Genomic DNA, 72,089 nt, shown 5'->3' with positions numbered 1-72,089 from the left:
GATTTATACTTTGTTTATTTAGTACTCCCTCCGTTTGGAATTACTTGTCGCGGAAATGGATGTATCTAGACGTATTTTAGTTCTAGATACATCCATTTTCGAGACAAGTAATTCCGAATGGAGGGGGTATAACTCAATTTCGGCACGATCTTTCTTCAACTAAGTTCCTCTCTTTTACAGATGAACACCATGCTACGCCCGTCCAGGATACGGCACAACGGAGACACAAGCACAGACGTGTAGCAGGGACCCGTTCCAAGGATTCTTTTCAGATTAAGACCCTGCGTAAACCTTTTTTATTGTCTCTTGTTGATACACATCCCCTGGTTTCTTGGTATAACCAAGGAGGAGGCTGGCGTTTTGTCATGTGGCCACGTCAGAGTTTTGCGCGTACCTGGACACTAGGGGCTTATTACTAAGGGTGTTATCCCGCCTGCCCTCATAAAGACCAAATACCTTAGGGAGTGTTCAGCGTCGCGAGTTTGGCCTTATATGCATCAGCTCTGAATCATGTCTTTGGTAAAATGTTGGGTTTGCCCGGCTCCTGTGTTTTGCTACCTTACGTTCCTCTCTATTGGCTAAGGCGGCACCAGGAGAACTACTGCGATTGTGCCCCGGTTCGGCCAGGCGAGCACCTCAGTAGAGAAAGCCGAAAACTGACTGTCATGATATAGCGTGAGACTGGTCAACCACTCGATGACTTACCAGAATCTTTAGGATTCCTCCGCATTAATGAAGGGCCGCTTCCCAGCCAGGCACATACGCGCTCGAGTTCGGGCGAGCGCAGGCACCACCAGGGGCTATATAAGTAGCCTCACTGTCAAACTCCTATGGCTAAGTGGAAGTGATAAATCATCATAGTCCGACTGCCCAGTTCGCTGCGCTATCACCTCCTTTGTAGGACCAAGACGTTGGATCAAGTGTGAAAATGCGCCTTCTGCGAACACCCCCGCATTATGTGCGTGGGGGCTGAAGCCGACGACTGCCATCTTTCAGATTATATATACATATACGTTAAACGGCCGCACAGGAGGTATTATAATACTTGCAGGCACAAGTATAAAAAGCTTCTACAATTTATAAAAATATTGTTTTACAATAATATATGCTATTCGAATATAGTATCCTTCAAGCACTGTGTCTCTATTAAACGAGCACCTTGCAAAACTTCCTGAAAATAGTGCTCGGCAGGTACTCGGCTTCCATCCGAGTCTAGGGATGCAACAGCGGTGGCCTCCATTTTCGCCCAGTATGTCTTGACACGGGCAAGAGCCATCCGCGCACCCTCTATGCACGCTGACCTCTTCATCGCATTGACATGTGGCGCCGCACCAAGGAACTGCTACACCAAGTTGAAATAACTTTTCGGCTCTGGCCTCTCTGGCCACAGATGACTCATGGCATACTTCATGGCGAGTCTGGACAACCTATTTAGCTCATCCCATTCGGCTAATGACAGTGGACGCTCCGGATTATGGAACTGCGACCAAAAGAGCTTTTCCACTTCGCGATCTTCTTGATCTCAGAAGTGTTCGGCCGCATCTGCGGCACTCGCTGCCAAATCCAGATAGGTGTCCGCCGTACTCCACATCCGGTCTAATGGAGCATGTTTAGGATCACAGAACTTCCTCCGCGGCATAAAGGGCTTTCCAGCCGTGATCTCTCCGGCCTGACGCAGCTCCTCCTTCATAGCTGTCACCGCAGAGCGAGCATCCTTGGCATCGGCAACGGCCTCCTCCAGGTTCATCTGTTCCGCCTGATCTTCTTTTTCAAGAAGCTTGCAATGGTCAGCAGTGCTCTTCAGCTTTACAGCCATCTCAGCCCTTCTTGCTTCGGCAGTGAGTAGCCTGTTCGGCTTTCAGCTCTTCAATTGCCTCTCCGGCAGCCGCATCACTTTTCCTAGCTTGCTCCTTGGCTCGAGCAAGTTCCGCCCAAAGATTCTCCATGGTAGCAGCACCATCTGCATCAAGCGCACACATTGTAAGATACTGGCATAAAGCTCCTCTTACCAGGTGCCGCCAGAGTAATTACATACCTTGTGCCTCGTCAAGCCGCTTGTTGACAAGTGCGATGTCGGCATCTGCTACGTCAAGTTGCCGCTTTAGCTCGGCAATTTCATCAGTCCGGCTGGCCGCCCGACACTTTGCCACCTACGTATGAAGGCGGCATATTAGACCTGGGATTATGATCCTCTGCGCACCGTCACTTTTGACAACGCACAGAGTCTCAGGGGCTACTATCTACATAGGGTGCATTTTATTTATGCGCAACTGTCCTAAAAGGGTACATTATTTCGCGTACCTCAAAACCTGTCAGTAAACTCCTGACGGCCTCGTGCAATCCACTCTCCGCGGATGAAATCCTCTCAATCACCGTACCCATCAATGCACGGTGCTCCTCTGAGATAGATTCTCGCCGTAGCAGATCCCCCGAAGACGAGCTCTGCTGAGAAGGGCTAAGGTCCGAGCTACAAGGTAAATTTTCGATTACTCTTCTCAGATATAACGCAAGGATTTCTCTCATTTCTTAAAAAGAACAACTCCTCTCTACTTACGGCTCGGTGGAGGGCTGATCCCCTTGAGGGCATAATTCGACTGAAGTATCCCCCAGCACAGGACCCTCTGGCAAAGATTTCTTCCCCCGCTTTGAGGCCATGGTCTCCGGGTCTTCAGAGGCGGTCCTCTTCTTCCCCTAAGGAGAGGAATTTTCGATTCCTCCCTTCCAAACAGCCTCCTTCGAGGAGGCCGTAGCTTCCTTGTCCCCTCCCTCGCTTTCCTCTGAAGGCACAACCTCCAACATCCTGACTAGCACAGGATCCGGCGTGGTCTCGGGGAGGGAAGCCAGACACCTGATTAGCTTTGCTTTCGCTATCCACTCCTGTTTAAAGGACAGCTCTTTTAAGGGCAATTTTATGATAAATATGCGGATTGCGAGTCCAGGCACAGGGCTACTTACTTGAGTATCCGGGTGGTTGCAGCTCAGACTTGCATCCTCGGTCAAGTCCGAACACATTGCTTGTGATCCGAAGAACAATTTGTACATCTCCACGGGCGTCGCGCCCATAAAATGTTGGAGAGCTCGTGGTCCCTCCGGATTGAACTCCCACAGGCGAGGGGGGTGACGTTTTCCGGGCAAGGCTCGGCGGATCAACATGACCCGCGTCACCAAGACCAGGCTAATGTCTCTTTCTAAGAGATCTCGAATGTGGCCCCGCAACAAGGGAACATCCTTGGATGGCCCCCAGTCCAGTCCTTTATTGACCCATGACACTAGCTGTGGTGAGGGACGCGAGCGAAAGGCAGGTGGCGCCACCCACTTGGTGCCCCTGGGAGCGGTGATGTAAAACCACTCTCGTTGCCATGAGCTGGACTCCTCTTGAAAAGAGCCCTCGGGCCATGGAGCACCAGCATTCTTGCTTACAAAAGCACTTCCGCACTCCGCGTGCCGTCCCTCGATCATCTTCGGCTCTACTTTGAAGGTCTTGAGCCATAGTCTGAAGTGAGGAGTAATACGGAGGAAGGCTTCGCACACGACGATGAATGAGGAAATATGGAGGATGGACTCCGGAGCTAAGTCGTGAAATTCCATCCCATAATAAAACATGAGCCCCCTCACGAAGGGATCCGCCGGGAAGCCTAGCCCCCGAAGGAAGTGAGACATGAACACCACACTCTCACCGGGCTTGGGAGTGGGAATGACCTGCCCTTGAGCAGGCAGCCTATGCAAGATTTTGCCGGTCAAGAACCTGGCCTCTCTGAACTTTAGCACGTCCTCCTCCGTGACGGAGGAGGGCATCCATCGGCCTCGAAGGTCGGAACCGGACATTGTCGAAGGTCTGAAGCACTTGAAATCTAGAGCCTTGGGTGTTGGAACTCGAGGCGAAGGGCAAACTCGTTTGAGATTGAAAGAAAGGAGTAAGGCCTTGGTCTCTTTATAAGAGGTTGAACACCAAGGGCCCTCCCCGTGACCGTTTGGGACTCGCCTTTGATCGAGAAAACATACCGACGGGTACGACTGGGTTACCCACGTCCGTATTGATGAGAATCCCGTAAATGAAGAGGACACGATCTCTGCTTTGAAAGGACGTGCCAAGGAAATGGCCTCGCAAAACGCGCTGAGGTGGGACAGTAAAAACGATTCGAATAAAGACTTGGTCGTGGTGTGATGTCACGCTAGGGAATACGTTAGCAGATTAGATTTGTGTAAATATTATTCTCTCTATGGCAATATGTGGAAACTTATTTTGCAGAGCCGGACACTACCTTTGTGTTCAAAATCTTCTATGAAGTACTTGGAGGAGGAACTCGCCTTGCAATACCGAAGACAATCTGTGCGCCGGACTCGTCGTCATTGAAGCCTGGTTCAGGGGCTACTGAGGTAGTCCTGGATTAGGGGGTGTCTGGATAGCCGGACTATACCTTCGGCCGGACTCCTAGACTATGAAGATACAAGATTGAAGATTTCGTCCCGTGTCCGGAAGGGACTTTCCATGGCGTGGAAGGCAAGCTTGGCGATACAGATATGTAGATCTCCTACCATTGTAACCGACTCTCTGTGACCCTAGCCCTCTCCGATGTCTATATAAACCGGAGGGTTTTAGTCCGTAGGACGAACAACAATCATACCATAGGCTAGCTTCTAGGGTTTAGCCTCCTTGATCTCGTGGTAGATCTACTCTTGTACTACCCATATCATCAATATTAATCAAGCAGGAGTAAGGTTTTACCTCCATCGAGAGGGCCCGAACCTGGGTAAAAACATCGTGTCCCTTGTCTCCTGTTACCATCCGCCTAGACGCACAGTTGGAGACCCCCTACCCGAGATCCGCCGGTTTTGACACCGACAGCTATGTTTATACGTTTGCCTGAAAGTAGTATGATGCCTCCTGTGCGGCCGTTTATGTATACATGAGTATAACCTGAAATATTGCAGTCGTCGGCTTCAACCCTCACACATATAATGCGGAGGTGCTCGCGAAAAACGTGTGTTCTCACTTAACCCAACATCTTGGTCCTATTAAGGAGGTGATAGCGTAGCGAACGAGGCAACCGGACTATAATGCTTTAACACTTTCACTTAGCCATAGGAGTTTAACAGTGGGGCTACTAGATAGCCCCTGGTGGCTCCGCACTCTCCCGATCTCGGGGTGCGTACATGCCTGGCCAGAAAACGGCCCTTCGTTAAGGCAGAGGAATTCTAACATTCTGATAGGTCATCGAGTGGTTGACCAGTCTCACGCTATATCATGATAGTCAGTTTTCGGCTTTCTCTACTGAGGTGCTCGTCCGGATGAACCAGGGCACAACCGCAGTAGTTCTCCTGGTGCTGCCTTAGCCGATAAAGCGGAACGTAAGGCACCAAAACACAGTAGCTAGGCAAACCCAACATTTGACCAAAGACAATGATTCGGAGCTGATGCATATAAGGCCAAACTCGCGACGCCGAACACTCCCTAAGGTATTCGGTCTTTATGGTATAAATCAGGCCTAAATAGTGCCCTTTGTAAGAAGCCCCTTGTGTCCAGGTACGTGCATTACTCTGACGTGGCCACATGCCAAGACGTCAGCATCCTTCTCAATTGTGTTGAGAATTCGGTGGATGTGTATCAACAAGAGACAGTAAAAAAGGTTTACGCAGGGTCTTAATCTAAAAATAATCCTTGGAGCGGGTCCCTGCTGCACGTCTGTGCATGTGTCTCCGTTGTGCCGTATCCTGGACGGGTGTAGCACGATGGTCATCTGTAAAAAAGAGGAACTTAGATGAAAAAGTTGTCGCGCAAAAAGGTGGTTTTTTAAAGAGACCATGTATAACTAGAAATGAGTAGAAATTGCCACTTGTCTGCACGCGTTGAGCCCCTTGTATTTGTAATAGGGGTGTGGCCATCAATCCGGTATAAATTACATATAGCAGCGCCGGACTCGTCTAACCGCGTCCGTTGTCTTGACGACCTATCAAATACTTTAGTTGGCGAGGCCGTTTTTAGTGTGCGGCTGCCAAGGCAGTCGCATTCTCTTCTGCGCGCAAGGATCGCTTAATACTTCCGTTCACTGTAATGATGCTGCGTGGACCGGGCATCTTGAGTATCAGGGAAGCGTAATGTGGTATTGCATTAAAGCGAGCAAAAGCTTCGCCTCCAAGTAGTGCTTGATAACCGCATTGGAACGGTGCAATGTGGAAGGTTAAATGTTCGCTACGGGAGTTATCGGGGAAGCCGAATATAACCTTTAGTAGCAGGGAGCCCGTGCAGTGAGCCCCTGGGCCTGGCATTACTCCTTTAAAGGTAGTGTTGCTATGGCAAGTTTTCGTTGGGTCTATCCCCATTTCGCGGATTGTATCCTGGTATATCAGGTTTAAACTGCTGCCACCGTCCATCAGGACTCGTGCAAAGTGGTATCCGTCAATTATTGGGTCTAATACCAGGGGAGCCCATCCTGCCCGCCGGATACTTGCTGAGTAATCATGATGGTCGAAAGTGACCGGTTGAGACGACCAGTGGCAGGGTTTTGCGGTGATAGGCCCTTGGGCATATTTATCTGGGAGGGCTGCTTGGCTTCCCTTGATTACGTGTAATACGTTGACTGTTTTGACTTATGATGGAAACTTCTTTTGTTCCCCACCATCTTGCTTGAGAGGCTCATCCTCATCTTCGCTTGATGTATCCTCCCCCTTGTGTACGGCGTTGAACTTGCCGGACTGCTTGAAGACTCAACATTCTCTGTGGGTATGATTAGCGGGTTTACCAGGGTTGCTATGGATCTGACATACTTGGTCCAGAATTTTGTTTAGGCTGGACAGTTCATCTCTGGTGCCTTTAGAGGGCGGCTTTTGCTGACCTGGCCGAGAGCTTCGGAATCCGGCGTGTACCGTCGTGCTCTTCGGGCTGTCTTCTTTATTCCGACGTTTATTATTTTTGTTGCGTTGTGATTTCCCGTTTTCATCTCTAACTTCGGATGTGCTTGGGTCGCTGGTGCTGCATCTGGCTAGCCAGCTTTCCTCACACGCGCAAAAGCGGGTCATGAGACTTATTAATGCTGCCATTGTTCTCGGCTTTTCTTGGCCGAGGTGTCTGGCAAGCCATTCGTCGCGGATGCTATGCTTAAAAGCTGCCAAGGCTTCGACATCCGGGCAGTCGACTATTTGGTTCTTCTTAGTTAGGGACATGTTCCAAAGCTTTCGGGTTGACTCTCCGGGCTGTTGAGTTATATGGCTCAAATTGTCCGCATACAGGGGTCGGACATAAGTCCCTTGAAAATTTGCCCGAAAAGCGTTTTCGAGCTCTTCCCAGCTTCCAATGGAGTTTTTGGGGAGGCTTTTAAGCCAGTGCCGAGCTGGCCCTTTGAGCTTGAGGGGTACGTACTTGATGGCGTGGAGATCGTCTCCTCGAGCCATATGGATATGAAGGATATAGTCCTCAATCCAGACCCCAGGGTCTGTTGTTCCGTTGAATGACTCTATGTTTACGGGTTTGAATCCCTCTGGGAATTCATGGTCCAACACCTCATCGGTGAAACATAGGGGGTGTGCGGCAACCCTGTAGCTGGGTGTACCGCGTTATTCTGATGCTTGTTGTGTTGCATCATATGCTAGGGCGCGCTTGGGTGGTCCATAGATGGATCTGGTTACGCCGTCCTTTTGGTGCGAGCCCTCGTGTGGATCGCTTATTGGCTTGTGAGTGGAGTTGTTTGCCACTCCATGTTGGCCGTGAGGTCGTCTATCCGGCCAGGTGGCCATTTTGATTTTTGGTTGTGGGGGATCTAGGGCCTCCTCATTGAATTCGGGTAGCAACTTCCGCTTCGGGTAGCTCTTGGTGGGGCGATTACCACCATACTTCGCTGCTGTGTTGAGTACTTTACTCCATCTGATTTGGAGTGTGTCCTGCGCAGCCTTGAGCCTTTGCTTCTGCTTTTTTAGACTCCTCGCGGTGGCAACAAGCCTTTGACGGGCATTCTGCTGCTCCAGGTGCCTGTCCGGTGTTATGTCATCCGGACTTTTATCTTTGACAAAATTGGTTTGTTCGGTTTGATTTTCCGTATTGCCGTGGTCCGGCAGTAGTTCGCCCTACTCCAACGCTGGGTCTGTATGATCGTTATTTCTGCCGAGGCGGGATTTGGGGCGGCGCTTACGCCGCCGCTTTGACTGCTTATCGAGGGGACAAGCCTTCGTTGCGTCCTTCCGTTCCTCGTCGTCGTCTTCTTTTGGTGTGTCCACCATGTATACGTCATATGATGAGGTGGACGTCTAGCGCTGTCACACCCTAGCTAGTTCAAGCATTAGAGTGTGCATCATGTTTAATTTTCTCTTAAATTTGAAATGGGGATGACAGAACCCCCAGCACCCCCCCTGGAACAACTAGGGTTTACTAAAAACTTTTTCAATGAACCTGAAATGCCCTTCTAAAAAGCCCACCCTTTTTGTTTTGGGTTAAAACCTTTGACAAAAATGGTGCATATTTTTCTAGGACATCTAAGGTCATTGGATTAATCCTTATAGTATTTGCATTTGGGCATTTAAATGCTATAAAATATTTTAAATGCTCAAATAATCATAAACTAAAATGTTTGTTGTTGGATATATTCTAAGCAGTAGCCATGATTAATTTTATGATTTATGGTAATGCCCTGGCATTTTTAATAAAGCCCTGAAGTTACAGAAATAATAGAATAAAAAACAGAAAAGGAGAGAAAGAACAGGGACTTACCTGGCACAGCCCACCAGCCCACCCGGCTCGTCCCAGTCCACTGGCTCTTGCTAGTCATCCTCCTCCTCTCGCCAGGAGGACGAGAAGCGCGTGGCCGGCGCCCGCGGCCACACGCCGGCCACCTCCTGCTTCCGTTGGTGCCCTGGAGGCGTCTACGAGTGCCACGCCGACCCCCACGTCCCCCTCTCCTTCTCCCCACTCTCCCCGTGGCCTCTCCCCTCTCTGGCTCTCTCCCCATCTCCCTGCTGAGCGCAGCCGTCGTCGCCGACAAGCTCCACCGCAGCCACCGCCGTCCATTCGTTGCCTCGCCGTGCCAAGAAGCTTCGCCGTCGTCCACTGCTTCGCGTCGACCCATCCCCGAGCGCCCGCTCGCCCCGGAGACGCTGCACCAAACTCGTCTTCAACCTCGGTCGCCGGAGATCCCCCCTCGCCGCCCCGCTCGCTCCAGCCTTCCCCGAGCTCGCTGTTCGCTCCCCTGCAACTGCTGTGAGCTCCGCCACCGTTTCCCCCTCTCCCCGCACTCGTCCGCGTCCTCTAACCACCACGGCCATCGAAGCCGAAGCTCGCCGCCGCCACCGCACGTCGCCGCCGTGGCCACAGCCATGTTGGGTCACAACCGAGCACGCCTTCGTCTTCCATGCACTCGTAGGAGCCCGTAGCACCTCTGCACGCCCCTCGCCGTGCCTGCTAACGACTAGTTCAACCTCACCCGAGCTCCGGCCGCCGCCAAGGTCAATGCCGGCGACGTTTCCAGCCACCCCAGCTCCGGCTACTGCCACCACCCGACGCGGCTCACTCCCCGCAACACATAGATGGTCTTCGTCGTCCTTTTGGTCGCCGGAGTACAAAACCCGAGCCCTCCGCCGCGTCTGGCCTCGCCGGCGGCTAGACGCCGGCGAGTTTGACTCTGTTTGACCCCGTGTGGGCCCAGGTTGACTCCCCTCCTGAGTCTATGATAGGTGGGGCCGGCCTGCTAATTAGTTTAGGATTAGTTTTAACTAAATTTAATTAGTTTAGTCACTGACATGTGGGCCCAGGTCCCACTGATAGTTAATTAGCACTAACATAATTTTGTTAATTAGCTGAGACGCTGACAGACAAGGCCCACCAGGTGAGGTTTGACCTGGTCGACCCAGTTGACCCACTGATGTCACACCTATGTCATGCTGACGCATTAATTCAATTACTGGAATTATTCTTATATAGGAAATTCTAGAAGATAGCCAAAACTTCTAAAAAATATAGAAATTCAACCATAGATCCAAATCAAACAAGTTATATATGAAAAATGATTAGAAAAATTCAATCTATCCATCTGTAATGGTTTCATGCATGACAAAACAAGTTAACCTTGTTGTTTAAGCAGAATAAGATAATGCACTAATAAGGCTATATTAAATGAGCTAACATTTGAATCTTTGATTCAAATGAGTTCATCCCCTTCTGTTTTAGCTTGCATTAGGCCAAGACACATTCATCTTGGCATGTCATAGCATGCATCATATTGTCGCATATTGTCATGTGTTGATTATGTTCGGTGTGCCTTTCGTGGTAGGTTCTGCCTCCGAGGATAACCCCGAGTATCCGTCTGAAGGGCCGTACCCTACTACCACTACATTAGGCAAGCAACCATTGATCATTCTGATACAAACCCATGTTCTCGCTTCTGCTCTTGTTTACTGCATTAAGACAACGCGATTCAAGCTGTTGTGTGCTACGGTAGTTGAACCCTTATCCTCTGCATGACCTATCATTGCCACAGTAACTAGATGAAACCCACTAGCATGTGTAGGAGTTGATTGAGCCATGTATGTGTTTCCTACCTTGCTATGCCTGCTATGCTTAGAGTTGTGTCAGGTCTGGTCCATCTGGGTGATGGGCTAGATTGAAATGGTTATATCGGTAATGTGAGGGATGTGATGAACATGATTTGGTAAAGGTATCGATGAGAGGCCATGTAGGAGTACATGGTGGGTTGTTTCATTGAGGCCATCCATAAGAACTGAGATCTGTATGTGTGATTTAAGATGCAGTTACTACCATACATTGGGCCCGAAACCAATGGACCCTCTGGCTTCTTATTCACCCTAGTACTCTGTCCAGGAGTTGCAAATAGTTTCTGGTGTTTGTAGGTTATGTGTTGGCGGCCGTGTGTAGCGCTGACCCTAGGGGTGGGCTATGTTGCGGTAGATACACCGTGGCACGGTGTACCGAGTCACCCGTTTGGTGTCTCGGGAACCCTGTTCACATCGTTCGGGGCCGTATGTGGAAACCTCGGCCGGACTCCCTGCGGATGGAACCTGGATAGGCGATACACCTGGACTAGAGACTTGAGTGTTTAGGTAGGCCATGGCCGACACCCTCGTTGGGCTTCCACTTGAAGGTTGCCGAGTACATGTCGTGTAAACGGCGGTAAGTGGTGAAAGCGTGTATGAAGAAGTACACCCCTGCAGGGTATAAAACTATTCGAATAGCCGCGTCCGCGGTAAAGGACTACTTGGTTGCCTATACAGTTCATAGACAAGTTAATGGATACTACTAAAAGACTCAAGATAAGTGTGAGTATCGAGGATGGCCCTCTCGTAGGATGTCGAGGGAGGATCGCCGGTGGAGTATTGTGTTGGTGAGTAGTGGACTCGTGTGCGAAAACTATTTTTACTAGTGGAGTTCCGTAGGATAGTTTAGCCAAGAGTCAAAGCTGGCTTGCTGCAATAACCCCACCACCTTCTTGAGAATGAGCATGTATAGTAGGATCTGATGTAAGACTTGCTGAGTACCTTTGTACTCATGTTTGCTTAATTACTCGTTTCAGACAACAACACCGCCCCCTCCGATGGGTTTTATGTAGACCTTGATGTCGACGAGTGACTAGCCACCCAGGTGGTGATCCTGGCCATGGAGGGCCCTATGTAGATAGACAGGCTTCGAAAGCCTTCTTGCTTTCTAGTGTCTGTACTCAGACTATTTACTTCCGCATGTGCTTGTATGCTTGTATGACTTGAGTGTCGGGTCATGTGACCCCTACCTGTATGAACATGTTATGTATGGCTCTCTGGAGCCTTTAAATAAAGTACTTGAGTTGTAGAGTTTTGTTGTGATGCCATGTTGTATGTACTCATATCGGGCATATTGTGTGTATGATTGAAATGCTTGGTATGAGTGGGATCCGACAATCTAGTTGTTTATCCTTGGCAGCCTTTCTTATGGGGAAATGTAGTCTAGTGTTCCTCGAGCCATAGTAGTCTGCTACAGCCCGGTTCATCGGAGCCCTGCTAGCCCGGCACTACTGCTCAGGACACTTGACTAGCCGGCATGTGTTTCACTTCGTTCCTATGTCTGTCCCTTCGGGGAAATGTCATGCGGTGACATCCGGAGTCCTGCCTAGCCTGCTACAGCCTGGGTTCCCCGGAGTCCTGTTAGCCCAGTGCTACAGCCCGGATTCACTCGCTGATGACCGACATGCTCGATGTGTTTCATGTATGCATGTCTCCATAGGTCTGCGCCACTTTGGGTTCACGACTAGCCATGTCGGCCCGGGTTCTCTGTCATATGGATGCTAGCGACACTAACATATACGTGAGCCAAAAGGCGCAAACGGTCCCGGGCCATGGTAAGGCGACACCCGTGGGGATACCATGCGTGAGGCCGCAATGTGATATGAGGTGTTACCGGCTAGATCGACGTGACTTAGAATCAGGGTCCTGACAAGCGGCCTGTGGGCGGTGGTTCCTCTTCGCCTCTCGCATCGTCGTCCATACCGTCGATGTCTTCAGAGTCGAAGTCGAGCATGTCAGTTAAATCATCGACAGTGGCTACGAAGTGGGTGGTGGGTGGGCGTCGAATTTCTCCGTCGTCCGTATCCCAATCCTGTTGGCCATAGTCCGGCTAGGGCTCTCCTGACAAAGAGAGATACCTTAGTGAATTCAGAGTGTCGCCGAAGGGCGAGTGCTGAAAGATATCCGCGGCGGTGAATTCCATGATTGGCGCCCAATCAGATTCGATTGGCAGGGGCGCGGACGGTTCAGAGTCCAGAAAAGAGTCCGGCACCTTGGAGTCACGGGCTTCGCAGAGGATTAGGCTGGTGTTCGGCTAGATCGCCGTTGAGACTGCAGCCCCTGAGGCGGTGTCTAGCCACCCGTCCTCGGTTGGCGCAGTTGGCTCCGAGCTAAGGGTCGGAGCTGATGCGGGCGCGGCCTCTGGGGTACTGTTTGGCGGCAGAGCTAGGTCGTACCCGTCGTGACAGTGTGGCGCGCCCGGTTGTGGCTCGAATCCGTCGAAGATCAAGTCTCCGCGGATGTCGACCGTGTAGTTCAAACTTCCAAATCTGACCTGACGGCCAGGGCCGTAGCTTTCAATCTGCTCCAGATGGCCAAGCAAATTAGCCCGCAGTGCAAAGCCGCCGAATACAAAGATCTGTCCGGGGAGAAAAGTCTCACCCTGGACCGCATCGCTATCGATGATAGTAGGAGCCATCAAGCCTAACGGCGACGACACAGAGGAACCCTCAATGAAAGCACCAGTGTCGGTGTCAAAACCGGCGGATCTCGGGTAGGGGGTCCCGAACTGTGCGTCTAGGCCGGATGGTAACAGGAGGCAGGGGACACAATTTTTTACCCAGGTTCGGGCCCTCTTGATGGAGGTAAAACCCTACGTCCTGCTTGATTGATATTGATGATATGGGTAGTACAAGAGTAGATCTACCACGAGATCAGAGAGGCTAAACCCTAGAAGCTAGCCTATGGTATGATTGTATGTTGTGGTTGTTGTCCTACGGACTAAAACCCTCCGGTTTATATAGACACCGAAGAGGGTTAGGGTTACACAAGGTCGGTTACAAAGGAGGAGATATCCATATCTGTATTGCCTAGCTTGCCTTCCACGCCAAGTAGAGTCCCATCCGGACACGAGACGAAGTCTTCAATCTTGTATCTTCATAGTCCAACAGTCCGGCCAAAGGATATAGTCCGGCTGTCCGGAGACCCCCTAATCCAGGACTCCCTCAGAGAACTACTCCCTCCTCGTCATGGAGAGCGCCGGGATGATGAAGATGGCCACCGGAGAGGGATTCCCCCCTTCGGCATGGTGCCGGAACGGGTCTAGATTGGTTTTTGGTGGCTACGGAGGCTTCTGGCGGCGGAACTCCCCATCAAGGTTTCTCTCTAGAAGTTTTTGTATATATAAGAGGTTTTGGCGTCGAGAACAAGTCATGGGGGTCTCTGGGCTATCCATGAGGCAAGGAGGCACGCCCAGGTGGTGGGCGCGCCCCCCACCCTCGTGGGCAGCCCGAGACTCTTCTAGCCTAATTCTTTTACTTCATGGCCTTCTTCTGGTACAAAAATAAGCTCCGTCAAGTTTGAGGTCAATTGGACTCTGTTTGGTTTTCCTTTTCTGATACTCAAAAACAAGGGAAAAAACAGAAACTGGCACTAGGCTCTAAGGTTAGTCCCAAAAATCATATAAAATAGCATATAAATGCATATAAAACATCCTAGATGGATAGTATAATAGCATGGAACAATCAAAAATTATAGATACATTGGAGACGTATCAAGTGCCGAGGAAGTAGATAAGTTTTGTCAGCACGATGGCATGGTGACAGTGATGGTGAAGTGATCCGCACAGGGCTTCGCCTAAGCACTATGAAGATATGACCAGAGGCGTAAACTGTGGAGGGGGGCGCCACACACGGCTAACTATTGTTGGTGTGTGTTCTAGCGGTGCCCCCCCCCCCCCCCACATATATATAGGTTGGAGGGGAGGAGAGGCAGCCAAGGGGGCGCCCCAAGTAGGAGGAATCCTACTTGGGGTCCTCCCCAATTCGCCCCCCCTTCCTTATTAACCGGAGGGGAATGGAAAGAGAGGGGGGAGGAATGGGGAGGTCGAACCCTCCCCTTCCCTTTTCCCTTCCCATCTTTCCTTCTCCTCCTATTTCAGCCTATATGAGGGCGCACCAGCCCCTTGTGGGCTAGTCTGTCACTCTCTTGGCCCATAAGGCCCATATATTTGCCGAGGGTGCCCCGAACCCCTTCCGGGTGACCCGATATGTACCTGATACCCTCCAAAACACTTAGGTGTTCGAATACTACCGTCCTATATATCAATCTTTACCTATCGACCATTTTGAGACTCCTTGTCATGTCCATGATCTCATACGGGACTCCGAACAACATTCGGTCACCAAATCACATAACTCGTATAGTACTAAATCGTCATCGAACGTTAAGCGTGCGGACCCTATGGGTTCGAGAACTATGTAGACATGACCGAGGCACCTCTCCGGTCAATAACCAATAGCAGAACCTGGATGGTCATATTGGCTCCTACATATTCTACGAAGATCTTTATCGGTCAAACCGTTATGATAACATACGTTATTCCCTTTGTCATTGGTATGTTACTTGCCCGAGATTCGATCATCGGTATCCACATACCTAGTTCAATCTCGTTCCCGGCAAGTTTCTTTACTTGTTCCATAATACATCATCCTGTAACTAACTCATTAGTTACTTTGCTTGCAAGGCTTCTTATGATGTGTATTACCGAGAGGGCCCAGAGATACCTCTTCGATACTCGGAGTGACAAATCCAAATATCGACTTATGCCAGCCCAACAAACACCTTCGAAGAAACCTGTACAGCATCTTTATAATCACCCAGTTACGTTGTGACGTTTGATAGCACACAATGTATTCCTTCGATATCCGGGAGTTGCATAATCTCATAGTCGAAGGAAGATGTATTTGTCATGAAGAAAGCAATAGCAATAAAATTGAACGATCAATATGCTAAACTAACGGATGGGTCTTGTCCATCACATCATTCTCCTAATGATGTGATCTCGTTCATCAAATGACAACAGATGTCTATGATTAACGAGCTAGTCTAGTAGAGGCTTACTAGGGACACGATGTTTTGTTTATGTATCCACACATGTATCAAGTTCCAGTTAATAAAATTCTAGCACGAATAATAAACATTTATCATGATATAAGCAAATATAAAATAACCACTTTATTATTGCCTCGAGGGCATATTTCCTTCAATATTTGCCTCCGAGATCTATTTTTATTCGCTTCTATTTTCAGATCTATTAATCCAAAAACCCAAAATACCTTGTTGCAATTGTTTGTTATTTATTTTATCTCGCGTTCCCACGAGATCTATTTATCCAATCTCCTACAACTTTATCTATCTTTTTACCCGGGAGGGATTGACAATCCCTCTTACACGTCGGGTTGCATGTATTTGTTCTTTGTGTGCAGGTACCGTTTACATAGTGTTGTGTGGTTCTCCTACTGGTTCGATAACCTTGGTCTCATCACTGAGGGAAATACCTACCGTAGCTGTGTTGCATCATCCCTTCCTCTTTGGGGAAATACCGACGTAGTTCAAGCCGCATCAGGCTTCTACATCAACCTTGCTGCCCTACCAATGATGTGTGAGTAGTTCACCACAGACCTTCGGGTCCATAGCTAGTAGCTAGATGGCTTCTTCTCTCTCTTCGATCTTCAATACAATGTTCTCATCTATCTTCTTGGAGTTCTATCTGATGTAATCTTCTTTTGTGATGTGCTTGTTGGGATCCGACTAATTGTGGGTTTATGATCATATTATTCATGGAAAGTAATTGAGTCTTTTTTGAACTTTATTATGCATGATTATGATAGCTTTGTATTTCTCTCTGATCTATCTGTTTGGTTTGGCCAATTAGATTGATTTATCTTCAGTGTAAGAGGTTCTTTGTAATGGGTTTAATCTTGCGGTGTCTTCACCTCGTGATAGAAGGGGTAGCGAGGCACATATTTGTATTATTGTCATCTATACCTACTAATAAAGCAAGGTGGGTTTCTCCAATTTTTTCATCCGTTCGCCCATATTATTGATATTTTTACTATCCGAGGTGGTGTTATTATTTGTCGTGAGCCCCATCAGATTATTCATCGCTCACACGGGCCTCAACCCACACAAAAGTTAGATTCGTAAGGCTCCCACATCGCTCACATGGGCCTCGGCCCACCAAAAAAACTCCAGTTCAAAGTTGAGAAAAAATTAATTACCAATGGTAGGATTTGATCTCAAGACCTCGCTATCATGAAAGCGCTGCGGCTACCAACTGGGCCAGCCACACGTTCCTAATTTATCGTGTGTTCCCTACATAATAGACGCTTTCGGTTGAACTGGTAACGTTATTGGGCCTCCATTGGCCTCAGACAAAAAAAGTTGACCAATGTCCTAGCCTCTTACCGTCTATTGTGTTAGAATAGAGTGTTAGTTGATAACTAATAGTCCCACCTCGATATTTTTCATAAAATCTCACCAATTTATATATGTTAATGGCTTTTTTGAGAATAAGCAAGGCACCTTGAATTTAATAAGGTGGATCAAAATTGATCTGTCGAGAAAAGGAAGGATATTATATTGAAAAGGAGCGGAAATCCACGTGCTGACAAAATAGAAGGAAGGAAATTGATCCATGGAAAAAAGGAAGGATATCATATTGAAAAGGGGAAACCTTCGAGATCGAATCGAGCAGAAAATGGAAGGAATTGAGCGAAGTATGGAAACTGCCCAATATGATTCCGAAGGAAGAAAATATATTGAAAATCCACGTGAGATTTGTATAACCGTGTCATTATTTTGGAAAATACCCAGAATATTCCACAAAATCGATAACAATTAATTTCCTAGACCACAAGCCTTTGATTTCTTTTTAGAAAGTGAGATAACATTTGCATTGAAAATCTAGCGTACACAATATCAAGGGCAAATACCCACAATATTATGCCAAGTACGCACGCTAATTTCCTAGACCACAGGCCATTGATTATTAATTTTAGAAAGTGGGATAACATTTGCATTGAAAATCTAGCATACACGCTAGCCACAATATCATGGCACTTTTTTGTAAAATATAATAAAGAGACTGGGTTTATTGTGTAGTCATAAACGTCACGTGAAGTTATTTTGTGCAATAGCTGAAACTGGATTTATTTGTAGTCAAAAAGATTATGAGGGCTAGGCAACGAATAATATGATGAAACATGCCTCTATTTTTTATTTCCCCTCTTTTCATTGTTACGAGCGAGTACCTCGTGGAGGGCGGCACTCATGTCTAGCTCAGTTAGACTAATTTTTATGTTTTAGATACCTCTTTGTGCTAGCGCAATTGAATGATAGTGAGTCGTGTGATGGCCAATCTCATTGTCTTAAGGTTTAAGATTGAACCACGTTCAAACATGTCCTAATTAGGCATACACCATGATCACTGTCGGAGGGACGGGAAGGATATTAAGCGATGATACATGTGGGACACTGTTCAAATGTAGGACATGCACCTACTAGGATGTGCTTTCGAGCCATACTTGTTGTGCTAGGTCTGTATGATGTTAGTTTTACCCCATTGCAACGCACGGGCATATGTGCTAGTTAAGGATAAAACGAGGTTTATTCATATTGCTTGAGTTTACTTTGTCTACATCATGCCATCTTGCTTAAAGCGTTACTCTATTTGTCTTGAATTTTTGAAAGTTGAATGAGAGGAAATAAAAGGACTTTCCCAAACTTTCAATCTTGCATGTGGGGTCCCTTGAATCCAAATTCATTTCAAACACAAAACCCTGCAGTTAAGATGAAATGACTTCTTCCATAGAAATGAAATAGGGTTTGAAAAGATTTGAATTCCATTTAAAAATATTTCAATTTCAGAAGAAAAAAATACAACACAAGGATTTTCATGAGAGAAGATAAAATGACTTCTTCAAATAATAAGAAAGATAGTTGGAAGTTTAAAAGGAACAACTTGAAAGTCCCTTTAAGTCTTTTTGAAATTTCCTTTTCAATTTAGTTAAAATTGAATTTCAAATTTAAATTATCTGAAGCTTATTCAAAACGAGAGAAGGAATATGACCCTTCAAAATATTCAGCTGCATTTGAAATATATTTGGCCAAGGAAAAACAGAAAAGAATTTACAAATGGTTTGGAATTCAAATTCAAACTCATTTGAAGTTTTTATCCAAATTATTTTTATCCTAAAAATAAATATATGGAAATAAGGGTAAAATGACTCCCTTCAATGAAAAATTAGGAGAAAATAAACTTGAAATCATTTTGGTATTTCAAAAATGATTTTTATTTATTTTTATTACAACAATGGCATTGTTTGAATTTTTAGAATTTATAGGTACTTTACTTTGCTCTCTAAATTAGTTCATCTTTTCCCTTGTCTTTTTCGGAACATTTTGATATATTATATGTCTATATAATGTATTTTTCTTTCATGTTCTTTTCTGTGTGTTTAAAAACAAAATTTTCGAAGCCCACTAAGAACTATAGTGCCAGGCCGGCCCAGTTTCTCTCCCGCGGAGCGAATCGCTTTAGGATCGGGTAGCCGATGCTCTTCCTTCCGATCGCTGCCACTGACACGCGGATCCCACCGACCGCTCGATCCCCACCCACCTTCTTCTTCCTCCTCCTTCCTTCCATGCACGCGTGCGCGAATGACAGTGCACCCGAATCGAATCCTGATCGAGATTCAATCATATCATCGCCCCTGCTCCAAGCCAACATGTCCTATAAAAAGGGTAGCTCCTCTGCAGCGTTTCGCCCATGGACGCCAACCCTCGCATCGCCTCTCTCCGTCATCGCCATACCACCACCATCCACCACTGCTGAAACCCTAACCTACTCAATCCCAGGGCCCTAGTCCACACCTCGACCCCCTTCTCCACCCACAACCTCACCACACTCTCACGCACGGCCCAGACACAGAGGACCATGCCCACACCCCACCGAAGCACACACACGGTGCTCGACCGCGCCGCGACTAGCAGAGACCTCCGACTACTCTGTTCACTCGTCGCATTCGTCTCCAACCTCACCTTCAACCACAAGATGAGCCGTCGTGGACTTCTCCATCGAATGGACACCCCCATCATCGCTGGAGACCACTGGAGCCTCGCCATCGACGACCTCCCTTCCTCGGCCGACGTCTTTCCCCGCGGTGAGCCTCAGCATGCTTTCTCCACCATCCGATCTCAACCGACGACGTAGATTAAGACGTAGTGTAACATTTCTGTTTAATATAAGTGGACCAGCCGGTTTCTTTGATTTTTTTTAGTTTAACAAGCAATTTTCTTATTTATCGGTTGCCCATTGGTAGTCACCTGCCGCTCGCTAGCACGCCCAACCATATTGAGCCACATGTAGGTTACCCGAGACTTAGTAGTTTTCTTTGTTATGCTTTCTTTTTCTTTTACAATTTTTTTCCTGTTTTTAAAATTATTTATATCTTTTATTGTTTTAATTGTTTTTGGTTCATTCTTTTTTGTAGTGACCAGACCTCAAACGGTCCAATCTCTGTGCTCAGGTGTCATCCCTGGATCAGTAATGCTGACACCACACAGTACGTGAAGGATTTATAACAGAGTAGCAATCACACACTTATTACATCGAGAGTCTCAAAAGAGAACTTATTACAATAAATATGGCTTAAGGCCATCTAATAACGATAACAAAGGAAGGCTTGGAAGATAAGTGAGTCCATCAACTCCAACGGCATCACTGAGTATAGAACCACGACCTAAAGGCACCTTAATCGTCGTCTGAAAAGTCTGCAACATTAACGTTGCAGCCCGAAACGGGTCAGCACATGGAATATGCTGGCAATGTAACACATAGATAAATGATAAAACAATAAGGCTACTCTATATGCATATTTGGCTGGTGGAAAGCTCTATGGTTATAGTTTTGCGTAAAGCCAATTTTTCCCTACTGTAAAGGAATAAATTTTATTTAACTATCATGGTGGTTGTTAAACATTGAGAATGGTTGACAGCATTCTCAATCCCAATTAAGCATCATCATTAAGACAAAACCCCACAATATTAATTTAGAGTAACATGATGAGATTCACATGATAATCCAGGTACTAGATACTCAAGATGTCCATAACCGGGGACACGGCTAACCATGATTAGTTTATACACTCTGCAGAGGTTTGCGCACTTTTCCCCACAAGACTCGATCCCCTCTGTTGGATTTTTCGCACTACATGGTGTTTGAGAAACGGATGACCGAGACATAGTCTTTCAGAAGCGCTAGCACCTTACGAATGGGTAGACCGTACCAACCTACATCCCCTACATCTGCTAGTCTACCACTGTAAGAGTTCGCATGACTTAGTCAACTATGCTAGAGCCCATAGTAGCTTGTGGCTGCACACGGAAGTTTCTAGTATGAATAATCTCATGATCCCTTTGAGCCTGGGTGGCGGTCCAAAAAAAACAGGTAATCGCTAGAATACCCAGGTGCCTCAATTCACCCAGATGTGTGTTAAAGTTGCCACCTTAAGTTGAACCATTAATTAACAATCTCACGTCTGTCATGAATACTCTCAAACCCAATCCACGTCTACGAGCATAGCATGGCAATATAAGCATAACGAAAAAGTAACTCCCAAAGGTTTGATAATAACAGGTAATAGGTACTACCTCAACTACTTCCCAAACCCACAATTTAATTAGATCCTAATCATGCAATGTGTGGGGATTGATCTAATGCAATAAAACTGGGTAATAGGAAGTATGATCAAAGTGTTACTTGCCTTGCTGATGATCCGTGAAACCTAGCGATTCGAAGTAGCAAGTGGCGCACTCCGGGTACTCTATCGCAAACAAACAAGCATACAATAAGTACTCAACTAATGCGCAGGTAAAACTAAAATAAGAGATCTAACCAGAAAGTTCAACTTATGAACTCCGGTTGGCAAAAAGAATCGAATCGAACGAAGCAACGAAAGACAAACGGCAAAAGAAATAAGTTCCGTTTACTATTCTGCATCTAGGGCAATTTTACAGTGTCAAAAACTTGTTTGAGTTGGTTAAACGGAAAGAGGGTTTTGAGACAAAACTCCAGTCGCTTGAATTGCCTGATTCCGACAAACGAGCGAAAAATTAAACTAAAACGAACATCGGATCAGAAGTCGCGATCAGAAAAATTGAGGATTTAATCCGAGAAAAAGAAAAACGACGAACAGGTTAACGAACGAACGTTCGTTAACAGGAACTAAACGAAAAACGCGTTCGTTAAAATGAACGGACGAGCGAACGCTCGCTAAATAAATAAACCGGAGAAAAACCGATCTATTTTAAAAAACGAAAACTAGGGATTTTTTTAAAAAAAATGAAACAACTTTTTCTCAAAAACTGGGCGGCGGCTACCTCGGCGGCGGCGCTCCGGCAGGGCGGCGGGCGGCGGCTCCGGGCGGCGTGCAGCGGCGGCAGGCGGCGCAGGCGGCGTGCGGCGTCGGCGCTGGGGGCGTGCGGCGACAGCGGCAGTGTGGGCTGCAGGGGGGCGGAGGCGGTTATAAAGGGGGCGGGGACAGGCGACTTGGGGGAGGGGTCGGCCTCGGGAGGCGGAGTCCTCCCCGGACTCGGGAGGCGGCGGCGCTAGTCGGGACTCTGTCTCGACCCGACGAGAGGCGGCGGCGGCTGGCTGGGCCGGCCCGCTCGGCTGGGCCTTTGGCCCAGTTGGGCGCGGGGTCTCTTTTTTTTAAACAATTTTGCTGCGACTAAAAAAATTCTAGAAAAATAAATAAAATCGTAAAAATGCCAAAACAAATTTTCTCCGTCTAAATAAAATATTTAGAACAGGATGAACATTTTTTGGCTCTAAATGCAATTCTGAAAATGTGCAATTTTTCCTAAATTCAAATAAAATAGCAAATAAAACCAAAATAAAATCTTATTTTGATTTTTTTATTAAACCTTCAATATTTCTTTATTTTGGGAAAGTCATTTTATTTCCTCTCTCATAATTTTCATAATAGAAACAATTGAAGATGAAATAAATTAAATCAAACGATCCTATTTTTAAAATTTGAGAAAACTCAAATATGAAAATAACGAAATCCCCAACTCTCTCCGAGGGTCCTTGAGTTGCGTAGAATTTCTAGGATCAACCAAAATGCAATGAAATATGGTATGCAATGATGATCTAGTGTATAACATTCCAAATTGAAAATTTGGGGTGTTACAAACCTACCCCCCCCCCCCTTCAGATGAATCTCGCCCTCGAGATTCAGGTTGGCTAGAAAATAGGTGAGGGTGGTCCTTCAGCAAATCTTCCTCTCGTTCCAAGGTGGCTTCATCTTCCGTGTGGTGGCTCCACTGAACTTGGCAAAACTTGATAACCTTGTTGCGGGTGACTTGGCTGGCATGCTCAAGGATCTTGACTAGTTTCTCATCATAGGTCAAATCACTATCCAACTAAATCGCTTCCAGCGGCACTGTATCTCTCAGCGGTATATCAGCCATCTCTGTGTGGCACTTCTTCAACTGGGAAACGTGGAACACGTCGTGAACTCCTGACAATCCTTCGGGCAATTCGAACTTGTAGGCTACTTCTCCCATACGCTCCAAAACTTTGTATGGTCCTACAAAACGTGGCGCTAATTTTCCCTTAACTCCAAAGCGCTTAACTCCTCGAAGGGGAGATACTCGAAGGTAAACTCGGTCTCCGACTTTGTAAACTGTCTCCTTGCGTTTAGAATCTGCGTAGCTCTTCTGCCTAGACTGGGCTACCTTGAGCCTATCGCGAATCAATTTTACTTTTTGTTCAGACTCCTTAATCAGATCCGGCCCAAACAACTGACGGTCTCCAACTTCATCCCACAACAATGGGGTCCTGCACCTCCTTCCATACAAGGCTTCTAAAGGGGCCATCTTCAAACTGGATTGATAACTATTGTTGTAAGAGAACTCTGCATACGGAAAATTTTTGTCCCAACTAGATCCGTAATCTAGCGCACAAGCTCTCAACATATCCTCCAAAATCTGATTGACTCTCTCGGTCTATCCATCTGTCTACGGATGAAAAGCTGTACTAAACTCCAGCCTGGTACCCAAGTTTCGTGCAACTGATTCCAGAACTTTGAGGTAAACTGGGTTCCTCTATCTGACACAATGCTCCTTGGAACTCCATGTAGACATACGATCCTGGTCATGTATATCTTTCCCAACTTTGCACTGGTATAGGTAGTCTTTACTGTAATGAAATGAGCTACCTTTGTCAAACGATCGACTACAACCCAAATCGAATCATAGCCTGAACGAGTTCTGGGTAAACCCGTAAAAAATACATGCCTAACTTATCCCACTTCCATTCGGGTATCGGCAATGGCTGTAGCAATCCTGCTGGCTTCTGATGCTCTGCCTTTACTCTTTGACATACATCACAAACTGCTACATACTCCGCAATATCCTTCTTCATTCCGGTCCACCAGAAAATATCCTTCAAATCTAGATACATCTTGGTATTTCCTAGGTGAATCGAATAGGGTGTATCATGGGCCTCTTGCAGAATTAACTTCCTGATCTCCAAATCATTAGGCACATAAACACGGTCTTCAAACCATAAGGTATCGTGCTCATCCTCACGAAATCCTTTAGCTTTTCCTTTGCTCATTTTCTCCTTAATAGAGGCAATCTCCTTGTCAGTCTTCTGAGCTTCTCTGATCTTATCCATCAAAGTAGACTGAATCTCCATTGCTGCTACATATCCTCTTGGAACTATTTCCAAACATAGCTCTCAAAGATTTTCGGCTAACTCCCTTGGTAAATCTCTCATCATTAATGTGTTGACATGACTTTTATGGCTCAACGCGTCAGCTACTACGTTAGCCTTTTCGGGGTGATAATGCAATCTCATGTCATAATCCTTGATGAGTTCCAACCATCTCCTTTGTCTGAGATTCAACTCCTTCTGTGTGAAGATATACTTCAAACTCTTGTGATCCGTGTACACCTCACAATGATTTCCAATCAGAAAATGTATCCAAGTCTTCAATGCATGCACTACTGCTGCTAACTCCAAATCATGCGTAGCATAATTCAACTCATGAGGTTTTAGCTGTCGTGATGCAAATGAAACAACTCTTCCTTCCTACATAAGCACTGCTCCAAGTCCTCGACGTGAAGCGTCGCAATACACCTCATAATCCTTGGTCTGATCTGGCAAAATCAACCCAGGTGATGTAACCAAACGTTTCTTCAACTCCTAGAAACTAGCCTCACATTCCTCGGTCCATATGAACTTTGTATCCTTCTTCAACAACTCCATCATAGGTTTTGCAATCTTCGAGAAATTTTCAATGAATCTCCGGTAGTATCCTGCAAGTCCAAGAAAACTCTGGATCTCTCCAACTGTTGTTGGGGCTTCCCAATTTGTCAAAGTGTCAATCTTGGTGGGATCTACTGCTATACCTTCTCCAGATATAACGTGTCCTAGAAATCCAACTTCCTTCAACCAAAACTCACATTTGCTAAACTTGGCATATAACTGATGTTCTCTGAGCTTTCCAAGTACCAAACACAAATGCTCCTTATGCTCCTCTTCGTTCTTCGAGTATACCAGGATATCATCGATGAACACTACAACAAACTTATCCAGAAACTCCATAAACACCTTCTTCATCATGTTCATAAAATATGCAGGGGCATTAGTCAGACCAAATGACATAACGGTATACTCGTACAGCCCATACCTGGTGGTAAAAGCTGTCTTGGGTATATCCTGGTCTCGAATGTTCAACTGGTGGTACCCTGATCGCAGATCGATCTTGGAAAATGCCTTAGCTCCTTGCAATCGATCAAACAGATCATTGATCATCGGTAGTGGGTACTTGTTCTTGATGGTTACTTCATTCAATCCTCGATAATCAACAACCATCCTTAACGATCCATCCTTCTTCTCCACTAGAAGTACTGGCGATCCCCAAGGCTAAGAACTTGGGCGAATATATCCTTTATCCAGTAACTCCTTAATCTGCTTCTTAATCTCCACCAAATCCTTTGCGGGCATCCTATATGGTCTCTTAGATATTGGCCCTGTGCCTGGCAAAAGCTCAATCAAAAACTCAATATCTCTATCCGGTGGCATGCCTGGCAACTCTTCTGGAAATACATCAGGGAAATCTTTCACCACTGGTACTTCCTCCTGCACAACTCCTGTTAAGAAATTTACTTGAGTCCTTTTCGGCACATGCCGGGATACATACTTGATTTTTCTTCCTTCTGGCGTGGTAAGCAAAATTGACTTACTGGCACATTCAATATTCCCTTCATACTTTGATAACCAATTCATGCCTAATATGACTTCCAATCCTTGAGATTCCAATACTATTAGGTCTGAGGGAAATATGTAGTTACCAATCCTTAATGGTAACCGATCACACCATAGACTAGCCATATACTCTGCTCCAGGCGAGGTTACTAACATGGGTGGTCTAAGGGCTTGGGTTGGCAGTTTATACTTATCCACAAATCCCCTTGATATGTGAATGCGATGCACCAGTATCAAAAAGAACGAGTGCAGTAAATGACTTAACCAAAAACTTACCTATTACTGCATCGGGCTAGGCTTCAACTTCCTCCACATTTACGTGGTTCACCTATCCCCTGTTGAAAGGGTTCGGCTTCTTCCCAGAGCTTCCATTGCCATTTTCATTCAGGGCTTTAGGACATTCATTGGCATAATGTCCGGTCTTTTGGCACTTAAAGCAAGTGACTTGGCTCAGGTCTCTCTTGGCTGGGGTTGATGGGTTTTTACGGTTCTAGCCGTTGCTTCCTCCATTCCCATTACCAGTCTTGGTGCCATTATGATTGTGCGAGCTACCTCCTCCATGGGTATGCTGAAAATGTCCTCCCAGTCTAGGGGTAAAATGTGGCTTCTGCTGAGCTCCATAATTGTACTTCCCTTGTCCATACTTCCTCTTATGGTTCTCAATTTGCTGCTGCTTCCCTTCAATCATGAGAGCACGATCTACCAACTCCTGGTAGTTGTTGAAGGTTGCTACCATCAACTGCATGCTCAACTCATCATTCAGTCCTTCCAGAAACTTCTCCTGCTTAGCCGCATCCGTGGCAACGTCATCTGGGGCATAACGTGCTAGCTTACTAAAATCCTCCACATACTGGCCAACTGTCCGTCCTCCTTGGCGCAAGTTGCAAAACTCTCACTTCTTCATGGCCATAGCTCCTGCTGAAACATGGGCAGTAAAGAAAGCCTACTGGAACTGGTCCCATGTGACAGTGTCGACAGGGAAAGTGGCTGTGAAATTCTCCCACCATGATCTTTCGGGTCCTTCAAGCTGATGTGCGGAAAACTTCACCTTTTCCGTATCTGTGCATCCTGCCGTGGTCAACTCCCTTGCTGTCTTGTGGAGCCAATCATCTGCTACTATCGGCTCGATGCTACTGGAAAACACCGGCGGATTCAGCCTAAGAAAACGGGCTAAGTGATCAACAGGTGGTGGTGGTGGTGGTGGGTTGTTGTTGTTGTTCCCCTGATTCTGATTCTGGACTAGCAACTGCATCAATGTGTTCTACTGCTGGATCAACTGAGTGAGCTCCGGTGGGAAGGTAAATCCGGGGTCACGTCTCGGAGGCATCTGAGGGTTTAGAAAAGATGAGATTTAAGAGTAGAGCGGGGTCTAGAGAGAAAACACTACCCATATGCTCATGAGGCAAAAGCAAACAATTCACTTCATTCAATCAAACAAGGGCATACAATCGATCTAACTATCGCAAAAGTGCTCGGACTACTATATTTACATGGTGGACTACTGCTACTGATGGGGTAGTCTACTAGAAATATTCTTCGGTTGCAGACTCCATGATATCTGCTCCAGCTTTATCAACATAGTCATCATCGCTATCATCTGGATCTGAGTCGGTGTCGTCGATGATGATGCAGTCTTCCGGGCGAATCTCCTTGGGTTCTTCGTCTTCTTCTACTGGTGTAGGGTCTCCCATGAATATTCCAATCTTCTTGATCAGATCGTCATTCTTCTCCACTAATACTTCGATTTCTTCTTCATAATCTTCACGTGTAGCCTTGAGTTCTTCCTCCAGTTCCTTGATCCTTGTCCTTGCCTTCTTTAGATCCATCATGTCGGCGCACATCTGGTTCTCCTAGCATTGAATGTGCTGGTTTAACTCCTGGATAAAAGCTGCAATTGATCTATCCTTCTTGGTGCTGATCATCTCCCATTGCTCATCTCGGCGCCCACAAATCTGGTAGATAGTATCCTTGAGATCATTGCGGTAAACTTCTCCAATGCGTCCCATGGCGATATGAGCTGCCATGCTCTTTCCTAGACTCTAGGTTGGTGCATCAAAGGAAAACTCGATGGGCTCAGTGACTGGCATGAACGTCCTTCCTAGAACTTGAACTTGAATCGTCCAGCGCTCCTCTTCAGGTAAAGTGGTGTTGTAGGTTCTGGTGAAGCTTGGTACTCCTTTGTTCAGGTATCTAGTGACTTCCTTCAAGTGACGTCCAAAGGGTGTATCTTCATCCGGTTGCGTGAACTTGTTCCTTGCATCCGCCATCCTAAAAGAGTAGAAAAGATGAGGAGTCAGAATGAGAAGAGAGAGTAGTGATCTAGGGCTTTAGCTTAGTGGTCGTGTCCAACAGTTAGCGTGTGCTCTGATACCATCTTGTAGCGACCAGACCTCAAACGGTCCAATCTCTATGCTCAGGTGTCATCCCTGGATCAGTAATGCTGACACCACACAGTACGTGAAGGATTTACAACAGAGTAGCAATCACACACTTATTACATCAAGAATCTCAAAAGAGAACTTATTACAATAAATATGGCTTAAGGCCATCTAATAACGATAACAGCGGAAGGCTTGGAAGATAAGTGAGTCCATCAACTCCAACGGCATCATTGAGTATAGAACCACGACCTAAAGGCACCCTAATCGTCGTCTGAAAAGTCTGCAACATTAATGTTGCAGCCCGAAACGGGTCAGCACATGGAATATGTTGGCAATGTAACACACAGATAAATGATAAAAGAATAAGGCTACTCTATATGCATATTTGGCTGGTGGAAAGCTCTATGGTTACAGTTTTGCGTAAAGCCAATTTTTCCCTACTGCAAAGGAATAAATTTTATTTAACTATCATGGTGGTTGTTAAACATTGAGAATGGTTGACAGCATTCTCAATCCCAATTAAACATCATCATTAAGACAAAACCCCACAATATTAATTTAGAGTAACATGATGAGATTCACAAGATAATCCAGGTACTAGATACTCAAGATGTCCATAACCGGGGACACGGCTAACCATGATTAGTTTATACACTCTGCAGAGGTTTGCGCACTTTTCCCCACAAGACTCGATCTCCTCCGTTGGATTTCGCCCACTACATGGTGTTTGAGAAACGTATGACTGAGACATAGTCTTTCAGAAGTGCTAGCACCTTACGAACGGGTAGACCGTACCAACCTACATCCCCTACATCTGCTAGTCTACCACTGTAAGAGTTCGCACGACTTAGTCAACTATGCTAGAGCCCATAGTACCTTGTGGCTGCACACGGAAGTTTCTAGTATGAATAATCTCATGATCCCTTTGAGCCTGGGTGGCGGTCCAAAAGAAAAACAGGCAATCGCTGGAATACCCAGGTGCCTCAATCCACCCAGATGTGTGTTAAAGTTGCCACCTTAAGTTGAACCATTAATTAACAATCTCACGTCTGTCATGAATACTCTCAAACGCAATCCACGTCTACGAGCATAGCATCGCAATATAAGCATAACGAAAAAGTAACTCCCAAAGATTTGATAATAACAGGTAATAGGTACTACCTCAACTACTTCCCAAACCCACAATTTAATTAGATCCTAATCATGCAATGTGTGGGGATTGATCTAATGCAATAAAACTGGGTAATAGGAAGTATGATCAAAGTGTTACTTGCCTTGCTGATGATCCGTGAAACCTAGCGATTCGAAGTAGCAAGCGGCGCACTCCGGGTACTCTATCACAAACAAACAAGCATATAATAAGTACTCAACTAATGCGCAGGTAAAACTCAAATAAGAGATCTAACCAGAAAGTTCAACTTAAGAACTCCGGTTGGCAAAAAGAATCGAAACGAACGAAGCAACGAAAGACAAACGACAAAAGAAATAAGCTTCGTTTACTATTCTGGATCTAGGGCAATTTTTACAATGGAAAAAACTTGTTTGAGTTGGTTAAACGGAAAGAGGGTTTCGAGACAAAACTCCAGGCGCTTAAATCGCCTGATTCCGACAAACGAGCGAAAAGTTAAACTAAAACGAACATCGGATCATAAATCACGATCAGAAAAATCGCGGATTTAATCCGAGAAAAAGAAAAACAACGAACAGGTTAACCAACGAACGTTCGTTAACAGGAACTAAACGAAAAAGGCGTTCGTTAAAACGAACGGATGAGCAAACGCTCGCTAAATAAACAAATCGGAGAAAAAGCGATCTATTTTAAAAAACGAAAACTAGGGATTTAAAAAAAACGAAACGACTTTTTCTCAAAAACCGGGCGGCGGCTACCTCGGCGGCGGCGCTCCGGCGAGACTCCGGCAGGGCGGCGGGTGGCGCGAGGCGGCGGCTCCGGGCGGCGTGCAGCGGTGGCAAGCGGCGCAGGGCGGCGGCAGGCGGCGCAGGCGGCGTGCGGCGGCGGCGCTGGGGGCGTGCGGCGGCGGCGGCGGTGTGGGCTGCAGGGGGGCGGCGGCGGTTATAAAGGGGGCGGGGAGAGGCGACTTGGGGGAGGGGTCGGCCTCGGGAGGCGGAGTCCTCCCCAGACTCGCTGGTCGGGACTCTGTCCCGACCCGGCGAGAGGCGGCGGCGGCGGCTGGCTGGGCCGGCCCGCTCGGCTGGGCCTTTGGCCCAGTCGGGCGCGGGGTCTCTCTTTAAAAAAAACAATTTCACTGCGACTAAAAAAATTCTAGAAAAATAAATAAAACCCTAAAAATGCTAAAATAAATTTTCTCCATCTAAATAAAACAATTTTTTGGCTCTAAATGCAATTTTGAAAACGTGCAATTTTTCCTAAATTCAAATAAAATAGCAAATAAAACCAAAATAAAATCTTATTTGATTTTTTTATTAAACCTTCAATATTTCTTCATTTTGGGAAGGTCATTGTATTCCCTCTCTCATAATTTTCATAATAGAAACAATTTAAGATGAAATAAATAAAATCAAACGATCCTATTTTCAAAATTTGAGAAAACTCAAATATGAAAATAACGAAATCCCCAACTCTTTCCGAGGGTCCTTGAGTTGCGTAGAATTTCTAGGATCAACCAAAATGCAATGAAATACGATATGCAATGATGATCTAGTGTATAACATTCCAAATTGAAAATTTGGGATGTTACATTTTTCCATTAGGTTGATAAAACTATAAAGTTTCTGTAGATGCAAAACTTTTTCATGTTTGAAACTTTTTAATTTGAACTTGATGATTTTTGTTAAAATCACTAGATTGCTAATATCTTTTAAATAAAATAGGTATTTAATTAATTATTTTTGCTCCACTTTTCTAGTATTTTTATTTAACTAGTGAATTGATAAAAATTAGTGTAATTTAGATCTATTTAACTTAGAGTTTAAAAACAGAACCTTTTATGCTAGTTTTTAGTGATAGAAAAATAGTTTTCTTTTATTTTAAAGTAGTTATTTTTTCATTTAGTTTATTTTACTTAAACCTTCTTTTAGTTAATAAAAACAATGTTTTATTAATAATTAAACTTGTTTTAGTTAAATTCTTAGTGTTAAAACCTGTCTAGTTGATAACTTAGTAGGTTTTATTTTAGCTTTTGTAGTGTTTTCTTTTGCTAGGTAAAAACCTTAGTCAAAATTCTTTCTTTTAACTTAGTTGTTTTTGTAGTTTCTTTTCTGTTAGGTTATTAGTTTTGTATTTTTATTTGCTTTTAGGTTTTAATTACGACAAAAACTATTTTGTTGTTGAGTAGTTAAGTCATAGAGTTTTCTTTAGTAGTTTCTTTTGGATTTTTCCTTTGATTTTTATTTTTTTCTTATTGTTTTCTTTATTGCTTTTATTTCTTGATTGTTACTTTCCTTGCTAGAAATGCTTGTTAAATGCAAGTGCTTATATGAATGCAATGGTTGACTTACTATAGAATTCATCGGAGAGTGACGAATAGTTCTATCAAGTTATTTCTGAGAGCAATATAATCTTCATCAACTTTACCAGGCACATTCACTTTAACCATATGTTCATACCTATATTTTATTGCATTTTGTGTCCTCATTTTCGACAATTCCTCCAGTAGTTATATTGAATCTTATAGTGGGTTGAAGCATGAGGTAGGAACCCACACCCTTGTTACTAAGCCACGGGAACGTTATTTATTTTAATGCTACACTATAGTAAACGGGGTTTGGTATGAGTATTAGTGATTGGTGTGAGAAGGAGCACTCTATGTCAAAAGACGACTACTTCATGATGGCATGTTCAAGTCCTGCATCTTCCAGACTTCAAGACTCGAGACAAGATTTCAATACACACTACTGGGTGGAATTGGTTCTGAGGCACCCTGGAGTACCTAGTGGATGTGTTGTGAGCTAGAGTAGGTCGGTGCTCATGCGGAAAGCTCCACCCAGACTCAAATATACGGATGAATACTTCATGCCCGGTAGCTTACCTGTGCAGCCACAAGTCAATATGGGCTCTGGCTTGGTTTGATCATCATAGTGACTCTGACTGGTCTAGTGCTGCGAGAGGTAGACGAATGGTAGAGTTGGATGGGCATTGCCGTTGTTCGGGAAACTCCTTGAAAGACCATGTTTTGGTCATCCTATTCTCAAACACCTTGCAATGTGAGAATGTAAAAAGGAGGGATCTAATATTGTGGGTAAGTGCACAAAACTCTGCAGAGTAACATCTAATTGATTAGCCGTGTCCCTGGTTACAGACAATTTGAGCCTCTGGACTTGGATCTATCTCAGAACTCTCAAACGGGACTAATAATTAATTGTGGGCAACTTATAATTATGGGCTATGAGACATCGGTTGGCGGAACCATGTCATATTAGATAACTCTATAGTGAAGGTTTCTTGACAATATTTTGTTATAGGGAAAAACCAGCTTTTCTGCAAAAACATAGACATGGAGCCACAAAACCATATTGCACATAGAATAGTCTTTCATCTGTTGCTATTGTGATCTTGCCAGTACATTCAATGTACTGACCTACATGGCTGCGACTTATCATGTTGCAGATATTTCCACGACGAGTAAGAGTTACGATATAGGGTTACAGTCTACACTCAACTTGTCGTTGGCGTTGATGGGACTCCACACCCCTATTGATTTGTTCCCACTATGATAAAAATAATGTACACTCTAGATCCACGGTATTTATTTTACAGGTCATGCTATGGTATTTCATTGAAGTACTATGTGTGCTAGCATATTGGTCTAGGGATGGCACAAAAAGCACAGAGACTTGACTGTATTGGATCGGGTCACTACATTGCGAGAGGGGGTAATCACAAGACGGTCGCTTGTTCAAGTAAAAACATCACCCTAGCACCGGTCCACCCACATATCAAATTATCAAAGTAGCGAACGTGAATCAACTAAACATGATGAATGTGACTAGACGAGAATTCACATGTGTCCTCGAGAACGCTTTGCTTACTATAAGAGAACTTTCTAGATTGTCCTTTGCTATAAAAAGGATTTGGGCCACCTTGCTGCACCTTGCTACTATTGTTACTTGTTACTTGTTACTTGTTACGAATTTCCTTCCTACAAAACTATGTGTTAACGCTACTTTCAGTATTCGCGGAGAATACCTTGCTGAAAATTGCTTATCATTTCCTTTTGCTCCTCATAGGGTTCGACACTCTTACTTATCGAAAGGACTATAATTGATCCCCTATACTTGTGGGTCATCAGGTACTTGTGCTTCAACGATGAGTTTTGGTCTTGGACCCAAGGTTAAAATATTCGTGGTGTCAAACCATTTGACTCTTACATAGGTGGCTTCGGTCAACATCCTCTCTTGGAGAGGTTTTAGTTCGCCTTTTCGCTCTTACTACCTTACTAGATTTCATAGGTCCTAGGTGTTTGTATTCTCCAAGTATTGGCGTTTATTGTTAGCTTCTTGCAATCTTGGGGTATACATCACCATATTACAATACTTTGATTCCACCTCAAGCCATCTCTTCCCATTAAACCGTCTATTTCCAATTGTACACAAGTTGTGTTCTTGGCATGGGTGGCTGTGACCGGGCAATACAACTAGTGGTCAAGGCAGTTCTACTGCTCTACACTCTCAGATGTAGCGTACCGGCTGTACAACCGGTGGTGGTTCTACTGCTGAAACCCCAACATGTCATGTCGGCCGGTACTACCGGGTGGTTACGCATGGTACTACCACTGCCTTCTCAGGCGACTGAAGTATCGCCTGTAACCCTAGGGTAGTACCAGGGAGAGTCTGTTTCACTACATTTAGAGGATCACTGTTGCATGTGGTTATTCCTCGGAGATCATTGTTGTGTTGATTGTATTGTTCCCCACGGATTATCTCATATATGCAATGCATTCCCTCAAATTCTAAGATATAGAGGAGATCTCAATAGTTTAAACATGCCATGTGCATTATATTCAAAAGGAAATCCTTCTATATGTCCATTCTAGGGCGATCAACTATCTATGTATCTTCGAATTTAAAATTCTCATTTTCTAATTTTAACTTATTTATCCTCTCTTGAAGCTTTAACTTGTATAGTCATCAATCAACAAAAAGGCAGGAGATTCTAAGTGCATTAAGTGTCCCCTAAAGGGTTTTGGATGATTATTGACAAAAAATTAAGGGGCAGATATGTTTGTGAGTGTACTCAGGTGAAAGTCCCTATGGATTTGGTTTAACATGAGAGTTATGACCCCTAAATTTTATGGTGACAATGAATATCTTTGGAATGCCTGTTCGAGGAACAATCAAATTTTGTGGAAAATCAAGTTGTAGTGAAGATTTGATTCATAGTTTCATTTTCTTCTTTTGAGTTATAGCGAAATTCCTACTATTAATGAGGGTCTAAGTGAAAGTTGAGATTTAGGTCTTTGGTGTGCGCTCAATACATACATTTTCTTTGAGTGAAGACTTGGAGGTCTCTTTGATGTGTTTCATTTCTCTTTGGTGTCTGAGATGATGTTCTTTGGGACATTCTAGGTGAAATTCCAAACAGAGGAGTCAGATGACTTGTTTCGCAAGTTAGTCTGTTGGATGCATTTGAAATCTGACTGTTTCGCCACGTGTCATGTGTACGTTGGTTGGCTAGTACCTGATATGTCTCAAACGTATCTATAATTTATTATTGTTCCATGCTATTATATTATCTGTTTTGGATGTTAATGGGCTTTATTTTACATATTTATATTATTTTTGGGACTAACCTATTAACCGGAGGCCCAACCCAAATTGCTTTTTTTTGCCTATTTCAGTGTTTCGTAGAAAAGGAATATCAAACAGAGTCCAAACGTAATGAAACCTTCGGGAGCGTGACTTTTGGAACAAACGTGAGCCAGAGGACTTGGAGTGGACGTCAAGCACCCAACGAGGCGGCCACGAGGCAGGGGGCGCGTCTACCCCCTGGGCGCGCCCTCCACCCTCATGGGCCCCTCGTGGCTCCACCGACCTACTTCTTCCTCCTATATATATCTACGTACCCCGCAAACATCAGGGAGCACCACGAAAACCTAATTCCATTGCCGCAACCTTCTGTACCCAAGAGATCCCATCTTGGGGCCTTTTTCAGAGCTCCACCAGAGGGGGCATTGATCACGGAGGGCCTCTACATCAACTCCATGGCCCCTCCGATGATGTGTGAGTAGTTTACCTCAGACCTTCGGCTCCATAGCTAGTAGCTAGATGGCTTATTCTCTCTCTTTGGATCTCAATACAAAGTTCTCCTCGATTCTCTTGGAGATCTATTCGATGTAACTCTTTTTGCGGTGTGTTTGTCGAAATCCGATGAATTGTGGGTTTATGATCAAGTTTATCTATGAACAATATTTGAATCTTCTCTGAATTCTTTTATGTATGATTGGTTATCTTTGCAAGTCTCTTCGAATTATCAGTTTGGTTTGGCCTATAAGATTGATCTTTCTTGCAATGGGAGAAGTGCTTAGCTTTGGGTTCAATCTTGCGATCCTCGATCCAGTGACAGAAAGGGAAACGGCACGTATTGTATTGTTGCCATCGAGGATAAAAGATGGGGTTTATATCATATTGCATGAGTTTATCCCTCTACATCATGGAATCTTGCTTAAGGCGTTACTCTGTTCTTATGAACTTAATACTCTAGATGCATTGTGGATAGCAGTCGATGTGTGGAATAATAGTAGTAGATGCAGGTAGGAGTTGGTCTACTTGTCACGGACGTGATACCTATATACATGATCATACCTAGATATTCTCATAATTATTCGCTTTTCTATCAATTGCTCGACAGTAATTTGTTCACCCGCCGTAATACTTATGCTATCTTGAGAGAAGCCACTAGTGAAACCTATGGCCCCCGGGTCTATCTTCCATCATACAAGTTTCCAATCTATTTGAATTTGCAATCTTTACTTTCAATCTATATCATAAAAATACCAAAAATATTTATCTTATTATTATCTCTATCAGATCTCACTCTTGCAGGTGGCCGAGAAGGGATTGACAACCCCTTTATCGCATTGGTTGCGAGGTTCCTATTTGTTTGTGTAGGTATGAGGTGACTCACGCGTGGTCTCCTACTAGATTGATACCTTGGTTCTCAAAAACTGAGGGAAATACTTACGCTGGTTTGTTGCATCACCCTTTCCTCTTCAAGGGAAAACCAACTAGTGCTCAAGAGGTAGCAAGAAGGATTTCTGGCTCCATTGCCGGGGAGATGTATGCCAAGTCAATACATACCAAGTACCCATCACAACTCTTATTCTTCGCATTACATTATTTTCCATTTGCCTCTCATTTTCCTCTCCCCCACTTCACCATTGCCGTTTTATTCGCCCTCTTTTCCTTTCGCCCTCTCTTTCAATTCGCTTTTTCTTTGCTTGTTTGCTTGTGTGTTGGATTGTTTGCTTGTCACGATGCCTCAAGATAATACTAAATTGTGTGACTTTGCCAATACCAACAATAATGATTTTATTACATTAGCACTCCGATTGCTCCTCTTACCGATGTTGAATCTTTTGAAATTAATACTGCTTTGCTGAATCTTGTCATGAAAGATCTGTTTTCTAGCCTTCCTAGTGAAGATGCCTCTACCCATCTAAACAACTTTGTTGATTTGTGTGATATGCAAAAGAAGAAAGATGTGGATAATGATATTCTTAAACTTAAGCTATTTCCGTTTTTGCTTAGAGATCGTGCTAAAGCTTTGTTTTCGTCTTTGCCTAAAAATAGTATTGACTCATGGAATAAGTGCAAAGATGCTTTTATCTCTAAGTATTTTCCTCCCGCTAAGATCATCTCTCTTAAAAATGATATTATGAATTTTAAGCAACTTGATCATGAGCATGTTGCACATTCTTGGGAGAGGATGAAATTAATGATACGTAATTGCCCTCACATGGTTTGAATTTATGGATGATTATACAAATATTTTATGCCGGGTTGAATTTTGCTTCTAGAAATCTTCTAGATTCTGTCGCGGGAGGCACTTTTATGGAAATCACTTTAGGAGAAGCTACCAAACTCCTAGATAATATTATGGTTAATTATTCTCAATGGCACATTGAAAGATCTACTAGTAAAAAGGTGCATGCAATTGAAGAGATTAATGTTTTGAGTGGAAAGATGGATGAACTTATGAAGTTGTTTGCTAATAAGAGTGCTCCTACTGATTCTAATGGTATCCCTTTGTCTACTTTGATTGAGAATAATAATTAATCTATGGATGTGAGTTTTGCTGGTAGGAACAATTTTGGTAACAACGCATATAGAGGTAATTTTAATTCTAGGCCGTTTCCTAGTAATTCCTCTAATAATTATGGTAATTTATACAACAATTCTTATTGAAATTATAATAAGATGCACTCTGATTTTGAATCTAGTATTAAAAAATGTATTAGATCGCAAAACAGTTTCAATGCTTTGATTGAAGAAAAATTGCTTAAGATTGATGAATTGGCTAGGAACATGGATAGAATTTCTCTTGATGTTGATTCTTTGAAACTTAGATCTATTTCACCTAAGCATGATATCAATGAGTCTCTCAATGCCATGAGAATTTCCATTGATGAGTGCAAAGAAAGAATCGCTAGGATGCGTGCTAAGAAAGATTGCTTTGTGAAAGCGTGTTCTTCTAGTTTCCACGATAATAAAGATGAAGATCTAAAAGTGATTGATGTGTCCCCTATTAAATCTTTGTTTTTCAATATGAATCTTGATAATGATGGGACTGGAGATGAGTCAACTTTACTTAGAAGGCATCCCAAAAATTCGGAGTTTTTAGATCTTGATGCAAAAATTGATAAAAGTGGGATTGGAGAGGTCAAAACATTAGATAGCAACGGACCCACTATCTTGGATTTCAAGGAATTTAATTATGATAATTGTTCTTTGATAGATTGTATTTCCTTGTTGCAATCCGTGTTAAATTCTCCTCATTCTTATTGTCAAAATAAAGCTTTTACTAAACATATCGTTGATGCTTTGATGCAATCTTACAAAGAAAAACTTGAGTTGGAAGTTTCTATCCCTAGAAAACTTTATTATGAGTGGGAACCTACTATTAAAATAAAAATTAAAGATCATGAATGCTATGCTTTGTGTGATTTGGGTGCTAGTGTTTCCACGATCCCAAAAACTTTGTGTGATTTGCTAAGTTTCCGTGAATTTGATGATTGTTCTTTAAACTTGCATCTTGCGGATTCCACTATTAAGAAACCTGTGGGAAAAATTAATGATGTTCTTATTGTTGCAAATAGGAATTATGTGCCCGTATATTTCATTGTTCTTGATATAGATTGCAATCCTTCATGTCCTATTATTCTTTGTAGACCTTTCCTTAGAACGATTGGTGCAATTATTGACATGAAGGAAGGGAATATTAGATTCTAATTTCCATTAAGGAAAGGCATGGAACACTTCCCTATAAAGAAAATTAAATTACCATATGAGTCTATTATGAGAGCCACTTATGGATTGCCTACCAAAGATGGCAATACCTAGATCTATCTTCGCTTTTATGCCTAGCTAGGGGCGTTAAACGATACCGCTTGTTTGGAGGCAACCCAATTTTATTTTTATTCCTTGCTTTTTTATCCTGTTTAGTAATAAATAATTTATCTAGCCTCTGTTTTTTTTGTGTTTTCTGTGTTTAATTAGTGTTTGTGCCAAGTAGAACCGTTGGGAAGACTTGGGGAAAGTCTTTTTGATCTTGCTGTAAAAAACAGAAACTTTAGCGCTCACGAGAATTGCTGCCATTTTTTATTGGAGAGTCATATTTAGTTAATTCTTTTTGCAGATGATTAATAGATAAATTCCTCGCGTCCAGATATTTATTTTAGAATTTTGGGGTTCCAGAAGTTTGCGTTAGTTACAGATTACTACAGACTGTTTTATTTTTGTCAGATTCTGTTTTTCGTGTGTTGTTTGCTTATTTTGATGAATCTATGGCTAGTAAAGAAGGTTATAAACCATAGAGAAGTTGAAATACAGTAGGTTTAACACCAATATAAATAAATAATGAGTTCATTACAGTACCTTGAAGTGGTATTTTGTTTTCTTTTGCTAACGGAGATCACGAGATTTTCTTGTTAAGTTTTGTGTTGTGAAGTTTTCAAATTTTGGGTAAAGATTTGATGGATTATGGAACAAGGAGTGGCAAGAGCCTAAGCTTTGGGATGCCCACCCCAAGGTAAAATGTAAGGACACCAAAAAGCCTAAGCTAGGGGATGCCCCGGAAGGCATCCCCTCTTTTGTCTTCGTTCATCGGTAACTTTACTTGGAGCTATATTTTTATTCGCACATGATATGTGTTTTGCTTGGAGCGTCTTGTATGATTTGAGGCTTTGCTTTTTATTTTACCACAATCATCCTTGCTGTACACACCTTTTGAGAGAGACACACATGAATTGGAATTTGTTAGAATACTCTATGTGCTTCACTTATATCTTTTGAGCTATATAGTTTTTGCTCTAGTGCTTCACTTATACCTTTTAGAACACGGTGGTGATTTTATTTTATAGAAATAATTGATCTCTCATGCTTCACTTATATTATTTTGTGAGTCCTTTAGAACAACATGGCAATTTTATTTCTGGCATAATAAAAACTTTCATATAAGTGCATCGAATACTAAGAGAAGTTTGGTACTTGATGATTGTTTTGAGATATGGAGATAGTGATATTGAAGTTGTGCTAGTTGAGTAGTTGTGAATTTGAGAAATACTTGTGTTGAAGTTTGCAAGTCCCGTAGCATGCACATATGGTAAACGTTGTGTAACAAATTTGAAACATGAGGTGTTATTTGATTGTCTTCCTTATGAGTGGCGGTCGAGGACGAGCGATGGTCTTTTCCTACCAATCTATCCCCCTAGGAGCATGCGCGTAATACTTTGTTTTTGATGACTTGTAGATTCTTACAATAAGTATGTGAGTTCTTTATGACTAATGTTGAGTCCATGGATTATACGCACTCTCACCCTTCCATCATTGTTAGGCTCTTCGGTACCGTGCATTGCCCTTTCTCACCTTGAGAGTTGGTGCAAACTTCGCTGGTGCATCCAAACCCCGTGATACAATACGCTCTATCACACATAAACCTCTTTATATATTCCTCAAAACAGCCACCATACCTACCTATTATGGCATTTCCATAGCCATCCCGAGATATATTGCCATGCAACTTTCCACCGTTCCATTCATTATGACACGCACCATCATTGTCATATTGCCTTGCATGATCATTTATTTGACATCGTATTTGTGGCAAAGCCACCATTCATAATTCTTTCATACATGTCACATATGAGTCATTGCATATCCCGGTACACCGCCGGAGGCATTCATATAGAGTCATATCTTGTTCTAGTATCAAGTTGTAATCATTGAGTTGTAAATAAATAGAAGTGTGATGATCATCATTAATAGAGCATTGTCCCAAAAGAAAAAAAAAGAAAAAAAGAGAAAGGCCAAATAAAAGAAGGCCCGAAAAAATTATAATAAAATAAAAAGGGGCAATTCTACTATCGTTTTTCCACACTTGTGCTTCAAAGTAGCACCATTATCTTTATGATAGAGAGTCTCTTGTTTTGTCATTTTCATATACTGGTGGGAATTTTTCATTATAGAACTTGGCTTGTATATTCCAACAATGGGCCTCCTCAAGTGCCCTAGGTCTTCGTGAGCAAGCAAGTTGGATGCACACCCACTGAGTTTCTTTTGTTGAGCTTTCATACATTTATAGCTCTAGTGCATCTGTTGCATGGCAATCCCTACTCCTTGCATTGGCATCAATTGATGGGCATCTCCCTAGCCCATTGAATAGCCACGTCAATGTGAGACTTTGTCCTTTTTTGTCTTCTCCACATAACCCCTTCATTATATTCTATTCCACCCATAGTGCTATATCCATGGCTCACGCTCATGTATTGCGTGAAAGTTGAAAAAAGTTTGAGATTACTAAAGTATGAAACAATTGCTTGGCTTGTCATCGGGGTTGTGCATGATGAAAGCATTCTTGTGTGACGAAAATGGAGCATTACCAAACTATATGATTTTGTAGGGATGAACTTTCTTTGGCCATGTTATTTTGAGAAGACATGATTGCTTAGTTAGTATGCTTAAAGTATTATTATTTTTATTTCAATATTAAACTTTTATCTTGAATCTTTCGGATCTGAACTTCATGCCACAATAAAAAAATTACATTGTGAAATATGTTAGGAAGCATTCCACATCAAAAATTCAGTTTTTATCATTTACCTACTCGAGGACGAGCAGGAATTAAGCTTGGGGATGCTTGATACGTCTCCAACGTATATATAATTTTTTATTGTTCCATGCTATTATATTATCTGTTTTGGATGTTAATAGGCTTTATTTTACACTTTTATATTATTTTGGGGACTAACCTATTAACCGGAGGCCCAACCCAAATTGTTGTTTTTTTGCCTATTTCAGTGTTTCATAGAAAAGGAATATCAAACGGAGTCCAAACGGAATGAAACCTTCGGGAGCGTGATTTTTGGAACAAACGTGATCCAGAGGACTTGGAGTGGACGTCAAGCAACCAACTAGGCGGCCACGAGGCAGGGGGCGCGCCCTCCACCCTCGTGGGCCCCTCGTGGCTCCACCGACCCACTTCTTCCTCCTATATATATCTACGTACCCCGCAAACATCAGGGAGCACCACGAAAACCTAATTTCACCGCCGCAACCTTCTGTGCCCAAGAGATCCCATCTTGGGGCCTTTTCGGAGCTCCGCCGGAGGGGGCATTGATCAGGGAGGGCCTCTACATCAACTCCATGGCCCCTCCGATGATGTGTGAGTAGTTTACCTCAGACCTTCAGGTCCATAGCTAGTAGCTAGATGGCTTCTTCTCTCTCTTTGGATCTCAATACAAAGTTCTCCTTGATTCTCTTGGAGATCTATTCGATGTAACTCTTTTTGCGGCGTGTTTTTCAAGATCCGATGAATTGTGGGTTTATGATCAAGTTTATCTATGAATAATGTTTGAATCTTCTCTGAATTCTTTTATGTATGATTGGTTATCTTTGCAAGTCTCTTCAAATCAGTTTGGTTTGGCCTACTAGATTGATCTTTCTTGCAATGAGAGAAGTGCTTAGCTTTGGGTTCAATCTTGTGGTGCTCGATCCCAGTGACAGAAAAGGAAACGACATGTATTGTATTGTTGCCATCGAGGATAAAAAGATGGGGTTTATATCATATTTCATGAGTTTATCCCTCTACATCATGTCATCTTGCTTAAGGCGTTACTCTGTTCTTATGAACTTAATACTCTAGATGCATGCTGGATAGCGGTCGATGTGTGGAGTAATAGTAGTAGATGTAGGCTGGAGTCGGTCTACTTGTCACGGACGTGATGCCTATATACATGATCATACCTAGATATTCTCATAATTATTCGCTTTTCTATCAATTGATCGACAGTAATTTGTTCACCCATCGTAATACTTATGCTATCTTGAGAGATGCCACTAGTGAAACCTATGGCCCCCGGGTCTATTTTCCATCATACAAGTTTCTAACCTATTTTATTTTGCAATCTTTACTTTCAATCTATATCATAAAAATACCAAAAATATTTATCTTATTATCATTATCTCTATCAGATCTCGCTCTTGCAAGTGGTCGTGAAGGGATTGACAACCCCTTTATCGCGTTGGTTGCGAGGTTCTTATTTGTTTGTGTAGGTACGAGGTGACTCGCGCGTGGTCTCCTACTGGATTGATACCTTGGTTCTCAAAAATTGAGGGAAATACTTACGCTGCTTTGCTGCATCGCCCTTTCCTCTTCAAGGGAAAACCAACGCAGTGCTCAAGAGGTAGCAGGTATCTACCTGTCGTTCCAAGTAAATTTGTATGTGCCAAACTCTAGACCTTCAAATGAAATTCTGTTTTGTATGCTCGAATAGCTCTTGTATCAACTAGGGTTGTCTATATCTTCCATGCTAGGGAGGTTATTCTCAAGAGGAGTGGACTCCGCTCCTCACTCACGAGAAAATGGCTGGTAACTAGGATGCCCAGTCCCATGCTTGAATTAAAATAATTGCAAACAAAACTCCCCTAGGATTGTTGTTAGTTGGAGGCACCCGTTGTTTTGGACAAGCCATGGATTGATGTTTGTTAGTGGTAGGGGGAGTATAAACTTTACCATTCTGTTTTTATCATTTACCTACTCGAGGACAAGCAGGAATTAAGCTTGGGGATGCTGATACGTCTCCAACGTATCTATAATTTTTGATTGTTCATTGCTATTATATTATCTGTTTTGGATGTTAATGGGCTTTATTTTACACTTTTATATTATTTTTGGGACTAACCTATTAACCGGAGGCCCAGCCCAAATTGCAGTTTTTTTGCTTATTTTCAGTGTTTCGAAGAGAAACAATATCAAATGGAGTCCGAACGGAATGAAACCTTCAGGAGCATGATTTTTGGAACAAACGTGATCCAGAGGACTTGGAGTGGACGTCAAGCAACCAATAAGGAGGCCACGAGGCAGGGGGGCGCCTACCCTCCTGGGCGCGCCCTCCCCCTCGTGGCTCAACCGACCTACTTCTTCCTCCTATATATACCTACGTACCCCAAAAACATCCATGAGCACCACGAAACCCTATTTCCACCGGCGCAACCTTCTGTACCCAAGAGATCCCATCTTGGGGCCTTTTCCGGAGCTCCGCCGGAGGGGGCGTTGATCAGGAGGGCCTCTACATCAACTCCATGGCCCCTCCGATGATGTGTGAGTAGTTTACTTCAGACCTTCGGGTCCATAGTTATCAGCTAGATGGCTTCTTCTCTCTCTTTGGATCTCAATACAAAGTTCTCCTCGATTCTCTTGGAGATCTATTCGATGTAATCTTCTTTTGCGGTGTGTTTGTCGAGATCCGATGAATTGTGGGTTTATGATCAAGATTATCTATGAAAAATATTTTAATCTTCTCTGAAGCTTTTATGTATGATTGGTTATCTTTGCAAGTCTCTTCGAATTATCAGTTTGGTTTGGCCTAATAGATTGATCTTTCTTGCAATGGGAGAAGTGCTTATCTTTGGGTTCAATCTTGCGGTGCTCGATCCTAGTGACAGAAAGATAAACGGCACGTATTGTATTGTTGCCATCGAGGATAAAAAGATGGGTTTTATATCATATTTCATGAGTTTATCCCTCTACATCATGTCATCTTGCTTAAGGCGTTACTCTGTTCTTATGAACTTAATACTCTAGATGCATGCTGGATAGCGGTCGATGTGTGGAGTAATAGTAGTAGATGCAGGCAGGAGTCGGTCTACTTGTCACGGACGTGATGCTTATATACATGATCATACCTAGATATTCTCATAATTATTCGCTTTGCTATCAATTGCTTGACAGTAATTTGTCCACCCATCGTAATACTTATGCTATCTTAAGAGAAGCCACTAGTGAAACCTATGGCCCCCGGGTCTATCTTCCATCATACAAGTTTCCAATCTATTTTATTTTTGCAATCTTTACTTTCAGTCTATATCATAAAAATACCAAAAATATTTATCTTATTATTATCTCTATCATATCTCACTCTTGCAAGTGGCCGAGAAGGGATTGACAACCCCTTTATCGCGTTGGTTGTGAGGTTCTTATTTGTTTGTGTAGGTACGAGGTGACTCGCGCATGGTCTCCTACTGGATTGATACTTTGGTTCTCAAAAACTGAGGGAAATACTTACGCTGCTTTGCTGCATCACCCTTTCCTCTTCAACGGAAAACCAATGCAGTGCTCAAGAGGTAGCAGTACCTCCAATGGTAAGATCGGCCCTCGGGCTCCGTGCTATAAATAGTGACCCCACTTCAACTTATATGGTTGGATACTCTGTGAGAGAATTGACAAGAGTTCGTTTTAGCAACACATCCTCTTGAAGAAATTATGAGAATCCTATGAGGGAAAAAACAAGACCCAAAAAGACCCAAAACTGCAAAGTGATGGAGCATCAATTGAGAACTAGTTGAAGCTTAACTTAACTTATCACTCTTGTGGACTGTGCATCCACTAGACAGTTACGTGTATGTTCAGAGCATCCAAGAGTAATTGTGGACTGCCGTAGAACATGTTTTTGAAGGTCTCGGAGACCACCTTGAAGATATACCATGAGTGATTGGGAGAAATCTAAGCAAACTTTAGCTCAAGGAGAATAGGGTTAAGACTTGGTCTTCTAAGTTAAATCTCGGGACGCCAACCAAGCACTACTAGGGAAAACCTTATACACATCATCTTAGGAGTAGCGCTGGACAAAATCATTCGCTACTGCTACTTAGTAGCAGCGCGTATAAATAAACTGTGCTACTGTTATAACTTTAGCAGTAGTGCGTACTAGCAAAAAGTGCTACTGCTTTGTTTGAACTGGGCGCACATGGCTAGCCCAACTTAGCAGTAGCACGTATCCTCGCCCAGCGCTACTGCTATTCTCCTTAGCTGTAGCGCTTTCCTCGAACCCGTGCTACTACTAACCCTACCTTATCCTCCCCACGCGGCCGACCCTCTCTCACTCACTCTCCCTCTCAGTCACTCTTGCCCGCGCCGATACCCGTCGTCCGCCACCGCCACCGCCGTCGTCCGTCCTCCACCGAGGTACTCCCTCCTTCCCTCCCTCCTCCTCCCACCGCGCCCTCCTCCATCCGCCTCCGGTCGCCCCCTCCTCCCTCCTCCTTCGGCCGCCCCCTCCTCCCTCCTTCACCGGCAGCCCTCCTCCCACCGCCCCTTCCTCCTCCTCCTCCGGCCGGCCCCTCCCCCTCCTCCTCCGGCCGCCCCCTCCCCCTCCTCTCTCCTCCCTCCCTCCCTTGTCTCTGTTCTTGCAAATTGTTGGTAATTTAAATGTAGATTTTAGAATGTAGACATTGTAGAATGTAGGTTTTTTAATAGAATGTTTTTTTGACTATTTTAGGTGTTTTGAATAAAATAGAAGTAAGAAAATTAAGGGTAGAACTAGGGTAGTAGAATTTTTAGCAAGTGTTTAATAGAAATAGTTTATTTAGTTAGTGATTAATATAACTAGTTTATTTATATTAAGTGCTTAATAAAACTAGTTTATTTAGTAAGTGCTTAATAGAACTAGTTTATTTATTAAGTTCTTAATAGAATTAGTTTATTTATAGTAAGTGCTTAATAGAACTAGTTTATTTAGTAAGTAGTTAATAGAACTAGTTTATTTAGTAAGTGTTTATTAAAACTAGTTTATTTAGTGATAGGATTATATATAAGATATTTTGAAATGTTTTTGTTCATATTTTACACCATTGAAATGCAATGACCATCGATAAGTGGCCTATGTTTTGTCGGAGTGTTGATTAATTTCCGTTCTGGCAAAATTTCAGGCGCTTGATATGTCCTTTTTTAGCAAAGGTCATGCCGGATTTTTTGGGTTTTGCCGTCGAGTTATAATCTTTGAATTTTGAACACAGGAGATGTGTGATGACGATGGGATCCTGGAGTGCGGCTACTGCTACGATGACCGGGGTTTGTGCGATAGGTTTCCTCACCTGCAAAATGATAGGTTTTTTGCCGTGAAGCTGGAAGAGACCTTTGATGTTTGTACGGTACGCAACGACAAGCATTTCATCGTAATTAATATCATCACTTGTGCTTCTTTTGTTCAATGTGTAATTTATGGATTTTTTTTAAATTTTGATTAGTACATCCCGTGCCAAGCTAGACCATATGTATTGGAGAATCTTGGTTTTGGTTTAGATGACTTTGAGAATGTGGAGACGAGGAGGGCTCACTTAAGAACTAAACATGGTTATGAGTTTTTGGTTAAGCTGTACAATGCGGTCGATCGCTCCCATTTCGGTTTCTCTAATTGGGAAGCTCTCTACAAGGCATATGGATTTGAGGAGGGAATGCGAATAAGATTTGATATTCGTCCCGAAGATTATGATGATGATGATAATATCGACATCTGGATGGATGTGGGTATGCCTCCAGTTTTGCCTAGATGTGACTTTGTCAAACTAATTTGTTAAGTTCAGTCATTTATGTTGTTAATTTAAAAATATTTGGTGTTCGTCGTTACTAAACTTATTTATTTATAATTGTCAGCTTATTTCTTATCTTCAAGAAATACTCGGAAGGTAATAGACAGCACATACTACAGCTATGACTCCAAGCTTAATTGTGAGGAGAAAGGTTATCTTGTCTCATTCATAGAAGATGTTGAGGCCTTCAAAACCAATCACTCTATCAGCCCAAATTATACTAGATACGTGCCACTAATCCATAAATTGCTTGATGGTAACTTCATTGCCAAAAACTTGGTAAGATTTTGTTGACGATGGTAACTTCATTACATACATTATTCTTAAGTAAACTACATTGCTAACTATATATGTTACTATTACATTTTTGAACAGAGACTCCCGAAGTACGTTGTGCCTGACATGCTATTTACCGAAGGTGGTATGCATATGGTTAGCTTACGACCAACTCCTTCAAAGGCTTACCATACTGCATACACAATTTCTTCAAATGATGGAAGGCTCAAAATCAAAGAATGGAGCAAAGTGATGAATGCGCACACGCAAATAATTGGAGACAAAATGAATGTGCGCAAGCCACAAGTTGGAGATAGGTTTATGTCCATTCTCCATTATGGAGAAGGACCGGTTTATCTGTTTTATGGTATTTTAGCTAGGAGAGAGGAGTAGGTCCTAAGTATTAAGAACAATTAGTTAGTGTTGATTATATATGACAATGATGATGAGAAGCTTTTATTATGTGCTACAATGTCTTAGACTTGATGGTGATGCTGAGTAGGAGTAGTGATTATGAGTACTATGATGATGAAGAGGAGGAGTTGTTATTATAACTAGTGACCAATTTGTTACATGATGTCATGGACGAAAATGATGATGAGGAGGAGTTATATGACAATGATATATTATGATGATAAGTTGTTAACGATATTATGATGATGACGATGATGATGATGATAATTATTATGTCATTGGGTGAAAGAACCGTGGATTAGTTTCAAAGGGATGGATCCAAAGTGACCATTTGTTACTTTGGATCCATGCACTTGAAACTAATCCAAGGTTCTTTCACCTAGTGATTTAATAACTCAATATAATATAAAAACAATCTCTAAATTGCTACTGTATGAAAAATTGTATAAAGGTGTATGAATACGACCTAAAATTTAAAAGAAATAGAATACAGAATAATAGTAGTAGCAGTTGTTTTGGATAGCCCTACTAGTAATTACCAGTAGCGGTTGTTTTGGAAAGCGCTACTACTAAGTAGATATAGCAGTAGCGAGTACCAGTAGGCGCTACTGCTAAGCTTTAGTTGTAGCGCCGTATCAGTAGCGCGCTTACCTACGCTACTGATAGGCCAAAAACCAGCGCTACTGTTAGACTTTTTCTAGTAGTGAAACATAGAGTTGCGCTAGCAACTCGAACTGGTCCAACTGATGGACATATTATAAGCATAGAGTTGCGTTATATATAAGGTGCATGCCTGTCCACTCGACACCTTATGTCGAGCACATTTTCCAGATCATTCTTGAAGGACAAACGACATGCTATCACAAATTAATAGACCTCGTGTTCTCCGTTCGTGATAGAATGTCTCCCCTTCTACATTTTTCATTGTCGATCACCTTTCTTTGCCGGGATGATGTCAAGCCCTTTGATTCAAAATTTGGTAGATCAGTTTGTTTCAGTGGATTTAGAGGAGATCATATCATATCATGGTAGGTTGATGAAACCAAAAATTAAACAACTCAGCCTGTGGGTGAAGATTTTGCATTAGGCTGATCGTGGTGCAACATCTCGATCCGACGAACTCGTCGTATGCACACGTACCACGTGCAGCATTAATGACTGGATGAGTGAAGCAAACGATAGGAAGTCAGCATGATGCTAGGATCGATGCTAGACCTATACGTATAGGCAAATAAGGAAGTGAATGATTCGAATGCAGCTTCACGATCACGCCGTAATTAACTGGCGATTGCAAAGTGGGAAAATTCATCTAGCCGCCTAACACCCTATAGCTGCAGGACCTATTACACGTGAAATCAAATCATGCTGCTGAAGGTTACACGAATTTCTCAGTGACTACTGTAGTGAGGACGGAACTCTACTGGAGTGTAGATAAGCGATGTGTCGGGTCTTGTTACTGGCCTCCGAGGACCATTTAGTTTCTATAAGAAATTTACACAAATTTGTATAAATTTTCTTATAAATGTTGAAGTAGGTAGATGAGCGGCGGAACTTTATTACTGAGTGAGTTAGAGCATATACAGTCGGGCGCCACATACCCGTCTCAAACGCTTGGGCGGACGGACTGGTAAAAAAACCCGACCCACTCAGACGCCTCAAACCGGCCTCAAACGTCGGGGTTGTCTGACGACCGTCATATCCACGCAAAATATGAGGCGGATATAGGGCGACACGGGCGCGTCCGCCACACCGGAGCGACAGGCCTGACCCATCACCCACCCCATGGTTATCCCACAAAAAAAACCATACGGCTCCTCGCTCGGAACCCTAGCTCACTCACTCTCCTCTCTCGCTCCGTCCTTTCATCTCCCCTCTTTAATTCCAATCCCATCCGATGCAATGTCGAGCTTTGGCAGCCACTCCGGCTTCAACTTTGACGTCGACGAGGAGCTAACCCTCCGCATTGCCTTGAAGCGGTCCAAGGTGGACACCGGGGGCAGCTCCCACGTTGGCGTAGCGCGGACGCCGGAGCAGGCAGCGAGGAAGTGGTGAAGACGCTCCTCCTCCAATGTTCATTATCGTTTTTTAGTTGTTGAAGTTAAAAACTTGTTGACGATGAACTTGGATGATTTTTTGAATTATGTTTAGTTCATTTATGTGCATTTTGTTATCCGTTTGATGTCGATTTTGTTTTGCGTTGTTTGATCATGTAAAGTAGCTCTATGTTACATGCCTAGTATGAATGTAGGGTGAAGAGAGATATCTGAGACATGACCGGTCAGTACCAGCTGACGCGACCGGGCACGCCCGTGTGTGTTTGAGAAGTCGGATTTGCTGTGCGTGGCAGTAGATGCTTTTACGGAGGCACAACGTGTGACCAGATCTACCTGTGTCATCCAGTAGTAGTATATGCTACTGTGTTTCAAAAACTGCAGCCAAAACCTTGGACACTTGAGAGTTCAGACTGACGAAGGACAAATGTTCTTTCACGGAACGGAGGCCTTCCCTCTGTCTTTGAGCAATTCTGTGGCTGTTGTAGCCGGTGCCTCCATTAATGCGCATTAACCCACGCGGACACCGACGCATGAATCCTAATCCTAATCCGGAGTACGGGCGTGGGGTTAGCGGAGCAATTAATCATGGCAACGAGTAATTACGACGCTTTAATTAGTCGCAACCGGCCGGTCAAACTAATCAAAGAGGAGCACAATTAAAGCCATGTACACAGGATTCATCGCCCACCCGCTGCCACTGGCGCTGGAATGGATTGATGCGTGCATCTGCAAAGTCATTTGAGCCAATTAATCAGTCGCATTGGCAATTGGCATTGCATGACACGCCTGCGTATTTACTCTTGACAGCGGCGTGCACCCAACCTTTTGGGTTTGAATTAATTCCAAGTTTGACCGGAGCCCGTGGGGGCTAATCACCCGAGGTTGTGTCTCCGGGACGCCGTTGATTTCGCTTTGCTCAGTGCTGATGGTGGCGGATGAACATCACAGCACTGAGACGTCAGTGGCAGCTGGAGTGATGCTACAGGAGGTGTGATTAATTAGCCCGGACACGTCCACGGGTTTTTGATCATTATGGGGAGGATTGAGGAAGACAACACAGTGCATTAGCCATGGATTAGAATAGACATGTGTTTTCTTTCCGGTACCGTGTTTCGGTGGGATCATGGCTGATTATTACGAGGAAGAAGACAACACATCGTATTAAGCCATGGAATAGACTAATCGCCTAATTTGTATGCATAGCCATGCTTGGAGTATGTATGTGCTACTCTCTTCATAAACTAATATAAAAGTATCTACAGCTGGACTCAGCAAATCCGGCCCCTCAAATGCCCGTGGACACGGCTGGCCGAGCACTTTCTATATCTGCGTCTCCACATCCACGTATCTCATATTTGGTCCCATATTTTTTTCATACTAAACCATGCAACGCTGAGAAAAACTACGTAGATTATGAGCGGACATACAAATGCACAATCGGTCATCAAAAAATTATAGCTCTTCGAAAGATAGCCAAAGTTCACATAAAACACATCATACGACGGAAAAGTTCAAACTACAACTAAAAACCTGAAATGAAGACGGATCCTCGCCACTTCCACGCCAGACCTTTGCCCTTCCGGTCGCCGGCGCAGCTGTAGGAGTCTGCGGCAGGAGGTGGGTTCACGTCGGAGCCGTCGATCCCGTCGGAGGAGGGGGAATCGGAGATGATGATGAAGCCTTGTAAGCGTCGGACGACGCGGTCTTGCTGGAGCTTGAGCATGGCCATCCTCGCTGCCTCCGCCGGCTCCTGGTCGGATTGCTCAATGCCGAGCCAGAGCTGCTTGGCGTTGAGCCTCCAGAGCCGTCGGGCCTTCGTCTCCGCCCGAATCAGCGACCGGCGGCACGCCCACTCGAAGAGACGGTCCTCCTCGTCGGGTGCCCGGCGGCGGCAGGAGGACTGAGCCGACCAGGCGGACCCACCAGCCATCTCCCTAGCCATCTGCCTCTCGCGGCGGGCAGCTCGTGCCTCCGACTCCGGAGTGCACATCCGTGGCGTCGGCTGAGCGGGCACTAGAACCCAGCCCTGCCTGCGTGGAGCTGCGGCCGGAGGTGGAGGAGGCAGTCTGGCGGGAGGAGCAGATCTGGCAGGCCTCGTAGATCCACGCGCCGGGAAGGGCCGTCGTCGGCATCAGCGCTGGTGCGACGGGTGACAGGAGGCGTCGCACCGAACCCAGACCTGCCGCCCGTATCGACCCGCGAGCGCTCGAGCGTGATACAGAGCGCCAGCTCCTCCTCGTCTCTGAAGCTGCCGTCGGAGTGGCTGCCAGTGCTGGATATGCTCGCCGGCGCTAGGGATTTGACAGATTGGGGAAATGAGAGCATCAGGAAGGGGAGGGGAGCGGAGTGAGTTAGGGTTTCTGCCGAACGAGGGTTTTTGTGGGGTCGGGTGGGCCAGCATGGGCTGGGTTCGATGTGGCGGGCGTGCCCGAGCGCCCCATATCCGCCTCATATTTGGGGTGGATATGAGGGTGCCGATCAGCCCGGGCGTTTGAGGCATGTTTAAGAGCTCCGGTTGGATCGGTATTTTGTGACCGGACAGTGACCGGACGGCCTGCCCGAACGTATGAGATGAGATGGATATAGGACACCCCGTTGTAGATGCTCTAAGATCTGAAGTATGTTCTTTATTTTGGCGTACGCGGGCTTGTGTAGTATTGTCAGTGAAGCGAGATTATATATGCTGCTTAGCACAAAGAGTGTCAGACCAAGTTACAACTACACGATTTCAGTCACCATACGTGCATATCATACTGCTCACTTATTAGGGAAGTGGTGACATGACGTATGCGTGTAAAATTTGTTGTGTATTGTAAGTGTTTTTCCCTATTGTTAGTAGGTCGGTCGAAGGTTCTGTGTGTTGTCTTATTTCTACAGTTGGTTTTGGGAGTGTCTTAAGTTTTCTATTTTCATTTAGTAAAACATTCATCTACAGAATAAGATAAAGGCTTTGCATGAGTTTGTGAGCTCGAGCTCACATGAGTTCGGGTGAACAGTAAAATCAGAAGAAATAGTAAAAAATTCTTTTTGGCAAAAAACATTGATGTCTTTTCTACATGCATGCAAATTTTCATGATGAAATCATATTTGTGAAGGTGTGGAAAGAAACAAGATTGATGCTCACAAAATGTGTTTTTGGAATTTTTTTGGAGCATCAATTTTTCGTCCACACCTTTCAAAAATGTGATTCCATCGTGAATTCTTTCATATGTGTAAAAAACTGTTTATCGAGAAAAAGGATTAAAATTTACTTTTTTGGAATTTACTGTTCACTCAAGATCATGTGACCTCGAGCTAACTATAGCACTTTCGATTTTGCTTTTCTTTCTAAGATCTGAGATGTTTCATTCTGGACGATGTCGTTGGCAAAGCACCATTGTCAACCACTTCCACTCCCTAAGGAGCCTGATCTTCTTTGGGTCCCAAAATATATACGTGCTTAGACTGCGGAAAACACACAGTAGCTCCCGAGTGCTGCACACCCCTATACTAATATTAATTTAAAAAATACTAAAGGAGAATTCAAAAAATTCTGGATTTGGGGGATATCAAAGCTGGTGCCCAATCTATTCCTATGTGAAGTTTCTTGAAATAATACCAGAAAATGTATATGTGAAGAAGAAAAAACAATCCCACATACTATCCATCCAAATAATTTTTTATACATAATAATTTTTTGTCTTTTCACTGATAATATTGTTTCCTGGTATTTTTGCACAAAACTTCAGACAGAACAGAAGTAGAATGGATCAATGGACCCCAGTTTTTGATTTTTTTCTAAGACTAGAGATGTTTCATTCTAGACGGTGCCGTTGGCAAAGCACCATTGTTAGCCACTTCCACTCCCTAAGAGCCTGATCCACGTTGGGTCTCTAACAATGCTTAGACTACTCTCTTTTTTATAGACTAAGATAATAGTTTTGCCTTTTTCTTAAATTAAAAAGAAGATAGTTGTCCAATTAATTATGAGAAATAGGACGAAGCCCTCCATTAATGAAATTGATGCACGAGAGCCGCGTCCACTCGCGCCAACAATATGGCAAAACTCAACAGAACATTTCTAGCCTGCATTAGGCCCACGAAACTTGAAAGCATCTCTGGGTCTGCATCCAGAAGAACAGCTGAATCGATCGTTTCTAGCGAGCCAGGCTATGTGGAGCCATATCGATGGCACATGGGTGGGTTTGTTGCACGAGATGATGCGACTAAGTGGCTTCTTCTCCTACCTCCAGTAAGCTCCTTCTTAATCTCCTTTCTTACGCCCCTTCTAATCTACATAACGATGTTTCGATTCAAGATAAGTTCTATATGAAAAAGATGCATATCAATGTTATGATTCCTTTTTGCGATCGGTTCGTAGTTTCGTCAACTATAAAAGTTCACTTCGAATTCATGTTTAGAGCTATTTTAGATGAATTTTGTCAAATTCGTCACGCACTGTTCACTGTTTGAATTTCTTTGACCAGTAGCATCATCTTACAATTTCACGTGCCTTTTGTGTTGCACATTTTTTGTTTCGACGACCGTAAGTGATTAGATCTAACTTCTTCCTCGTGAAACTTACATATGCATATGTGTGATCTGTGTTAATGGCAATCCTTAATGTTGGTCACATTTCCTGTCTCCTGCTACACTGGCGTCAACGTCGGCATCGCTCCTCTCGGCCTCCTCTCTTACGTGTTGTTGCGCTAGCGCCACCGTTGGCGTCGTTCCTCTCAACCTCCTCTCATGTGTTCTACTACACTCACACAGCTATTGTTCTTCCCCACCTTCTCTCCCATGTCTTACTACACTGAAACCATAGCCGATGTCATTCCTCTTGACCTCCTCGCGCGTGTCCTACTACACTGGCGCCATCGCCATCGTCGTTCAGCCTCCTCCTCCGTGCCATACTACACTGACGCCGGCATGGTGCACACACTGCATTTTTACTCCATCATTCTCTGCCTTAGCGCCCTTCTATTCGTTACAACACACAGACCTTCTATCCGTGACTCTGTGCTCATCATGTCGAACGAGGCGCCACGACCACAGTCCACCGTTGTCGCTGAGGCACTCTAGTGTAACTCTGTGTGTTATGTATAGCTGTTAACTCTTAATCAGTTCCGGCGTACGCAACCAAACAACATGCACTAGTATGAGCACAACCAATGCGAACAAGCAAACACAGTGCGTAGAGTTGTTGCTACGATGAAGTGAGAGGGGATGCAGGCAACCAATCAACATGCAAATGATGATTTTTTCGCATGCATATGCTCAACCAGGCCCAACAGGACAAGTATACAAAGGGGCAAAAAACGATACAAGCAACCAAACACCTCCTAAGAAACACGAGAGCGAGAAGCACATCCTCGAGTCTGTTGTTCTTTCATCCTCATTTGCTCCACTCCATGACGAAGGGGGAGAATTTGCATTCATTTCAAACGTAGAGCTTGTGAGATTCAAATGGTTGAATTTTATATGCTTGAATCGGGCCGGCAGCTGTTCCACTCGGGAAAGACGAACAGATAGACGATGGATCCACCTAGCCGTATGAACAGTGTGTGGTTGGTTGATGAGTTGGGTCCTGAGCAAAAAAGTGTGACAAGTTTCCTACCCCTACGGGTTCTGGTCAGGTCAGACGTCCGGGCCAGGGAATATTTATGGGTCGATGTGCGCGGTTGAATCCTCCGGGGTCGCCATGTGATTTCTTGCGCGCGCCCGCACCGACATCATACATCATGGTGCTGCTACAGTGCTCGCCATAGTTCATAGATGATGGCGATGATTAGATCAGACCACTGCAATAAACTAGAACTTGTGGCCTTAAGACAAAATTATATTTATATTAGTGCCTATATTGATTGCAAGTACTATACCAAAACTTTGATACGTATACGGCTGAGCTTTCAAACCTCAACGAGTTACTACCAAACCATGGAGGTGCTACTACTACAGATCAGCTTTTCGTTCTCCTTTTTAGTCCTAGTTCAAGTAACTAGCTAAACAATTATGTGTTGCCAATTGTTTATGTGTTGCCAACAACAAGACAAATCCTTAATGAGACCGAGTGAATAGGAGTACTAATCAAACTCATACATACAGGGAACCAAAAGAAGTAGACGAGCAGTGGCCAGACGGCCAGCCGTTCATGCAGACGCATGCAACAACATCGGCGGCAACGGACTAGTGGCGAAGACACGAAGCTCGGCCGCGTTCTCGTTCCTACCTGCACGGCGCTGTCGCCGGCTACACGTGTGGCCCAGAAGTGGAGCACTTCGCGAGTCTGCGTCGAGCCTGTGCGGGAGGACAGGGGCGGAGCCAGGGGGGACGAGCAGGGGCCTGCCCCCCCCCCCCCCCCCCCCCCCCCCCCCAACGATCGACAAATTTAGTAGCAACAACGAGTAATTGCCAACGAGATTAGATCAATATATGTACTAGGCCCCCCTATACTCGAATCCTGACTCCGCCATTGCGGGAGGAGATGGATCATATGGAGCAGTCGAGCTGTGCATGCGTAGAGATGATGGGCGTATTCATGTGTGCGAACATGGGAGAGAAGTGGCCTCTCGGCCCCCGCGTCGCCCTCCCTGGCGACACGGGGGAAACCCTAGATCGGCGCCGCCTCCCCCCCTTTCAGCCCTCCCCTTGGCACGCCGCCACCGGAGGAGCGGCCGGCAAAGCCCGCGCCGGCTCCGGTGAAGGTGGCAGCGGGGCCTTTTCGTCTCGCTCGTCTGCAAGCTTGGTAGGGTGGCTGCCATGGACGGCGCAGGGTGGGGCCATGGCGGCGTCGAGGCTCGTGTGCGCGACGCGGTGGCCCTGGGCGGCGCGCGGTGGGAGGCTTGCTGCGGCCATGGCGGACAGGGTCTAGGCGGCGCGGGGGCTCGCGTGCTCGCGAGGTAGCCCTGGGCGACGTGGTGGCCCTCGGCGGCGCGCGGCGGATGGTTTGCTGCAGCGGTGACGCGCGGTGGGAGGATGGCTGCGGCGGGTTGCGCGGTCAAGGTGGTGCTCTCTCCCTGATTTGGCTGGATTCGGTGGTGCTCCTCCTGGTCGGCGCTACATCTACACGCTCGCGACGGGAGGAGGTGCGGGCGGGGCCTCCCTGGCGAGGTTCCACCTAGATCCCGTGCACGGTGGCGCGGGCCACTCTGATTCTGCGCATCCCCGGTCCGATCTAGAGCGCGGTGGTGCGAGCCTGTTTGATTTGGCGTGTTCCCGCCCAGTTCCGGCGAGCGGCAGCATGGGCCAGTCAAGTTTCGGCGCGGTCCCAGCCAGATCCAGCGTGCGGTGGTGCGTGACGTTTTCCGCCCAGGGCCTGCGTGCGGCGGCGCGGGTCGGTCAAATCTGGCGGGGTCCCAGCTTGTCCTGCGCGCGGCGGTGCGAACGGCCAGTCGGCGTGGCTTCCGCCCAGCTCCGGCGTTCATTTCGGTCTTGATGGTGTGTGGTCGGCCTCCTTTTTGCTCGTTGGCGTTTGGGTGTCCCCGGAGGTTGAGATGGTCTGTTAGAATGCTCGACTTCGGATGAAAATCTCGCATCGACCTTGTCGATGCCGGCGGCAACGGCGTCTGTGGATGTCGTTATCCTTCTTGAAGGGGCTGCTGTGGATCTTGTTGTACCTCGACATCTCGTGTCTATTGGTCTTCGGGTGAAAACCTAAGAGTTGGCTATGCCAGATCGGGTGACGGCGGTGTCTACGATATTGCTTTCTCCTTGGAGGCGTCACTTTGGAGACCTCAAGACGGCCTTTGGGAGTTTGTGTGGCTGTAGGTGGAGCTTGGGTTTGTGTGGTTGTCAGGAGAGTAGCTTGTAGCTGGCCGTTGGCCGGTGGTTGCGACTTGCGGTGCTCTTGACCTAGTTTTGCTCATTTGTTAGGGTTTTAGCCCGGTTTTTCTTTAATTAACCGAGCGGTCTCTTTGTACCATTTCTCTCTGATCAATGAATATAGCAGCTCTCCTGCTATCGTTCGAAAAGAAAACATGGGAGAGAAAGCATACTAGCACTTCATAAAAGTTAAATCTTGATTGGGCTGGGGAGGGGGGGGGGGGACGGCCCCTCAGACTTTCATATACTCCCTTCGGTTTTTTTGTCCGTATATAAGATTTGGTTAAAGACAAACTTTACAAAATTTGACTAACTTCATAGAAAAAAGTATCAACATCTACAATAATAAAGTTACATGTTATGAGAATTAATTTCATCATGCATCTAATAGTATTAATTTCATAGTGTGAATGTTGATATCTTTTCCCATAAAGCTAGTCAAACTTTATAAAGTTTGATTTTGATCAAATTTTATATGCAAAGTAAAAAAAAAACGAGGGAGTAGCTTCGCCGGTGGCGTCTTGGATCCGTCGTCTAGAGATGGATCGACACATCGACCCCGGATTTTGTCTCTACGCTTGTGTGCCACTGTGTGCAAGTCACGGATGGACGTGATGCTGCGTTCGATCGATCAGGTGCAGAGGAAGCTATCAAAGCGTACGGTCGTTTGGTGTTGCCGGCGCCGCCCGGCCCGAAACAGGTGCGCGCCTTGCCTTTCGGTGTGCAAGCCCAACGCCGCATTTAACCCTGGCCTCGCCGTCGCCGTCGCCCGCGCGCGCGCTCCACCACCGATCTGATCATGCTAGCTAGCTAGCTAGCTAAGATGACGACGATGTAACGTGTGCCTCAGTACACGTCTCGCTCCCGCATTCAATGGTCCGTTCCATCGGCTCCTCCCAACCGCATTGATGAGCGGATCAATCTCGTCGTCGCCGGAGACGACGACGGCGCGAGTTACTCGCAAGAGGGCCGGACGGAACGCGTAGGGCGAGCTGGCCACGGATCAGACCGCACCAGTAATTCAAAGGTTCCAAGTTTGAATTGAATTGAACCAGGCCTCGGTCCACTTGCTTTTCTTGAGTTTCAAGATGACAACGGAGCTGATGATGTGCATGCACGCGTGTCGCCGATCAAGGGTGAGCGAAGGGGCATTGATGGGGCGACGACCATACGCGCATTGATGGTGACGACGATCGACGGCGTCGTTTTCAGGTCACCTAATGCCATTTATGGGCTGATGTCGCGGCCTTTTCACACACTTTCGATTCCTCCAGGGGCCGGCCAACCGCCTCCTCACCCTTCACTAGTAGTTCTGTGGTACGTACGTGTGTGGTGCACCAACCTCGGTGTGCAGTGCATGCGGCGAGTATGCATTGCATGGTGGTGGGTGAAGGACGACTGCTGACCATGCAGTGGCGAACTCGTTGCTGCCGTGAAAGCACTCCGGATCCGGAACCGGAAAGTCTGAATGTACCGTCGGCCGTCGTACATCCTGCATGAAGACAGTAGCTTCTGTACGCAAGATTTTCTTTCAATGGGTACGGTACCCGTACTCATCTGGTGCAAAAGTCTTGTGCCGTTTCTAACACTGAGCGCCTCGCCTCCTGCGAGGCTGGGACTCCACACATGGTTGAAGTACTATGACCACATAGGATGATTGATTGAGACTCTACGCTAAAAGTGCCATGAAAATCAGTAAAAACATATGAGTGTATGCACATATATATGAGCGCTTTGTGTCTATACTGATGTTCAAGAAAAACATACGTGTAGGTATAAGACATGGAAGGAACATGCGGTGCATGTGACCGTCGGAAGGGGTTGGCTGGCAGATTGTGCGTGCGTGCGTGCATGGCTGTGGAAAAAGAGGGACCTTCTTCTTCTTCTTCTTCTTCTTCTTCTTGTGTAAGCATTAAACCTGTCCTTTGCACAACGGTGGTAGTAAGGAATGTCGTGAGCACAAGTCGCATACATTCTTGAATGCCTGAACTTGAGCCTATATAGTGAACATCTATCATCTATGTTACTTCTGTACTTCTGTTGACATGCTATTAATACGGATAGTTCTTTTTTTCCCAAAGAGGCAGTAGTACAATACGGTGTATAAGAGTAGTGAATGAACTTATTTTATTGCTTTTTGAATTCTATTCAGATTTTATTTGATAAATTTATTTGAGAAAGCTAGTTTCGTTGCTTGATTCGGCCAATCTGTCGGGAAACCCTATGTTACGCTTACTGCAGCACATAGGTTGGGGTTTCGCACAGGGATGTAACTCAAGCTCGGGAGATGGGCCGGCCCAATTATGATCTTTTCTTCTTTTTCCTTCTTTTTTTCTTGTTATTTTTTTGGACCGCAAAGTCCGGGGAACATTCCCTAGGAGCATTTTCCCCAGCGAACACCAAACTTGCCATGCCAAACCAACTAAAGTTGTTATGGCAACTTTGTAGGATTTATAATGATCGAAGGCGAAAATTACCATGTAGCGCAAAAAAAAAGCAGAACAAATTGACACGTTTCGCGCAAAAATTGTCGTTCATTCGATTGTGATCAAACAGCTTTATGGGCCTTCGCTCGGAGGCCTACAAATCTGACGTTCGCCGGTTATCCTTTTTCGTATCTTTTTTTTTTCTTGCTTTATTTTTTATTTTAAATATTTTTCCCGTGTTTCATAAATTGTTCAAATGACATAAAATGTCCTGCTTTCCAAATGTGTTGATAAATTCAAATAATTGTTTGGTAATTTTTTTTAAACAGTATGTTATTCAAAATTGTTTATAATTTCAAAAAATGTTCTAGTTCTATTTGTTCATCATAAATGAAGAAAATGTTTGAGATTTTTCAAAAAATGTTTGTATTTTCCAAAAAAAATCAGAAGTTTGAAAAGTGTTCCCATTTCAAAATGTGCTCTCCAATTCAAAAAATATCGGCGTGATATAAGAATCTTCGGGACTATAAATATGTTCGTGCTTATAAAAATTAAAATACATGAAAAACCCCAGAATGGTTAGGCCCAGTAAGGCCCACCTATTTGCGTTGCGTCGCTACTTGCCACAATGAGCGGCATATAGGAGGTCCCCAATTTGTCTCCAGGGAGGTGTATTGTAAGTGTGGGCTGACACTTCTTTTAGGGAAAGTCTACCGTCACACTCTAGGAACAATTCGTTTCCTTCCCTACATTTCTAGGGCCTATTCGGAATGGAGGTGAAGGAAATATGCCCTAGAGGCAATAATAAAGTTGTTATTTATATTTCCTTATATCATGATAAATGTTTATTATTCATGCTAGAATTGTATTAATCGGAAACTTAGTATATGTGTGAATACATAGACAAACAAAGTGTCACTAGTTTGCCTCTATCTGACTAGCTCGTTGAATCAATGATGGTTATGTTTCCTAACCATAGACATGAGTTGTCATTTGATTAGCGGGATCACATCATTAGAGAATGATGTGATGACTTGACCCATCCGTTAGCTTAGCACGATGATCGTTTAGTTTGTTACTATTGCTTTCTCTATAACTTATACATGTTCGACTATGAGATCATGCAACTCCGGAATACCGGAGGAACACTTTGTGTTCTACCAAACATCAAAATGTAACTGAGTGATTATAAAGGTGCTCTACAGGTGTCTCCGATGGTGTTTGTTGAGTTGGCATAGATCGAGATTAGGATTTGTCACTCCGATTGTCGGAGAGGTATATCTGGGCCCTCTCGGTAATGCACATCTCTATAAGCCTTGCAAGCAATGTGACTAATGAGTTAGTTGCGCGATAATGCATTACAAAACGAGTAAAGAGACTTTCCGGTAACGATATTGAACTAGGTATTGAGATACCGGCGATCGAATCTCGCGCAAGTAACATACTGATGACAAAGGGAACAACGTATGTTGTTATGCGGTTTGACCGATAAAGATCTTCGTAGAATATGTAGGAGCCAATATGAGCATCCAGGTTCTGCTATTGGTTATTGACCGGAGACATGCCTCGGTCATGTCTACATAGTTCTCGAACCCGTAGGGTCCGCACGCTTAATGTTCGGTGACGATCGGTATTATGAGTTTATGTGTTTTGATGTACCGAAGATAGTTCGGAGTCCTGGATGTGATCACGAACATAACAAGGAGTTTTGAAATGGTCGAGACATAAAGATTGATATATTGGACGACTATATTCGGACATCGGATGAGTCTCGGGGGTCACCGGATATTTATCGGAGTGTCGGGGGGTTATCGGAACCCCCGAGGGAACTAATGAACCAACATGGGCCTTGTGGGAGAGAGAGGAGAGGGCCTAGGGCTGGCCACGTGCCCCTCCCCTTGGGATTCCGAATTGGACAAGGAGGGGGCGGTGCCCCCTCTTTCCTCCCTCTATCCTCTCCATCCTTTCCTCTTTCCCCTTCCTAGTTGGACTAGGAAAAGGGGAGTCCTAATCCTACTAGGAGGAGGACTCCCCCTCTCCTTGGCGCTCCTCTAGGCCGGCCGGCCTCCCCCTTGCTCCTTTATATACGGGGGCAGGGGGCACCCTAGAACACACAAGTCGATTGTTTTCAGCCGTGTGCGGTGCCCCCCTCCACCATAATCCACCTCGCTCATATCGTAGTGGTGCTTAGGCGAAGCCCTGTTCCGGTAGCATCATCATCACCATCATCACGCCGTCGTGCTGACGAAGCTCTCCCTCGAAGCTTTACTGGATCGTGAGTTCGTGGGACATCACCGAGCCGAACGTGTGCAGGTTGATACGTCTCCAACATATCTATAATTTTTGATTGTTCCATGCTATTATATTATCAACTTTGGATGTTTATGGGCTTTATTATACACTTTTATATTATTTTTGGGACTAACCTATTAAGCTAGGGCCCAGTGCCAGTTTCTGTTTTTTCCTTGTTTTAGAGTATCGTAGAAAAGGAAAATCAAACAGAGTCCAATTGGCCTGAAACTTCATGGAACTTATTTTTGGAAGGAAAGCAACCCGAGAGACTTGGAGTCTACGTCAAGGAAGCTTCGAGGAGGCCACGAGGTAGGGGGCGCGCCCTCCACCCTCGTGGGCCCCTCGTGGCTCCCCTGGCGTACTTCTTCCGCCTATATATCTCCATATACCCTAAAAACATCCGGGAGCACAATAGATCGGGAGTCCTGCCGCCAGAAGCCTCCATAGCCACCGAAAACCAATATAGACCCATTCCGGCACCCTGCCGGAGGGGGAATCCTTCTCCGGTGGCCATATTCATCATCCCGGTGCTCTCCATGACGAGGAGGGAGTAGTTCTCCCTCGGGGCTGAGGGTATGTACCAGTAGCTATGTGTTTGATCTCTCTCTCTCTCGTGTTCTTGAGGTGGTACGATCTTTATGTATCGCGAGCTTTGCTATTATATTTGGATCCTATGATGTTTCTCCTCCCCCTCTACTCTCTTGTAATGGATTGAGTTTCCCCTTTGAATTTATCTTATCGGATTGAGTCTTTAAAGATTTGAGAACACTTGATGTATGTCTTGTCGTGCGTATCTGTGGTGACAACGGGATACCACGTGATTCACTTGATGTATGTTTTGGTGATCAACTTGCGGGTTCCGCCCATGAACCTATGCATAGGGGTTGGCACACGTTTTTGTCATGATTCTCCAGTAGAAACTTTGGGGCACTCTTTGAGGTTCTATGTGTTGGTTGAATAGATGAATCTGAGATTGTGTGATGCATATCGTATAATCATACCCACGGATACTTGAGGTGACATTGGAGTATCTAGGTGACATTAGGGTTTTGGTTGATTTGTGTCTTAAGGTGTTATTCTAGTACGAACTCTAGGGTTGTTTGTGACACTTATAGGAATAGCCCAACGGATTGATTGGAAAGAATAACTTTGAGGTGGTTTCGTACCCTACCATAATCTCTTTGTTTGTTCTCCGCTATTAGTGAGTTTGGAGTGACTCTTTGTTGCATGTTGAGGGATAGTTATGTGATCCAATTATGTTAGTATTGTTGAGGGAACTTGCACTAGCGAAAGTATGAACCCTAGGCCTTGTTTCAACGCATTGTAATACCATTTATGCTCACTTTTATCATGAGTTACCTTGCTGTTTTTATATTTTCAGATTACAAAAACTATTATCTACTATCCATATTGCACTTGTATCACCATCTCTTCGCCGAACTAGTGCTCCTATATAATTTACCATTGTATTGGGTGTATTGGGGACACAAGAGACTCTTTGTTATTTGGTTGCAGGGTTGCTTGAGAGAGACCATCTTCATCCTATGCCTCCTATGGATTGATAAACCTTAGGTCATCCACTTGAGGGAAATTTGCTACTGTCCTACAAACCTCTGCACTTGGAGGCCCAACAACGTCTACAAGAAGAAGGTTGTGTAGTAGACATCAAGCTCTTTTCTGGCGCCGTTGCCGGGGAGGTTAGCGCTTGAAGGTATATCTTTAGATCTTGCAATCGAATCTTTTTGTTTCTTGTTTTAGCACTAGTTTAGTTTATAAAAGAAAACTACCAAAAATGGAATTAAGGTTACCTCATATGCTTCATCTTTTTAATATCTATCATGAAAATAAGGATTCCGATAATTGTGCTCAAGTGCTAGAAGAAGAATGCATTAAAATGTTTGGCACTAAATCTTTGAATGATGAGCATGATTGCAATGTTGTTAGTATGAATTCCTTGAATATCTATGATGCTAATGATATGCAAAGCCACAAGGTTGGGGAAGCTATGTTTGATGAAGATGATATTTTTTGTCCCCCAAGTTTTGATGAGCAAATTTATTATGATGAAAGCATGCCTCCTATCGATGATGATTATTGTGATGACACGTATGCCTTAAAGAATATTGATAACCATGAAACTTGTCATCTTGATCTTAATTTTCAATCACATTATAGTTATTTCGTTGAGTTTGATCCCACTATTATTCATGAGAAGAATTTTGCTTGTGTGGAGAGTAGTAAAATTTCTATGTTTGTAGATCATGAAAAGAATGCTTTATGTGCTGGTTATATTGTTGAATTCATTCATGATGCTAATGAAAATTATTATGAGGGAGGAATATATGCTTGTAGGAATTGCAATAATATCAAGTTTCCTCTCTATGTGCTTAAAATTTTGAAGTTATGCTTGTTTTACCTTCCTATGCCAGTTGATTATTGTTCCCATAATTTGTTTGCTCACAAAATCCCTATGCATAGGAAGTGGGTTAGACTTAAATGTTCTAGTTATATTCTTCATGATGCTCTCTTTATGTTTCAATTCTTATCTTTTAGGTGAGCATCATTGAAATCATCATGCCTAGCTAGGGGCGTCAAACGATAGCACTTGTTGGGAGGCAATCCAATTTTATTTTTGTTCCTTGCTTTTTGCTTCTTCTTAGTAATAAATAATTCATATAGCCTTTGTTTAGATGTGGTTTTATGTATTTAATTAGTGTTTTTGCAACTAGAACGTTTGGGAAGACTTGGGGAAAGTCTTGTTGATCGTGCTGTAAAAAACAGAAACTTTAGCGCTCACGAGAATTGCTGCCATTTTTATTTGAAAAGTGATATTTAGTTAATTCTTTTTGCAGATGATTAATAGATAAATTCCTCACGTCCATAAATTTATTTGAGAATTTTATGAGTTCCAGAAGTATACGTTTTATCCAGATTACTACAGACTGTTCTGTTTTTGACAGATTCTGTTTTTCATGTGTTGTTTACTTATTTTGATGAATCTATGGCTAAAAGAGTTTATAAACCATAGAGAAATTGGAATACAGTAGATTTAACACCAATATAAATAAATAATGAGTTCATTACAGTACCTTGAAGTGGTCTTTTGTTTTCTTTCGCTAACGGAGCTTACGAGTTTTCTGTTAAGTTTTGTGTTGTGAAGTTTTCAAGTTTTGGGTAAGGATTCGATGGACCATGGAATAAGGAGTGGCAAGAGCATAAGCTTGGGGATGCCCAAGGCACCCCAAGGTAATACTCAAGGATAGCCAAGAGCCTAAGCTTGGGGATGCCCCGGAAGGCATCCCCTCTTTCGTCTTCGTTCATCGGTAACTTTACTTGGAGCTATATTTTTATTCGCCACATGATATGTGTTTTGCTTGGAGCGTCATTTCATTTTATTTTGTTTTGCTTGATGTTTGAATAAAATACCAAGATATGAAATTATTAAATGTTAGAGAGTCTTCACGTAGTTGCATAATTATTCGACTACTCATTGATCTTCACTTATATCTTTCGGAGTAGTTTGTCATTTGCTCTAGTGCTTCACTTATATCTTTTTAGAGCACGGTGGTGGTTTTATTTTATAGATGAACTCTCATGCTTCACTTATATTATTTTGAGAGTATTTAGAACAACATGGTAATTTGCTTTGGTTATGAAATTAGTCCTAAATATGATGGGCATCCAAGAGGGATATAATAAAAACTTTCATATAGATTGCATTGAATACTAAGAGAAGTTTGATACTTGATAATTGTTTTGAGATATGGAGATGGTGAAATTAGAGTCATGCTAGTTGAGTAGTTGTGAATTTGAGAAATACTTGTGTTGAAGTTTGTGATTCCCGTAGCATGCACATATGGTGAACCGTTATGTGACGAAGTCGGAGCATGATTTGTTTATTGATTGTCCTCCTTATGAGTGGCGGTCGGGGACGAGCGATGGTCTTTTCCTACCAATCTATCCCCTAGGAGCATGCGCGTAATAACTAATAGATTTTTGCAATAAGTATGTGAGTTCTTTATGACTACTGTTGAGTCCATGGATTATACGCACTCTCACCCTTCCACCATTGCTAGCCTCTCTAGTACCGGCAACTTTCGCCGGTACCTTAAACCCACCATATACCTTCCTCAAAACAGCCACCATACCTACCTATTATGGCATTCCCATAGCCATTCCGAGATATATTGCCATGCAACTTTCCACCATTCCGTTATTACGACACGCTTCATCATTGTCATATTGCTTTGCATGATCATGTAGTTGACATTGTATTTGTGGCAAAGCCACCGTTCATTATTCTTTCATACATGTCACTCATGAGTCATTGCACATCCCGGTACACCACCGAAGGCATTCATATAGAGTCATATCTTGTTCTAAGTATCGAGTTGTAATTCTTGAGTTGTAAGTAAATAAAAGTGTGATGATCATCATTATTAGAGCATTGTCCCAGTGAGGAAAGGATGATGGAGACTATGATTCCCCCACAAGTCGGGATGAGGCTCCGGACGAAAATAAATAAATAAAAGAGGCCAAAGAAGCCCAAATAAAAAAGGATAAAAGAGGCCATAAAAAAGAAGGCCCAAATAAACAAATATAAAAAAAAGAGAAGGGGCAATGCTACTATCCTTTTACCACACTTGTGCTTCAAAGTAGCACCATGATCTTCATGATAGAGAGTCTCCTATGTTGTCACTTTCATATACTAGTGGGAATATTTCATTATAGAACTTGGCTTGTATATTCCAATGATGGGCTTCCTCAAAATGCCCTAGGTCTTCGTGAGCAAGCAAGTTGGATGCACACCCACTAGTTTCTTTTGTTGAGCTCTCATACACTTATAGCTCTAGTGCATCCGTTGCATGGCAATCCCTACTCACTCACATTGATATCTATTGATGGGCATCTCCATAGCCCGTTGATACGCCTAGTTGATGTGAGACTATCTTCTCCTTTTTGTCTTCTCCACAACCACCATTCTATTCCACCTATAGTGCTATGTCCATGGCTCACGCTCATGTATTGTGTGAAGATTGAAAAAGTTTGAGAACATCAAAAGTATGAAACAATTGCTTGCCTTGTCATCGGGGTTGTGCATGATTTAAATATTTTGTGTGGTGAAGATGGAGCATAGCCAGACTATATGATTTTGTAGGGATAGCTTTCTTTGGCCATGTTATTTTGAGAAGACATGATTACTTTGTTAGTATGCCTGAAGTATTATTATTTTTATGTAAATATTAAAATTTTGTCTTGAATCTTATGGATCTGAATATTCTTGTTACAATAAAGAGAAATACATGATGAATATGTTAGGTAGCATTCCACATCAAAAATTCTGTTTTTATCATTTACCTACTCGAGGACGAGCAGGAATTAAGCTTGGGGATGCTGATACGTCTCCAACGTATCTATAATTTTTGATTGTTCCATGCTATTATATTATCAACTTTGGATGTTTATGGGCTTTATTATACAATTTTATATTATTTTTGGGACTAACCTATTAATCTAGGGCCCAGTGCCAGTTTCTATTTTTTCCTTGTTTTAGAGTATCGCAGAAAAGGAAAATCAAACAGAGTCGAGTTGACAAGAAACTTCACGGAACTTATTTTTGGAAGGAAAGCAACCCGGGAGACTTGGAGTCTACATCAAGGAAGCTTCGAGGAGGCCACGAGGTAGGGGGCGCCCCCCCTGGGCGCGCCCTCCACCCTTGAGGGCCCCTTGTGGCTCCCCTGGCATACTTCTTCCGCCTATATATCTCCATATACCCTAAAAACATCTGGGAGCACAATAGATCGGGAGTCCTGCCGCCAGAAGCCTCCATAGCCACTGAAAGCCAATCTAGACCCATTCCGGCACCCTACCGGAGGGGGAATCCTTCTCCGGTGGCCATATTCATCATCCCGGTGCTCTCCATGACGAGGAGGGAGTAGTTCTCCCTCGGGGCTGAGGGTATGTACCAGTAGCTATGTGTTTGATCTCTCTCTCTCTCTCTCTCGTGTTCTTGAGGTGGTACGATCTTTATGTATCGCGAGCTTTGCTATTATATTTGGATCCTATGATGTTTCTCCTCCCCCTCTACTCTCTTGTAATGGATTGAGTTTCCCCTTTGAATTTATCTTATCGGATTGAGTCTTTAAAGATTTGAGAACACTTGATGTATGTCTTGTCGTGCGTATCTGTGGTGACAACGGGATACCACGTGATTCACTTGTTGTATGTTTTGGTGATCAACTTGCGGGTTCCACCCATGAACCTATGCATAGGGGTTGGCACACGTTTTTGTCATGATTCTCCAGTAGAAACTTTGGGGCACTCTTTGAGGTTCTATGTGTTGGTTGAATAGATGAATCTGAGATTGTGTGATGCATATCGTATAATCATACCCACGGATACTTGAGGTGACATTGGAGTATCTAGGTGACTTTAGGGTTTTGGTTGATTTGTGTCTTAAGGTGATATTCTAGTACGAACTCTAGGGCTATTTGTGACACTTATAGGAATAGCCCAACGGATTGATTGGAAAGAATAACTTTGAGGTGGTTTCGTACCCTACCATAATCTCTTCGTTTGTTCTCCGCTATTAGTGAGTTTGGAGTGACTCTTTGTTGCATGTTGAGGGATAGTTATGTGATCCAATTATGTTAGTATTTTTGAGGGAACTTGCACTAGTGAAAGTATGAACCCTAGGCCTTGTTTCAACGCATTGCAATACCGTTTACGCTCACTTTTATCATTAGTTACCTTGCTGCTTTTATATTTTCAGATTACAAAAACTATTATCTACTATCCATATTGCACTTGTATCACCATCTCTTCGCCGAACTAGTGCACCTATACAATTTACCATTGTATTGGGTGTGTTGGGGACATAAGAGACTCTTTGTTATTTGGTTGCAGGGTTGATTGAGAGAGACCATCTTCATCCTACGCCTCCTACAGATTGATAAACCTTAGGTCATCCACTTGAGGAAAATTTGCTACTGTCCTACAAACCTCTGCACTTGGAGGCCCACCAACGTCTACAAGAAGAAGGTTGTGTAGTAGACATCACAGATCGTGGAGGTGCCGTACCTTCGGTGCTACGATCGGTCGATCGTGAAGACGTACGACTACATCAACCGTGTTGTCATAACACTTCCGCTTACGGTCTACGAGAGTACGTAGACAACACTCTTCCCTCTCGTTGCTATGCATGACCATGATCTTGCGTGTGCGTAGGATTTTTTTTGAAATTACTGCGTTCCCCAACAAGAGGGAGGAAAACTGCAAGAATTGTGGAAGGAAAAGGATTGCATAGTAAAACTTTGTAATGGAAACCCGAATACCAGAACAAGAAGGCAGTGTTCGGATCAGAGGAGAGAAAACCACGGGAACTGACACAACACTGATTAAAATATTTGAATAGTACATTCTGTGATGGACATAGACACTGACATGATTGCTCATTCACTGCGCTTCTCTATTGCTTCGGGCCTACATGAAAAAAGAGCTATAGGCAAATGTTTCATTTCCTTTGGAGTCTGATCGATATACCAAACAGTCCTCTAGTTTTCCCTTCACACATCCTTCGTTCCGAACGCAACGAAGGTGAAAAATCTGCAGGAACTTCATTCCTTTGGTTTTCCCCCTAAAGTTCCTCAAATGGTGCATCCCAACATCTAATAAGGTATAAATATTTCTTTGTAACTACCGGTGGAGCTATGGCTTAGTTGAGGGGAGGACCGGAGGGGGCCGTTGCCCCCAGCCTGGGCATTAGCAAACACGAGCTTAGGGCATGTTCAAAGGAGACACTCAAAGTTTAGGTATATGTATGGATTGTGGTGTCTGGCCACTTGCGTCAACCTTTGACATCCAATGCAAAGTGGTTCGGACGTCCGTTTCCCCGCAAATCAAAACTAAACTGGGGAGAGTCTATTGGATCTATATCAAATGTCAACTCATGTCTATGGTTAGTACCAAGGACAGTTTGTTTCACTACATTTATGCCATGTTTGTTTGGGCTTTTGCTTTTGCTTTTGGAGATTTTGCACTTTCGCCAAAAAGCAATAAAAGCTCCTAAATAGATGCTTTTGGAGCTTTTGTGGCTTTTAAATAAATTGTTCCTGCTTACCAAATTTGTTCATAAATTCAAAAAAAATTGGTAATTATTAAAAAGCAGTGTATTATTCAAAATTGTTTATAATTTCAAAAAATGTTCTAGTTCTATTTGTTCATCATAAATTTAGAGCACTAGTTCGCCGAAGAGATGGTGATACAAGTGTAGTAATAATAGTAGATATGGATTTTTTTAAATAGTAACAATAAAAAACAACAATGTAACGAGTAACAAAGGTGAGTACAAACGGTGTTGCAATGCTTACAAAATAAGGCCTAGGCTTCATACTTTCACTAGTGCAATTTCTCAACAATGCTAATATAATTGGATCATATAACCATCCATCAATGTGTGATGAAGAATCACTCCAAAATTCTTATCTAGCGGAGAACATAAGAAGAAATTGTTTGTAGGGTACGAAACCACATCAAAGTTATTCTTCCCGATCAATCTTTTGAGCTATCCCTATAAGTGTCACAAACAGCCTAGAGTTCTTACTAAAATAACACCATATGATACACATCAACCAACTCTAATGTGACCTAGATACTCCAATATCACCGCGAGTATCCATGAGTTGATTATACTATATGCATGCATCAAACAATTTTAGATTCATAATACTCAATCCAACACAAAGAACCTCAAAGAGTTCCCCAAGATTTCTACCGGAGAAACAAAGAGGAAAACGTGCATCAACCCCTATGCATAAATTACCCCAATGTCACTTCGGGAATTCGCGAGTTGAGTGCCAAGACATACATCAAGTGCTCTCAAGTCCATAAAAGTATTCAATCCCATAATAATGAAATCTCAAAGGTAAAACTTAATTCACCGCAACAAGATGGAGAGGGGAAACCACCATATGATCCAACTATATTAACAAAGCTCTGCATCAATGTTGTGCCAAATAAAGAACACGAGAGAGAGAGAGAGAGAGAGAGAGATTAAACACATAGCTACTGGTACAACCCCCCAGCCCCGAGGGTGGACTACTCCTTGCTCGTCATGGTGGTCGTCGGGATGATGAAGATGACCTCTGGTGATGATTTCCCCCTCTAGCAGGGTGCCGTAACTGGGTCCAGATTGGTTTTTCATGGCTACAGAGACTGGCAACGGCGGAACTTCTAATCTAGGGTTATTTTTGGGGGTTTCTATATTTATAGGATTTTTTGGCGTCGGTCTCACACTGAGATGGGCCTCGAGGGGCCCACAACTCACCAAGGCGCTCCACAGGGGGGTGGCACGCCCGGGTGCCTAGTGGGCAGCAACCCCCCTCCAGTGGTTCTTTGCTCCAATATTCTTCATTTGTTCCATAAAAAATCTCTAAAAAGTTTCATCCAATTCCGAGAACTTTTATTTCTGCACAAAAAAACAACACCACGGTAGTTCTGCTGAAAACAACGTCAGTCCAGGTTAGTTCCATTCAAATTATACCAAAACCATATAAAATTGTTGTAAATATGG

This window comes from Triticum aestivum, chromosome 2A, assembly GCF_018294505.1.
Source record: "Triticum aestivum cultivar Chinese Spring chromosome 2A, IWGSC CS RefSeq v2.1, whole genome shotgun sequence".
NCBI lineage: Eukaryota > Viridiplantae > Streptophyta > Magnoliopsida > Poales > Poaceae > Triticum > Triticum aestivum.
Note: the sequence above shows the minus strand (reverse complement) of the source record.